General features: G+C 33.5%; 2 protein-coding genes across 5 annotated transcripts in view; one reads left to right on the forward strand and one right to left on the reverse strand.

Annotated features, from left to right (window-relative positions):
* Window positions 1–25,514: 25,514 nt before the first annotated feature.
* LOC107832698 (protein unc-13 homolog) lies at window positions 25,515–32,365 on the reverse strand. The gene is made up of 5 exons (XM_016660565.2): window positions 31,684–32,365; window positions 29,171–30,040; window positions 27,783–28,238; window positions 26,966–27,155; window positions 25,515–26,880 (listed from the first exon to the last, which is right to left on the reverse strand). Exons 1-5 carry the CDS (start codon window positions 32,224–32,226, stop codon window positions 25,958–25,960), a joined length of 2,982 nt encoding a protein of 993 aa, XP_016516051.2. The 5' UTR covers window positions 32,227–32,365; the 3' UTR covers window positions 25,515–25,957.
* A 36,419-nt stretch (window positions 32,366–68,784) lies between these two features.
* LOC107821948 (F-box/LRR-repeat protein 4-like) overlaps window positions 68,785–72,089 on the forward strand; it is a 3,840-nt gene continuing 535 nt past the window's right edge. Inside the window, exon 1 of one of the 4 annotated variants that reach the window (XM_075251117.1) lies at window positions 68,785–72,008. In XM_075251117.1, the coding sequence (XP_075107218.1) occupies window positions 69,122–70,219 (1,098 nt within the window). In that variant the 5' untranslated portion in view covers window positions 68,785–69,121 and the 3' untranslated portion in view covers window positions 70,220–72,008. The remainder of the gene's footprint in view (window positions 72,009–72,089) is intronic. The other 3 variants (XM_016648423.2, XM_016648426.2, XM_016648427.2) reach the window with 3 other exon arrangements.

The raw sequence follows: 72,089 nt of genomic DNA on the forward strand, positions 1-72,089 counted from the left end.
GAACATTGTTGATGCTTCAGTTGGTGGAGCATTTTTGAGCAAAACATGGAGAGAAGGCCAGAGTCTGCTTGACAAGATGGCACAAAATTCGGGATGGACAACCAGGAATGCACCTATCACTCCAGTGGTTCACTCAGTGCCCTTAGATCCATCCAACTCTATGGCTGAAAATATGGCCGCCTTATTGACACAGATGAGTATACTCACCAAAAATATGGAAGAGTCAGGGCAGAAGCAGCAGGTACACATCGTAGATACTACCAATGGGGGTTTATGCGCATCTTGCATTAGTCAGCCAATCGGTAACCAATGGAATGCAGAACATGATCATCACCACTACCCTGAAGACATGAATTATGTGTCTAATTATAGAGGCCAGAGACAGGGTGGTCAGAACTGGGGCCAGCAAAATCAGCAATACAGGCCAGTCCATCCACAGTTCAACTATGGAAACATGGGAGGTATGAGACCCCCTATGATAAAGTTTTGTCGTAAGTTAATCGACGTAAGTTCGGGAATGAGATTATTTTGAGATTATAAGCATTATGCTATTTCAAACAAGTGGTGAGTAAATTCATGAAGGTGAGAAGGGAAGCAAGTCAAAGAAAATGAATTTTCATTCAAGTTTAAAAAATTGAGATAAAATACGGCTCGAGCTAAAATACTAGGTATTTATGGACTAGTGTCATACAAGGTACTGCATGATCATGATAGTAAGGTGTATAAGGTATGTAAAAAGTAAGACGTATTTTAAGTAAGTGGAAATTATTCTTAATTATGTGGGTAATTGGTTAATTATTGGGTAATGAAATATTACCGATTTAATTAATAATTAGAGGTGGATTAATTAAAGTTTTTGGATAAAGACTAAAGCAAAAATGTGGCAGCAAGCCACTTCTTAAGCAAATGTCTCTTAGTCATTTCTTATTAGGTGGCAACCTAACATATTAATTACAAAACACCTCAATTTTAAGATTTTCAATACAAAACCATACCACAATTAGACGTGAGGTTTTGGAGATTAGTAAGGTAATTTGTTACAAATTGCTACAAATTCGTAGAAATTCCTACAAAACACTACAACGTGATTTCTTCAACGAACGAGATTTCTTATCACATTAACAACGTGAGATTTTGTGATTCTAAGGGAATACGGTGCAACATTTTCCAAGAATATCACATGAATTTTTCTCTACTCCAGGTATGTTAAGGTTATCCCTTCTTTCCTTTTGACATGATCCATACGATACAAACGAAACCAGCAAATGCACAACTTCCATAAATGACTCTATTCATAGAAGTATTAGAGATGTTTATGTTCTTGAATTCCCATATGTCTTATTATTTTATCGTCTGTTCATGTGTCTTAGAAAATACGTAAGTTGATAAAGGTTGTTTCATGATATTAATTAGAGGTATAATGGTCTTATGACGTTCCGAGAGATTTTATTGACGTACTTCTCATGCATCGCATTCATTTATACATGTACATTGACCCATGACCAGACGACGTTATATACGCGTATATATATACATATATATATATATATATATATATATATATATACATGTACATTGACCCATGACTCAGACGGCATTATATACGCGTATATATGTATATATATGTATATGGGATATGGGAAAAGGTTACGGCGTTATATACGCACCACCACCTGATCAGCTGGTATACGTTGATGATTTTGCCCATAGTGGCCGAGATGATATGATGGGATGCCCTCAGAGGCTTGATGATGTTATGAACACATGTACCTATCCATGACATTACATTCATACGCATATGCATGACACTATAAGTATTTCATGATTTACAGAGTTATCCAGACTTACAGGTTGAGTCATTTACTCTATATTTCTTCCATGTCTTTTATGTACTTATTTATGTGCCTTACATACTCGGTACATTTTTCGTACTGGCATCCCTTTTGCCTGGGGACGCTGCATTTTATGCCCGCAGGTCCCGATAGACAGGTGACAGGTCGAGAGTCTTCCAAGTAGGCTATCAGCTCTACGGAAGAAGTTGGTGCGCTCTATTTGCTCCGGAGTTGCTTGTTTGGTCAGTATGATTAAGACGCATATTGTTTGGTATGGCGGGGCCCTATCCTGACCTTTATGTTAAGTGTGTACTCATATTTTTTTATTTTTCTTCTATTTTTCTTTTTTGATACTATTCTTGCCGATGTCATTGGATCCTAAAAATAGTCAGGAAGCAAAATAATAACTCATATTTAAGGCGAAACAATCAAATGTTGATAGAATGAATGACTCTTTGGATAAGACTTAACTCTTTTATTACTACTTGAACTCATATTTGGTGTGTTGATATCTCTTAAAAATATTTCTTTCTTAAAATTTAAGTTTCTAAAACATTATTTTTCAATAATAATTATTTTTATAATAATGTAATTAAAAATATTATTCTTAATTCAAAACTCATTTTAGTTGGCTATCTAAAAATATAAAAAATTCTTTAGCTAGTGAATTGTTTTTACTCCATTTTAATATTTGACATTAACCATGTTAAATATCTGAGTTATTTGAATTATATGTAAATAACCTTAATATTTAAACCTTCTAAATAATTATAGATAATCGTGAGATATTAATTAAGAAATACTACATGAAAAAAGACTAATATTTTCTCACTCGTAGTGATAATTTTATTTTTACACTATTCAGTTGAAAAAATATATATTTGAAATCAATGAGATTAACTTTCAAATTTTTTATACTCAACAAAGATGAAACATAAGAAGAAATTTGTTGTCATCTTTTATTTCTGGTTTTAGATCTTTCGAACATTTTTTTCAATATTTATTTTCTTTTATCTTATTTTTTTATGTCATTATTTCTTTTGTTACAAAATATTAATTTATTTAACTATAAAAGGATGAGTTTTAATAAAAATTGTCTACATATGAACTTTAATTATATTTTTAGTCTTTGGTTGAAATTATTTCATATTTTTTCCTTTGGCTTTATCTAATCAGCCTAAATAGGTGCTTACCTGACCACTTAATTTAAAAAAATGAATGATGTCTAATTTATATATAATCCATATATAATATGTGTATAATCGTGTATTGTTGGTATATCATCTATTTATATTAGCTATAAAAAGTAAACAATAAATATGGCCGGATATTATGTAAATATTCCATAAGATTTCGATTTTTTGAGTTTATCCATGATATAACTTCTATTATAATAATTTTAAAACTCTCTACTAATGTTCAAAAATATCTTATCTTTTTATTATCTTTGAACTAAAAACAGTAAAGAGTTTTTTCGAAATACTTTTTTTACATTTAAAAATATATATTTCACGTCATACCAATTTTTTCTTTATATATACTCTTTGTTACACTTAAAAGTCGCTATAGAAACTATTAATTAGAAACCAATTTCTCTCTTGTTGAGTTTGAAAAATAACCTTTCACATAATCTAATGGTTCAAAACTAATATTCTTCAACGAAAAAAATATTATCCTTGCAATATTGGCTTGACTACAACTAAATGAAGCGGTTTCAGCTTATACCCTTTAATGTGCTAAATTAAAATTAATGATAGCAATTGTATAGCCAAAGTTTCGTTATTTGTTTGATGTCCATTTATGCAAATTGACTCTTCAAGCAAATATTTTTCAAGAAGAAAAAAGAAACAACTTTTTTTTAATATTAACTGATTTTGTGATGTTTCTTTCTCCAGCATGTATGTTTACTTTATTTTATATGTAAGTAAACTTTTATTTGGTTTTGTAAATTCTTTTTTGTTACTTATATAAATATAGACGTGTACCCTATATATTACATTTATTTTAAAAGAATTTTGTTTTATTCAAAATCTAGCTACAGTGTTTAAAGAACTATACATATAAGATTTTAAATGTGAAAGAGTTTTATAGTTACATGGAGTAGTTTGTTTTTTTCTAGAGGCAAAGTAGTATTTAAATAATTAGAAAAACTAACAAAAGTTTCTAATATGATTGCATATGATCATTAATCGAATTAAGTATGATAACATGATAAAAAAGATAAAATTTATTTTTAATTTAAATTTGAATTTTAGAACTTTATCTATAAATTCAAAATTATCTTTTAATTCAAATTCCGTATATATATATATATATATATATATATATAAATAGTCAAATATAGAATAAAGTTACCATATACTATTGACATTTATTAGCTTGCCACTTGGCTTAACCATAATGTTAATTATATATGGTAACTTTCTTGCTTTAATATAGATATAGATATAGTTTATAAAGGGGTAATAACACAGTTATCCACAAAAATAAAACTATTTACCCTTGTCTACCCATTTATTTTTCTACCCATAAACTAATTACATTTTCTAGGGGAATGAGATTCCTTGTTGATTGTTATCATTGTCTAACAAAGTCACCCTATTACAAACATTGACTTTTCTTTCAAAAATAGTTCCTGAGATGTCTGCCTACACTGCTCTATTAGCAAACACCGGAGGAACTGCCAAAAACTAGGTCTTGTCAAAAACTTCCTTCCTAGCTCCTTCCTTTGCGAGGAGGTCTACCACTTGGTTCTGCTCCCAGTAGCTATGTCCTATGACTGGGTTCCGCCATTGCGCCATCAGATACCTGCATTCAGAGATTATGGGGTAGTGAGTTAAGTTGCCATTCTTTAACATTTCCAACATCATTTCAAAGTCGGTGTCAATCATCAGAGGTGCCAAGCCTCGATCTAGGGCTATTTTTAGTCCTACCCATAGGGCTTGGAGCTGTGCCCTAATACTATCAATGTTTGGGAGCCCCCTCATAAAGCCTAAGATCCAGTCACCCATGTTGTCTCTAAATACCCCCTTTCCTTGTGTTAAGGCATGCAACCCCATTAGTGTTCAACTTGTAGTAGCCTATATATGGTGGACGCCACTTTAGGTATAAGGTGGTTGTTGCCGGTACAGTCATTAAAGTGACTACGACATGGTGGTATTCAACAGCCTTAGCTATTGTTTGGTGAACATTAATGTGGTTCTCCCACTTTTCAAAGACATTAAAGTTCCTGGTTAGCCAGATTGCCCAAAGACAGAAGGGCAATAGCTATTTCCATTTGATGCAAGCATTGTAGTCCACATTTTGGAGCCTATGCCATGTGTCTTCCCCGTTGTGCATACAAAATGGATTTACACCAAGGCTAGGCTGCTGAGTGCAGTTGTGCAGCAAATGCTGCCAGAATTGTTTGGCATTGGCACATTCAAAGAAAATGTGATTTATGTCTTCTATTGCATGATCACAGAAGTAGCAATTAGCGGTAATTCTCAGTCCAATGTGGTGTAAGTGATTCCCTGTAGGCAGCCTGTTTTGTTGCATGAGCCATATGAAGAACTTGATCTTATTAGGGATCTTTAGTTTCCAAATCCAGCTGAAGTGGTCTTCATTAAACTTGCCATTATGCATAATTGCATCAAGATAAAAGTAGACTAATTTGGTACTAAACGTGCCATTGGGGTTAAGGTTCCAGATTAGTTTGTCCTTAACGGAGCTGGAGGTGGGGATGGAGGTGTTTTATATTATCAAGGTGGTATCAAGTGGGATTGTGTAGGGAATATAGCTGAAATCTCAAACCCCATTGGAGAACACCTCATTAATGACATGCCCCAAACTTGAAGAGACGTAGCCGTCACCCGGTGCCGTACTCGGCCCGAGCGTACCACTCTGTAGCTGTGAACTCTGGATATATATATATATATATATATATATATATATATATATATATATATATATATATATATATATATATATATATATATATATATATATATATATATATATATATATATATATATATATATATATATATATATATATATATATATATATATATATATATATATATATATATATATATATATATATATATATATATATATATATATATATATATATATATATATATATATATCATAAACATCTACTGATATAAAAAAATGCAGGACTCGTCTACAAGCCTCTAGTGATTGCTGAACTATATCATGGTCGGGACAGGGCCTCAGCCTACCCATCAGACCTGTATGTATAAAATGGACTCCAAGGTCTAGACCTGGTAACTCCGAGGAAGTGGAGCTTACCAACCAAGCTAATGTTAGACTCTGTCTACTGGAGGGTCTATCCAACTGTCAATCAAAACCTGCATGTGTGAAATGCAGCGTCCCCGGCAAAAGGGACGTTAGTACGAAATACTGTACCGAGTATGTAAGGCGACAGAATAACTAAAAGCTGAAACTAAACTGTTAATATAATAACTGAAAGTAACTGGGAGTCAAAGATAATCTAAAGATATGCTTACCTGCTGATACTGACTGAACTCTCTCAATATAGTAAGTAAAATAGTTGTCCGGCCTTATAAGGCTCGGTATATTTAACAGCTCTGTCATAGTAGGCTCGCTCATAGGCGCTCAGCCATACTAGGATCTGTATCTCGACCATCTTGGGCTCACTCATAGGTGCTCGGCCATAGTAGGCTCGGTATATAACTAACCATCTGATCAGAGGTTGCCCAATAGAGGCCTGCCCATCGATTATAGTTCAATGGTGGTGAAAATACTGTAATACTGTATATATATATAGAGAGAGACTCTCTGCTCTCTTGGCTGATAAAAGACAAAACTAAACTGAATATGAAGTCCTAGTAAGGGAGAATATTGTAACTTATGAGACTAGGAAAATGTACATAAATTTAGGAATATGAACTTCTCTTTATGTCGCGTTATAAACACATGTAGTTACTGGATCATGCCAAAATGAAAGAAAGGTTTAGCCTTAACATTCCTTATCACAATATGTCCAATAACCACGTTAAACATGTCTTGTTGCACCTTAATCTACAACAATGATAACAATACTATCATCAAGTTATGGAAGGTACAACTATCACAAAACGAACAACAAGCTTATTTTGTAATAAAATGGACAACATCTCCCCTATAATCTTTACTTCCCCCTAATTCGACATAACACCAACAACGCAAGAACACAACAATAACAACATATATATATATATATATATATATATATATATATATATATATATATATATATATATATATATATATTTTCAAACCTTATATTCATCATAAAATACCACAAAATAACCCATATTACCCTTATCACTCCATACACAAAACGACAATCATAGTAGTGTCAAATAACCTAAAAATGTAACGACGGCGACAAGCCAACCACCCTGCCATTATGTGGTATTTTTCCACACCCTTTCTCCTCCAAGACTCCACAAAAACAGCAGCAAAAGAGACAACCCAACAACAACATGAAACAGTCCACTACAAGTTAAACAACTCGAACTCACGGCTTCCGATCACCATCCCGTGAGTTTTTACAATTATTGAATGAATTTCTCTACTTTAACAGCAGAAAAAATGGATGAAAAGGGGAAGTATACTTACCATATTTGGTGAATATCTCAGCTCCTAAATTGATTCTTCAATCCTTAGGTTCTTCTCAAACTAGAACTTGAAAAGAAGAGAAAATTATTTAGGGTTTTATATTGAATTTTTGGGAGGATTTTGTTGGGGTATACATCTTATTTTTTGATCTATTATGAGTGAAATATTTGAAGTAAATCTTCCCTTAAAAGGGCTCTTTGGCCGACCTTGGAGCTTTTAATTGAGGCCTCTCCTTTTGGTAATTAAGGCCTCTCCTTTTGGCAAGTAGGTGATGCACCTACTTGCCACCTACTAGTCTGCGCAATCTCGCAAAAACATGAATATATCTATATTCCAATATTTTATCAATGAATGGTTCACTCCGTTGGAAACTAAACTCAGAGATCTTCAACTTGGTAGGTAGATCATCCCGTAATTCCATGTACATTGGGAGAAATGCTCAGCTACATTTGACCTAATTTTCAGTATATTTATGAATGTAACTTGTGATGACCTTTGCCAACTTGTGTTCCACAACTCGCTTGAATTCAAAATGTAATACAAAACTATCACAACACTAAAATAACTCATAACATAACCTCCTTATCATGTTAAGAACCCTAACATCTCCCCAAAAGTATATGTCATAACATTCCCAACTTGTTGACATTCGACAAAATTTATTTTCTTCAATTTATTTAGCTTTTAAGCCTTTCAAACATCTTGGAGCTTGTTATCCATGATCTCATTTGTGAGCTTACATCAATTGACTTACGATGTACTCTCACGTAAGAAAACATGGGGTATAATAATTAATCCTAGTGTTCATGTCTCTATGGTTCCATGGACCATTAAGGATTGTATCCAACGGTTGCATTTTGGGCATCCATGAGTGAGTGAGAAATCTAACCCTATCCCCTTTGTGAACCACCCATCTAGTGCAATTAGTGCAAATCTTCCATGCCTCATGGATATTTTTCCAGGTTCTAGTTTTAGGCTTAACCCTACCCCCTCCTCCATTGCAGTGCTTGCCCATGAGCACTCTAGCCCAGATGGAGGTAGTGTTGTTGTAGAGTTTCCAAGCAAGACTGGTGTGGCATGTTTTGTTCTTTAGGTGGGACTGTTGTAGACCCAGCCCTCCCTTATTCTTTAGTTTGGTGACAGTGGCCCACTTGACCATGTGTAACTTTCTTTTCATAGGAGTTGTACCGCAAATGAAATCCTTTTGATTTTGTCAATTTGGTTGGTTATTTGGGAGGGTAGCTGGATGTATTGCATGACATGGTTTGGGAAGCTACTAAGGCATGACTTAGCCAGAGTGGTTCGACCAACCATGTTCAGGAACTTTGTTTTCCATCCTGTTATACTATTATTAAGGTTATCTATGATAAACTGGAAATCACTATTCTTAGGCCTTTTGGTGAAGATGGGAAACCCAAGGTATTTCCCAAAGTCCTTAGCACCTTTGATACCTAGAATGGCACTGCATGATGTGGCACACTCTGCTTAGCAATTAGAGGAAAAGACCACTTTGGATTTTTAGAGGTTGACTTTCTACCCAGATGCAGGATAAAGGTTGGGGCACCAAGCAAAATTTACAAATATATTTCTTACTCATATAGCTTGTCGATCTCATTAAAAATAAGCGAAATATCAGGCTTAGGCTTTTCCTCATGTCACGACCCAAACCGATGGGCCACGACGGGTACCCAGTACCTTACTTGACTGAGTACCAACGTAATGTACCTTTATTATTACATCATTATATACATGTGACATATGGGCCTAATAGGCTAACATAATCATTTATAAACTCAAACATAGGCCGACAGGGCCGTACAATCTTCCACGTACACGACATATGTCTACAAGCCTCTAAGAGTACATAAGTGTCACAAAGGTCGGAACAGAGTCCCATCATACCTAACAATAGACGTCTAAATCATACTAACCAAATACGCAGCTCTGAAGCAAATGGAGCGCACCAACAACTTACGCTGAGCTGATAGCCTACTTAGAAGGCTCTCGACCTGTCTATCAGGACCTGCGGGCATGAAACACAGTGTCCCCAGGCAAAAGGGACGTCAGTACAAATAATGTACCAAGTATGTAAGGCACATAAATAAATACATAGGAGACATGGAAGACATATGGAGTACATGACTCAACCCGTACGTCTGAATAACTTTGTAAATCATAAATTACTTTCAGCGTCATGCATATACATATGAATGTCATGTCGTGCATAGGTATATGTTTCATAACATCATCAGCCTCTGAGGGCATCCCATCATATCATATCGGCCACTGTGGGCAAAATCATCATCGTATACCAGCTGATCAGGTGGTGGTGCGTATATAACGCCATAACCTTTCCCATATCCCATATACATATATATACATACATATATACGCGTATATAACGCCGTTTGAATACATACATATATATGCGTATATAACGCCATTTGAATACATACCCATATATGCGTATATAACGCCGTTTGAATCGTATTTCAGCCACTGTGGGCAACAACATCATCATATACCAGCTGACCAGGTGGTGGTGCGTATATAACGCCATAACCTTTTCCCATATCCCATATACATATATTTACATATATACGCGTATATAACGTCATCTGGTCATGGGTCAGTGCACATGAATGCAGTGCATAAAAAGTACGTCAATAAAATTATTCGGAATGTCATAAGACCATTTTGCCTCTGAGTAATATCATAAAGTAAACTCTTTTCAACTTTCGTATTTTTCTAAGACCCAAATATTATGACACATGGGAATTAAAGAACATAGATATTTCTATTACTTCTATGAGTAGAGCCACTTATGGAATTTGTGTATTTACACGTTTCGTTCATATCGTATGGATCATGCCAAAAGAAAGAAGGGATAGCCTTAACATACTTGGACCCCTTACGCAGTTGAGACCTGAACCGCATGAACCAGTAAAATAGAAGGTGGTGTTGTCAACTAGGGAATTCTTAGAAGGTCAAGTTGATAATGTTCTATCTTAAAAAATAGCTTACTGCTCTACCTGATGCTATCTGTTGCTGCATACTAGATTTGGATGGAGAAAATTGCAGCCAATCCAAAGTTAACAGTAATAACTCCAGTTACGGAAGTCCTTGAATCTTGGGATGCACTTGTGTAAGCTGTACTCTCTTCTTTTTATCCTTCTAATAACACGCACATTTTTTCCAACCAAAAACTACATGAGCATTCCTTGCCCATATCTTCTTCAGACAAGCAAATTCCATCAAAGGGATTTTTTTTACACAAGTTGAAGCATGAATTACTACTATCTGACCATTTTGAAAGGCTAACCATATCATGGTTTTGCTATTCATGTAATTTACAACTTTTGACACATTTCAGCATATAAGCATCAAAAGAAACACCAAGTAGAAGCATGAATACGTGCTTGATATTATGAGGAAATATCTACTGGAAATGTTTTTTTTTTTTAGGAATATAGAAAATTGAATCAAATTAAAAAGCTAGTTTCAATTAAGCATCCATTTCCATGACACTCTCAATCAGACTTGAAGTGTGAAGTCTAAATCAAAGAGTCTTGTTCAATAATTCACATCCAAAATTTAACTGAATCTCTCTAACTTGAACACGTCCTACTTGAATGTATTATATAATCACACATTTGATGTGCTTAACAAAAAAAAATAGAAGATCATATTATATATCAAATGGCACTTAAGATGTATGCCACGTTTTTTATAAAAAAAGCAAGAGTCACTTAGTTTAAGTTATAAGGCTGCCACGTGAAAGATTGTTAATCTTATCCAATAATTAATTAAATAAATAATATCCCGTTATCCGATAATTAACTAATTACCCGTATAATTAAGAATTGTGTCAAATTACTTAAAATTCTATTTATTTTAGAATACTTCATATATACTTTATATATTACACTACCGTGGTCATATGGTACCTTGCATGGTACTAGTTTATAATTATCGGGTATTATCGCTCGAAATACCGCTGGACCCGTATTTTATCCCAAATGCCAAACTTGGACGAAAATTCGTTTCCTTTGAATTTCTTCCCCTCTCACCTTCACGAATTAACTTATTATTTGTTTGAAATAGCATAATCCTTATAATCTCCGAATAATCTTTTCCTTGGACTGATGTCAATTACCTTACGAGAAATTTCACGTACAATACTACAGGGTGCAATATCGTCGTAACTTCTTACTGCAGGACGTAACATCAATCGTAATACATTACTGCAGAGGGTAACACCATCGTAACATATTACTGCAGAGCATAACATCGTCATAATATAATACTATAGGACATAATATTGATGTAATATTGCGGGGCGTAACATCATTCCCCCCTTTGGAACATTCGTCCTCGAATGTTGACTGATGCTCTTATCATTTTCATAACTTATAGATCTTGTGAATACTTTAATACTCTTCTTGCCATTTAAGCAGTTGTTCTGTGAATAAATCCAAAGTATAGGGTATTCCCCCTTTAGTCTTGTTTCTCATATCATGACGTGTGATCAAAATCTTCCTAATCTTGCAACTTTTGTTACCTTTTGTCATGCAGCCTGCATGACCCTGGCTTAATAGGTGCACTTCTGCGATTCATCTTTCCTTTTTCCTTTTATCTTTTAGTCAATCTCGAGGCCTTACTTTGTATATACAAGGCTTAATAGGATACCTCTTTGGGCCTCTATAAGTATACTGAAGTCCTTTGCTCGATACTTTGTAGAACTTGCGAATATGGCCATATCTTATTTTATAGATCTGGTTACCCATTCACATGACTTTACTGCATTTACCTGGGTTATATTATACTATAATATTTGCTTCAATCTACCTTTATTGAGGTGTGCTTACCAAGTTCCCAGTTACTTTTGTTTCCTACCCTTTAGGTATAAATCTCAGTCCTTCAATGCCCCCTTCATTACCGTTCTTCTTAAGAATCATGTCCTAGGCTCATGTCATATTGTGTAACTTATGTCTGACCATTGTTGATTCGCCTCAATGTTGATCGATAATCCTTTACTTGAAGACTTGAAACTTTTTACGTAATACATTATCGCTAGGGCTTACGTTGTATTGAGGAATATTTGAAGTGATTTCCATAATCATATTTCATAGTGTCTCAATGTGATTCACCTTATGGGGGTATCTTGATTTGGTGCCACCAGTGAAATCTTTTTCTCCTTCTTTTCTTCTATTTTCTCTTCTTCTTCTTTTTCAAATCATTATTCAAACGAAGGCTCAAACGTCATCCTTTATCTGTCACAATTATCCCTTCATTTTATTACTAAGCCATCATTTCATTCTTTCTAAATGTTATTATTCTTAGATTCCTTTGAGTTTATTTAGGCTATACTGAACTTTCAATAACTTAGAGAAACCATTATCTCTCTTGTTTTCATGGACTTAATCCTGAGGACTTATCCATTCTCGTCACCTTTTCACTTGCCTTTCCTCATTCTTACTCACGTTTTCTTAAAACTTTGTCGCTCTATCATACTTTAGCTTGCGACCTATAACTGTCCATTTATAATACTCGCATTTTTCCTTCAACTTGCTTGCACCATAAATTTCCTTATGTTATTTTGGAATGTCAAGCGATACATCACATTGTCCCCAACTCTTCTCTATTCTCTTAACTAGATCTCTCAGTACTTAGAAACCATAGGTTGGAAAACATGTCGACGACGATGCCGCTATCATTCTCGGTTGTTGGACTCCCGTGCTTATAGCCTTCTATCCAAAATATGAACTATTCACAACTTCCTGCATTTGAGTTTCTTGTACGTTGTTCACCTTTACCTTTCTTACCTTATAATATCGCATTGTATTTTCTATCTCTTTTATGACCTCCCTTCCACATAGGTATAATTCATCTCCATAACTTGAAGCTCTATTATAATTCATACACCTCTGGTACATACATAATCTAGTGGGAGCTTCGTACTGACTTCTTATGAGGCTGGTACTCTTCAGTTGGCTTTCATTATAGAGCTATTATAAAATATGGCTACTGTACTATCTTTCTTATACCTCTGCTACTTAAGAGTGATCCTGAGGTCTATAATTCTCTTGGTCCTTCCTGTTTTGCTTAGTCGATGTAACCCTTTAGTCTCCTCTTCTTTTTGATCAGCCTCTATGTAGGCTTAAGATATCTCCCGATCTGTGGCTTGTGGTATCAGTTATTACCTTAGCCTTTCATGGGAGTTATGGAATATGCATGATACAATCCTTTAATAATTCAATCCTTTGTTTTTGTCCTGGGCTCAATTCTTTCTTTTAACTTATACCAGAGTCTTCTATAGCTGTATGATTGTCAACAAGTATAATGCTCCAAAATCTTGAGTGTATCCATAACGTATTAACTCTAGATCATTAATAGAATGATTCCTTTCGTTCCATCTCAGCTTTCTTTAAACGTATGCAATTAATTTTCTGGTCTTTCTGCCCCTTGTTGCGTGCATACTTAACTCATCCTAGTTCCCACACATGCCAGAATTTTTGTGCAACTCATATAGTCTAGAATATTACCTTTGATCTTTCTCCCCGTTCATTAGCCACGGTAGGTGCCACTTTCCTAGGGAATGCATACAAGGTTGTTTGGAGACTGTTGTCACACAACCATTTCCTCTTTAGGTCATTGTGCTTAGGTTGAAGCCTTCTTCCTTGTATCTTCAGCTAGTCCTTCATCGTAGTACTTAGAGAAGACTCTCTGACTCCTGTAAAATTGTGAGCCTATTATATTGTATACTTGACGGACCTTCTGATGTCCTTCCTTGCCTATATTTATCCGTAGTTACTTACTTCCACACCCTTGTGCTTGTAGGGTTGCTTTTGAAGTAATATTTTGATTGTCTTCCAGTGGCACTCTTATTTATTTCCGTAAAACTCATACGGTACCTTTAACTACCCTGACTTTTATTTGAATATATCTCCAGTATTATAATGACATTATTGCGAGGCTGAATTCTCCATGTTGGGGTGTACTACATTTATCTTGCACGATATGCTGATTTGTTTGTAGCTTCTTGACTAGCCATAACTAGGCTCTCCCTGAATCAACTACTAACTACTCGTTGGCCCATCCTCATGTCACTATTCTGCGAAATCTTTCTTGGGTTATTTCCTTGGTCTTAACTTACGTTTTGCACTGGCTCCTTAATTATCAATAACAGCTCGGGCAGGAACCTTTACTTCCTTTCCTTGATGTCGTACTTGCACAATATTCTTGAATCGTAGCGTATTTGTAAGATTTGGATAAGTTCCATCTCATTCCTCTTTCATTTATCGCATTATTCCTTTACCATTCTATAGTCACTAGAACCACTTAATTCTGACTTAATGCCACATCACTCCATATTCCCCCCTTTAGGAGTGTACTAAGAGTTGAAGCCACGAGGATCTACCTATAGATGTTTTACCTCTTCATATTTGTTGTCGTTTCTCAATATCAATGATCCTTACTCGCCTTACGGCAATTCTTCTATACCAAGGATGACAAATTCCCTTACTCGCAAGGGTGACACTTAGCGTAACTGGCACATACAGTCTCTTAAACTTAACTTTGCTTACATTGCTTGCTCTAGGGAAGCGTCTCCCTGAATGACTATTCTCTGAATTCATTGTGAATCTTCTTCTGTGGTCCCTTCTATATCGCCGGAACGAAATCTAAAATTCCCATGACGCTTAGTACTTTCCAATCATTCAGTCCCTAATTCATATTTAGTTTATCTTGTTTACCAGTCCATACTAATTTCTGTTACTCTGGAGATTAACTCTCCCCTCTGGTAGTCGTGTTGGAGTCTCGAACTTACTTCTTGATATGAGGATATAACCTTATGGCCTATACTCTTTCCTTGTCTTAAGGATCATCACCTTTCGTCTCTTTCTTCATTTGACTATAGGTTCTGTAACACTCTACCATTTGCATCCATGTATCACACCTTATTTATAATGCTTCCTTATCTCTCTTCTCATTATTCTGCTAATATTTCTGCATATCCCTTTTCTTGTGAAAACTTCAATACGACATTCACAAGTTATTTAACGTTCTCGCTTTACTAGGGACACGAGCTACACTAAGGTAATATTTATTCCATCAAGGCTTATAGTGCATGTTTTTGTATTACTCATATCTAGCTGCGCTATTTTGGAGTGGACCATCTATGTGTCTCATAAAGAGATCTATTAGCACATTTGCAATATTCTTCGGAAATGTCAACTGACACAATCAATTCATCCATCATATCTTCTTATACTACTTTTGTTAACCCCCATAGGGCATGACTGAGATAGGTGTGGCCAATTGTACGTACATCTGTTACTGTTGAAGGTAACTCAAAATGCTTATATCTTCCTTCCTGAATGATAGTCTTTATTAACTGGGTGTCTCGTACCCTTCTTCACCTTTCTTATTTTACTTGCTGAAACTTGTATTTAACTTCCGATTCCGTTATTCTTTTTTTACCGTAAGAGTAGATAAGTATTCTTGCCATAAAGCTCCTCATCAAGAACCTTATACGTCTTAGCATATACATGATCTACTAAAGATAGTACATTTACTTATCATATGCATCATGAAAAATCGACTTCCTTTTACTCAACTCTTCCACAACTATTTCTCTTCCTAACCTTCTTTCTGGATGTAGGTATCGTCTTATTACAAATAATAAATAAAAAATAATAATTTTGGAATTTGACTTCTTATAAGTGAGATCTACCACACGATCTAGAGTAAGAAGAAAGAGTGACAATCCTAAATGCCTTGTAGCTTCATACTTATAAGTGTGGTGCACGACACACCCCTAAACAAGACTCTACTAGACATGGCTTGTAGACATCCCTAAGACAGAACGGCTCTGATACCACTTTTGTCACGACCCAAACCGATGGGCCGCGACGGGCACCAAGTACCTTACTTGACTGAGTACCAACTTAATGTACCTTTATTATTACATCATTATATACATGTGACATATGGGCCTAATAGGCTAACATAATCATTTATAAACTCAAACATAGGCCGACAGGGCCGTACAATCTTCCACATATACGACATATGTCTACAAGCCTCTAAGAGTACATAAGTGTTACAAAGGTCAGAACAGAGTCCCGTCATACCTAACAATAGACGTCTAAATCATACTAACCAAATACGCAGCTCCGAAGCAAATGGAGCGCACCAACATCTTCCGCTGAGCTGATAGCCTACTTGGAAGGCTCTCGACCTGTCTATCAGGACCTGCGGGCATGAAACGCAGTGTCCCCAGGCAAAAGGGACGTTAGTACAAATAATGTACCGAGTATGTAAGGCACATAAATAAATACATAGGAGACATGGAAGACATATGGAGTACATGACTCAACCCGTACGTCTGAATAACTTTATAAATCATAAATTACTTTCAGCATCATGCATATGCGTATGAATGTCATGTCGTGCATAGGTATATGTTTCATAACATCATCAGCCTCTGAGGGCATCCCATCATATCATATCGTCCACTGTGGGCAAAATCATCATCGTATACCAGCTGATCAGGTGGTGGTGCGTATATAACGCCATAACCTTTCCCATATCCCATATACATATATATACCTGCATATATACGCGTATATAACGCCGTTTGAATACATACATATATATGCGTATATAACGCCATTTGAATACATACCCATATATGCGTATATAACGCCGTTTGAATCATATTTCAGCCACTGTGGGCAACAACATCATCATATACCAGCTGACCAGGTGGTGGTGCGTATATAACGCCATAACCTTTTCCCATATCCCATATACATATATTTACATATATACGCGTATATAACGCCATCTGGTCATGGGTCAGTGCACATGAATGCAGTGCATAAAAAGTACGTCAATAAAATTATTCGGAATGTCATAAGACCATTTTGCCTCTGAGTAATATCATAAAGTAAACTCTTTTCAACTTTCGTATTTTTCTAAGACCCAAATATTATGACACATGGGAATTAAAGAACATAGATATTTCTATTACTTCTATGAGTAGAGTCACTTATGGAATTTGTGCATTTGCACGTTTCGTTCATATCGTATGGATCATGCCAAAAGAAAGAAGGGATAGCCTTAACATACTTGGACCCTTTACACAGTTGAGACCTGAACCGCATGAACCAGTAAAATAGAAGGTGGTGTTGTCAACTAGGGAATTCTCAGAAGGTCAAGTTGATAATGTTCTATCTTAAAAAATAGCTTACTGCTCTACCTGATGCTATCTGTTGCTGCATACTAGATTTGGATGGAGAAAATTGCAGCCAATCCAAATTTAACAGTAATAACTCCAGTTACGGAAGTCCTTGAATCTTGGGATGCACTTGTGTAAGCTGTACTCTCTTCTTTTTATCCTTCTAATAACACGCACATTTTTTCCAACCAAAAACTACATGAGCATTCCTTGCCCATATCTTCTTCAGACAAGCAAATTCCATCAAAGGGATTTTTTTTACACAAGTTGAAGCATGAATTACTACTATCTGACCATTTTGAAAGGCTAACCATATCATGGTTTTGCTATTCATGTAATTTACAACTTTTGACACATTTCAGCACATAAGCATCAAAAGAAACACCAAGTAGAAGCATGAATACGTGTTTGATATTATGAGGAAATATCTACTGGAAATGTTTTTTATTTTTTGAGGAATATAGGAAATTGAATCAAATTAAAAAGCTAGTTTCAATTAAGCATCCATTTCCATGACACTCTCAATCAGACTTGAAGTGTGAAGTCTAAATCAAAGAGTCTTGTTCAATAATTCACATCCAAAATTTAACTGAATCTCTCTAACTTGAACACGTCCTACTTGAATGTATTATATAATCACACATTTGATGTGCTTAACAAAAAAAATAGAAGATCACATTATATATCAAATGGCACTTAAGATGTATGCCACGTTTTTATAAAAAAAACAAGAGTCACTTAGTTTAAGTTATAAGGCTGCCACGTGAAAGATTGTTAATCTTATCCAATAATTAATTAAATAAATAATATCCCGTTATCCGATAATTAACTAATTACCCGTATAATTAAGAATTGTGTCAAATTACTTAAAATTCTATTTATTTTAGAATACTTCATATATACTTTATATATTACACTATCGTGGTCATATGGTACCTTGCATGGTACTAGTTTATAATTATCGGGTATTATCGCTCGAAATACCGCTGGACCCGTATTTTATCCCAAATGCAAAACTTGGACGAAAATTCATTTCCTTTGAATTTCTTCCCCTCTAACCTTCACGAATTAACTTATTACTTGTTTGAAATAGCATAATCCTTATAATCTCCGAATAATCTTTTCCTTGGACTGATGTCAATTACCTTACGAGAAATTTCACGTACAATACTACAGGGTGCAATATCGTCGTAACTTCTTACTGCAGGACGTAATATCAATCGTAATACATTACTGCAGAGGGTAACACCATCGTAACATATTACCGCAGAGCATAACATCGTCGTAATATAATACTATAGAACGTAATATTGATGTAATATTGTGGGGCATAACAGATAGGAACCAATCCTTATCAGTTACAGCATTGTCAATATCTCTTGAAAGCCTTTCCATGCATATGATGAACATGTAGGGAGACATAGGATCCCCTTGCCTAATGCCTCTGCTGGGCTTGAAGTAATCAGTCTAGGTACCATTGACAAGGATGGAGATGGAGGTTGTATTGAGACAGGACATGATGAGGGTGGTAAGTTTAATGGGGAACTTGAAGAAGAGAAAGGATTCTCTGATGAAAGACCATTCTAACCTATCAAAAGCCTTCTCTAAGTTCACTTTCAGAATCATGCTGGCATTCTTACCGTTCATGTTTTGGAAGTGGGAAATGTACTCTTGGACCATAATGGCATTATCAGCGGCTCTTCTATTGGCTAGAAAGCTGGCTTGAGTAGGGCCAATGATGTTTTAGAGCAATGGTTTGATTCTATTGACAATGATCTTAGTGATCAACTTATACAGTGTGTTGCACAGACTAATTGGTCTAAAGTTTTTCAACATGGTGGCATTAGGGCATTTAGGGATGAGGCAGAGATTGGTTTGTTTTATTTCAAGAGGGACCAAACTTGTGAAAAAGACAATGTTGCAGAATTGGATTACACTGTTGGAGGCTATGTTCCAATACTTCTAATAGAAGAAGGGATGGAGGCTATTAGGCCCGGGTGCCTTCATGGCCTTGAAGGAGAACATGGCACACTTGATCTCAGAGAGTCTAATGGTGGAGTCAATGGTGTCTTGCTCCATGGTATTCATAACATTAGTACTATCAATGATATGGATCCTGTTCAACACTGAGCTATGATATTCAGTGGTATAGATCTTACTGAAGTAGTTAAGAATTGTGCCCTTAATGTCCTGGGGATTCTGAATGTTGTTCCCCACCTCATCCTTGAGGGACATGATCATGTTCCTCCTTTTTCTATTAAGAGTGGATATATGAAAGAATTTGGTGTTAGCATCACCCTCACTCAACCAACTAATTCTGGATTTAAGCTTCCAGAAGTCTTCTTCACTTTTTAGAATGGCAGAGAATCCATGTTGGAGCTTGGCTTCCAGCTCCTGAAGGAAGGTGCTACAGGGATAGGCATTGGACTTGTGGATATCAGAAAGTCTGGCAAGGATATGACTTTCCTATGGAAGATGTTGCCAAATACATGTTTATTCCAGTCAGTTACTCTATTGGTAAATATAGATGTAGCTTTTAGAATATCAGTCCTAGCATCAAAATTGTCCTCCACAAGAGGGAGGAAGTTAGGGTGACTGCACCATATAGATTCAAACTTAAAGGGTTTATTTGCCCTGTTGTGATTCTGCTGGGATAGGCTTAAAAAAGAAGACAGTGATCTGAGTGGGTCCGAGGAAGGTGTGTAATAGTCGATTCTGGGAATTTCTCAATCCAAACATCAATTTCAAAGCACCTATCAAATCTTTCTAGGATTATGTCTTGCTTATTGGAGTATCTCTTATTAGATCAAGTATATGTAGAGCCTTTAAACCCTAAGTCCACTAATTTGCAACTGCTTAAGCATTCCTAAAATCTATTACTTCGGTTAGTGTTCAAGCTATTCGCCCCAAACTTATCCCTGGCTTTTAGGAGTTCATTGAAATTTCCTCCAACAAGCCAACTACCCCATACACAGAAGCCATATCCTCTAATGTATTCCAAAGCTTATTTCTATTATTAACACAGTTACTAGCATATATTGGAGAAAAAAACCATTAGTAGAGGATGGGATTACCTTGGCCATGACATGCACTCCCTGTGGATTAGTAGCTACTTCCTCTAGCTTAATAAGACCATCCTTCCACATGAGAACAATCCCCCCCAGATTTCCCAATAGCAGGGGATTGGAATTGGGCATCAAACTTGAGCTCAGTAGTTAGATGTTTTTGGTCTGCCATTCTAGTCTCTAGTAAGACCAACATGGTAGGGTTATGGATCTTCACCATAGATGAGCAGTGTCTATGAAACTCCGCATTGTTGGCCCCCTAGCATTCCATGTTATGAAGTTCATTAAGAGGGGGTTTTTGGTTGGAGCTTTCCTTTTGATTCCCTTACCCTTGACCACTGGGGTTGGGTTCATAGTGCTCACCAGAGGGACCAGAGACATTGTTGAGTTTCTTGAGTTTGGAAATGAGAGTAACCGGAGATCGAGTTTGCAGCTTATGAGTTTTTTGGGGAACAGAGCAATAAGCATTTTTCCTGGCTGCTCTTTGAACTCTATCTCCAGAGGTTCCTACATGTTAAAGGCCTTTGTCTTTGGGATCCCTAATTTTTCTAGCATGTTCTCCAGGTCCACATGGGACTCTTGGAGATAGTCTAGTGCCATGGTGGTGCCCCTGCTCAGAAGATCGATGGGAGAGAGTGGTTGTGATAGTGGTGGCTGAAGGACTTGGAATATTGGTGGCCAGAGTTGGAATGATGGATATGGGAGTGGAGCCTCCAGATTCATAAGTGGGAAGAAGGGCATGGTCTTGCAAAGATAGCCCATGAGTGTGTTGAGTTCCTCCATGGAAAGGGGTTGTTGTTGCCTCATATACTGGGCTTGGAGTAGGGTGGACATCCATAACTGGTGTCCAAAGTTTGCCAGACCTTAGTGGAGAAGCTGTGTGTCTAGTCGAGCTAGGTACCAATGATTTTGGATGGTTATCTCCATTAGGAACAACCCAACCATCATTTGGAGGTTCTGGGTATGTCCTTGGAGCGCCATCCCCAACCATGACTCCATCATGAGCTCTGGAGGCATTGGAGTGGTAGAGATGGTTAACGGGGTTGTGGTCTGTGTTTGGGAAGGAGGGTTGTTGTTTTCCATGAGAGAGAATAGAGTGATCGGGGCTTGTGGTGTGACTAGGGGTGAATGAAAAAGTGGAGGAGGGAGACGCATTATAATTCATCTCCTCTCTGGGTTTCATGTGAGACGATTTGCCTTCTGCAAATAATTTTGAGGGATTGACGGGGGTGTAACCTCAAAGCTAGTATTGATTCTTGGGTTTGTAACAGGTAATTGATTACCTTCACTGGAAGAGGCAACGTAGGGGAGATAAGAGAGTGTGTAGTGCATTGTGCAAGTGCATGCGCATTAGAGTGGCCTTTTGTCAGTGAGTGGGCCAAATTAGGATGGGATTATGCTGATACGGGTTCCTTTTTCAAAGAAGATATACTCTTTAATTGTGTCAAAGTACCCGATTTGGGAGGGGTATTGTCATTTGGGTTCCCATATTCGTATACTGGATTTGGATTTTTAGGAATGGAGATATTCCCTAAAGTGGCATCTTTTGTGTTTGTGACTGGCTTATGCAGATGCCTTTTCAGCCCAATCCACTTTACATGTGGGGCTTCACTTGTTTTGATAAGGTCCCCTTGTGAAGATGGGCCTTTATCAGAGTTGGGACTTAAAGACATAAAGTCTTTTTGGATCTCCGTAGCCCAACCCATAAGGCCCATATGTTCCCCTAGATTCAGATATTCGTTAGTTTTTGGGGCTGCCGCCGCCACTAGCGGTGGCCTCAAGGTCAAGGAATGTACTTGTAGCTTCAATGTACTGCCTTACCTGGATCGTGGGATGCTCCGGTGATGCTTTGAATGGCCTAGGCAAGTGGTTTCCTCTGTGGGTTCCTTTTTTATTCTGCCTGAATGGAATCGTTTGCCACAAAGAGTCTTCGGCATGAGCTTTGCCTGTAGTTGTGGATGTAGGATTTGGATTAGTTGGGTTGTTGGCTTCATTGATTTTGGGCGTGAATGGACAGTGGCGAAGTGTGTGGCCAATTTTCCCACATCCTTTGCAGAGAATCCCTTCCCCCTCATATAGGATGGGTTGATTGTGGGTTCCGATGGTGACCGCGGTGGTGACTGGAATGTCTAATGGAACTTGAACACATATCCTAGCGTATCTCCCCCTAAGGGTGGAGGAGGTACATGTTTCTATCTTCAGCAGTTTGCCCACACTATTACCCCCTTGCTCGAGAATCACTTTGTCATAGAACTCTGTTGGGAGCTGTGGGAGTCTGATCCAAATTGCTTTAATAGCAAGTTTGGATTCAGCTGGGACAAAGTTTGGTTCCCATTTCTGTATAAAAAGAAAGTGGCACGTGACAAACCAGGGTCCCTCAGTCAGGACTTTGTTCATGCTAGCCTTTAAGTTGAATTTGACGATGAAGATATCATAACCCAGGTCGATTAGCGTTAAGGGTTCAATGGGCTTCCAAAGATGTGCGAGCTTTGCTCGCAGAAGCTGATGTAGAATTTTCTTCCAAATAGTTTTACTATTAGGGAGTATTTCCATAGTAGATATAGTTCTTATCTTCCTTTGACAAAGGGCTGGAGATATTCCCCGCATTTAGTTCGAACAGGGGAGGGGAGGGGAGTGGGTTAGACCATATGAAGTGGTGGACATCAATTTTTTTTCCAGTAGGATCGCTTTGAAAGAATTTTTTTTAAGGTGTCTTCCTCCATCTCAAATTGGGAGGCGCTTGTATGGAGATCTAGTGGTATTTTAGAGGATGGATCCTCCGCCAGGGGTGGGGATGTGGTCATGTCAGTGATATTTGGTTAGAGAGTGGAGAAAGAGTGGTTTTCTCTCTCGAAAAATCCAAATTTATGACTGGTTGATTGTCCACCCAAATCGTTTCACCTCTGCATTTTCCGACGATTCATTTAATTGCAACTGTCATTATTTACAAATTTCATGAACCCATATTAATCTTTTAGCTTCTAACTCGATGATTAGTATAAAGTGAACTACTACTACATGTAAATTATATGACTAATTTTTTGGAAAACCTTATAATTTATTTTTAAAAAATTTCCATCAAGTCTTTTGTAAACCACAAGTGGTGTAAATATTTTTCAAGTAGAAAAAAGGAAATTTTATTCTATTTAATCATATTTAGTTTATAATTAACATGCTTGTTGATAAAAATAAAAATAAAAACACTACAATTTTGTTACTTCTAATATTATCATATCATTATGCAATATTAAACTGCCTCTTTTTGATTAAATATAATGTTGTACAATTGCTTAGATTCAATAAAGACATAATAAAATTTATTAACTTAAAAATACTTGAAAATATAATTAACTACTAATTATTTTTTCAGATAAGTTCAACACTGAACTATAATGTAGAAAACTGTCTTACACTCTGTCCAATACATGTAAAATGAGTCTAAGAAATTGACATGGATCAGCTGATTAATTTATTAATTTCAAATATTTGATTATCAAATTTATTTTAAGATCATTTTTTGACTAATTTCTAAAGTACACAGAAAATCAATATGATTTTTCAATTAATTTTTTATAAATTTCATTAAACAAAACAACATACAAAACTTAATACTTTAGAAGCAACAAAACATATCTATTCGAAAGCCAGATTTTATTTACTTAGCAATTGGTTAATAAAAATAAAATGAATAGGTATACGATAGTAATATGAAAAACTGAAGTGATATGTAGCGTTTTAATATTTTAAGATAAGTATTACAAAGCTATTTGATTAGTGGAGCAGATTAATGTAATATTATTACTGATTTAATTTTTCTAATAATATAAAAGAGGAGAGACAATTACAAAAAAAATTAAAAAAATAGACATTTAAATTATGAAATAAGGTGGAAAAGAAAAACTCAGGGAAATGTAGGAAGAAATTAAGAGAAAAAGGAGAATTAAGATTGGACACAAAAATTCCTAATGCAGCTATAAAAAAGAATTAAAACCTCTAACTTTGACAAAGAATGAATATAAATTTAGACACAAGAGACTTTACACAAATATTGAGGACCAATAGTAAGAAGACAAATGTATAGAGACCAATAGCAAGAAGACGAATGCGTACCTGAAATGGAATTGAGAATTTAGGAGCAAGAAAGAACGTTTCCAAAGTTAAATTTGAGAAGAAAAAGAGTTTTTATTTATTTATTAATATACTTTAGAAAAAAATAAGAATTCAAAATGTCATCATGTAATTACCATTATTTTAATAACACTTAATTCATCTTGACTAAGCAATTGTATATGAAGATAAATATACCAAACTTAATTGTAATAAAATTTTCAACACACACACTAAAAGTACGTATTTGAGTTCAATTTGTTGGGCCCATGGTACGCCTATCTAGAATATATATATATATAGACAGACCTCTCTATAATAACACCCCTATATAATAATATTTTACTATCAAAGCCAAGTTTTTCCGGAACCAATTTTCATGTTATGTTATAATATAACATCATTTCGGTATAACATCCAAAAATATTCGAAACAAACGATACTTTATATAAAAGTTTGACTGTATCTCTTTAAGCCGGTCTAAAGCAAACACATGAACAACTATTACAATCAATTCATAACCATATAACTACACTCCTAGGTTATACTGAACCAAACAACCAACTCATGGTCAATCCTGGTGGCTCGACTTTGGACTTCATCAGAAATAAACTAGGGGAACATAATACTCCGTACATCAATAAATACCAGTATATAAATACTATTAACAAAAGCCATCCAAATTTCTGTGACTACATAGGGAAATCAGAAGGAATAAACGAATATATATGTAGAAGACAATGAATCTTAAATCAATTACCCTGTTGTTGGGACCTGAAAATCTATAAACAAGCAAAATAATTGGAACATATCTCCACAAACTGTTCCCTCGAATAAATGCTTACCGCCGCCTCAGATTCCTACCCTTCTGAAAGCAACATGCTGAAATGAAGTAACCAAAGATCCAAACTTTTTACTATACAAGAAAATTGCCAGTCCTTAAATATTCCAAGATATCTATAACCCTTGGCTTGAGGATCTTCTAGGTCAATCTGATTCATATCAGGGAACATCCAAAACATCGGCCAAGATCGATCTCCAATCAAGAAGCTACTTTCCTTGATCACAACTTCCAATCAATCACAGTTTCTTAGGCAAGTTGTAAGTCTTTTTAAGGAACTTGGAAGCAGCTTCATCATTTCGGTAGCACAAGACACGTAAAAGGGTGTTTGGTTCAGTTGGGTTCCATTGCCCTGATGTAGGGGGCAAGGGAAGCCTCGATTTTGCGGATGAACCATAAGTTTCCAAAGTTGATCGCCTGAAGCGCTCGATGAGGCTCTCTGCATCAGCCCGGAAAAGAGGAAGTACATCCCTTACTGTTGTTGAGTATTTGTTTATCACATCCACGGGCAATCCGTCCCCATTTGCCCAGAATACATCTTTGAGGGACTTGAAATCGTCCTCTATAATTTGTGAATCCTGCTGAGTGAAAGCCCTAGAAGGTCCTCCAGCAAGCAAAACCAAAAGGAAACCATCAAAGGATGCTCTCATTATGTCCGCAACCATCCGAGTCCGGACTCTTTCATTAACAGTGTTTGATATGATTGTCAGATTCTTTTCGAGTTCTTGAAGGAAAGGCTCAATGCGCGAAGAAGCTGGCTCCCCAATATACAGTCCATCCCATAAAACAGGACTTAGATCATGAAAGATAATCCTATAGGCGACTGCCTCAGAGAGTTGTTGGATCCCCTCGATACAAGCAGCAGGGGAGATTTCAAACTTCTTACCTAACCCATTTGAAAAGTCTTCTACATGAGCAGATTCAGAATTCCTCAAAAGAGTAATAATTCTCTTCTCGAGAACTTCTACCTCAGTCCGAATTCTATGGAAAGTATTTATACGTACACACAACTGCAGTACCCCAGATGAGTTATCACCATTCATTGTAGCAACCTGTGAGTTCCTCTTCGTATTAAGCATCTTATCCTTCTTCTTCCACAACTTTGTAGCAGTCGTACACCTGGTTAGTGCAGGCATGGTTGGAACATATGTGTTCCTTGATCCTACAAATGGGACTACTCATTAATGGACATGTTACACTATAAAAACTGTGGTCTTTCTATTCATAATAAGATCTAGAAAAATTACCACATCCAGATTTTGCCTTTGATACGTAATACTGAAGATATCTATCGAGGCCACTCATCAAGTCTGGGAGCAATGCTGGATGCATGGGTATCGGTAGCTGGAAGAATGCGTCTAAAGTTTCATCAATAATCCTCAGGACTTCAACAGCAGAGGGGGCAAATCCTCCTTCATTAGCTTGAGGATTCCAGACCTTTTTATCACAGAAAACAAGATAAGAACGCAAACCAAAGATATAAGATAAGCATAGTTAAAAACAAAATTTAATCAGCAATTTCTACAATCTAAAGGCAGGATTGTAGGGTCATCCAAAAAATAAATGATCCTCTCTGTATCAGGAGCAGATGTTATATGCGTGCGGAGTTCAGAAAAATAAGTTCATATAGGGCCTATGAGATGAAAACCTCAGTTTCCTACAGGCCTGCGGCTATCTTTAATCTAAGGTGTTCAAGTCTAAAAAGTCTCTTGACGTTTGTATGGGGCTACTTAACCTGCTCAAGAAAGGAAAAGTTTGCTCAGAATAATTATCTCATTTTTAAAACCCAAAATCATGTAATAGGGAGGGTTCTGGAAGTGACTTTTTCTTGTCTTTTTCTAGGTATATGATGTCACTCCATGCGTTCAACTTGTATATACTCTTGGTTCTTACCACAAAACATCAAATTCGGCTGCTGAGGGGTTTGATCAAGGGAAATGCGCTATGGGCCTATGATAGAGACAAAAGTTGCCTTCTAATCACAGCAGATAAACAGATATAAAATAGTTGTTTCCGCCTTGTGTATGGGAAGTTGAAAGCAAATATCAACTGACGAGTCCATACCTCTTGTTGGAGATTTCTGTCAACCCATTCCTTGAGTCTGTCTATTCTTGTCTTAATCCAATCTTTCACCATGTTGCCTATTGCACCTTCAGCTTCAAATGGTGGCATCTCACGGATAATGGCCTTCCCACCATCATCACTGTCCACTGAATCTTCAACAGCAATCTGCACAAGATCTTTCTCCAGTTTATCTGCTGCTCTCAGTACTTGTACAGCATCTGGTGTCAATTCCGTTATACCCGAAACAAATTGTTTCAGCTCATTCCCGTAGCAAACGTGTAGGGTGGCAACAGCCACACCTGCAGCAAAAGGATGCCATCTCTTCAAGATGGGACTAAAAATCTCGTTCTCTTTAGAAGCCAGCTCACCGACATCCTTTGCGAGGATGGCAAGGACAGGAAGAGGATTTGGTTGATGTCTTGATGCTCTCCTGCTTGAATCCGCCTTCTCCATTAACTGCATCCAAGAAACCAAATTCCAGTTTTAAATTGCACTCTATTCAGATGGTTCATTCCATTAACATGTTAAGCTGACTTTTTAAGCTAAGCAATAAGCAACAGCACCAAGCACAATCACTGCCCTTTCTACAAACATCTGCTGACAGAAGAAAATCATTACAAATATACCCCAAATATGAGAATCGTGGCAAAACTTAGAGGGAACTAAGACTTCGTACAAGTTTGAGATGGGCTGGTGAAAATTGAAGGAGGAGCCTATGCCCCCAAATATGAGAATTCTGGAAAAACTTACAGGAAAGGAAAATTTCATACAGGTTTGAGACATGTTGGCAGGGTTTAGCCACTGAAGTATAGGTTTCATGAAGGTGAGACATGGGAAAGCTGGAAATATAACTTTACATATCACAAATATGTAAAGAGAGAAGACAAGGAAAAATAAGTGTCCAAACTGACAAAGCTACAGTAAGTGTTTACTAAGGCACTAGGACTGATATGACCAAGATAGAAAGTATATAACATAAATTGGAGCTGAAAGTAGAATCAGATTGGAAACGACCCAAACAAAAGGTGGAGCAATTTGAGATAGATGCAGTATTTTTTGATAAAGGAGATAGATGCAGTATTTTACCCACATTCACATTAATAGACATGCTTTGAGGCATGCAACACTTATACTTCTGTTTGAAAAATGCTTTCCCATAATTTTAAATGTTAAAAGTATGCCAGACAACAAAAGTTAGAAAATTCACGAATTCACACCTTATAATCCTAATTTGTCAATTTAACAAACACTAATAACATAACTTTGTGAAAGCAGCTAGTCAAAAGGTGGTGCTTGCTAAAAAAGTCTACAACAATAACTTCGTCTAAAAGAAATCAAGCCTAATAACTGTTATGCTCCCATTAAAAGTTAGAAAAGATGGAACTTGCCTGAGCAAATGCAGTGCGAAGTGATGACCTGATGTAAGTGTCAATTCTACTCCGAGCCACATCAACTTCGCTCTTACGCCGCCGACGATACTCATTAGAAATATCTTCAACAAGAATTTTTGCTGCAGATACCCCTATAGATACAATGGTTGGCATTGATTCAATATTCCCGGCATCGAAAGTGTCATGGTATGCAAGGAGCCTTTTCTCAGCCCAGCCCAACATTGCTGTTAATGTAGAATTCAGAATCTTAGCATATGCAGAATCTTTTGTTGTCTTTGCATCTTTTGCGACTTCAGCTAGCTGACTATCAGCAGCATCTAACAGATCATTCTCAACTTGTCCAGTTGCAACATAACGGTTAAATAAAACCCACGAAAAGCAAATATTGTGAAGCATTTGATTAAGTCCGAGAATTCCCCAAGTTTTCTTTATGAGATCCATAAGTTCATCAACTTCCTCTATGATGGACGCTTCATCATTTACATCAAAGCATGCCTCCAGAAGTATCTCATAGAGTCTGAGGTTCAAAGGGAAACCGTCAGCCCAGTGGCATGACTCAAATAGAGATCCATCTGATGATCTATTAGCAAGAGTCATTACAGCTGTTCGGAGAACTTGCATTGACTCATTGTTTCTCCCTGTTTCTATTGGACGGTCTAAGGCAGCTTGAATAATTTGCCGCAGCCTCTGCGCAGCAGTATTCGACTTATCCAGTGGCATGTGTGGATGTAAAAGAAGTCCAGCCTCGAGCATTTTTAGATTTCTTTTCTGCCACGCATCGTACTCTCTCTGATCAGTAAAATCTGCAGCTTTGAACTGCTGTAAGAGCTCCAGTGGGAGAACTGTTGACTCAATTCTTCTTCCAACCTGTATCACGCACATTGAAGCATGACTTATTATAGTGAATTGCACCAATTAACCATTCACTAAGCAGTAATAAATCTTCAACGCTCATGAGGAAGTGCGGAAAATTTTACGCTGAAACCTTTTTGTTGGAAAGAACAGAGTAGAAAGAAAGTCAATAACTTTAAGCCTGACTAATTGCAACAGCAACTAAAAGACAGATTTCCGTTTCACTCCTGAAAAAAATTGACCAAGAATGCAAAATTCTAAGAGCAAACAAGACAAAGAGGTAAAACAATAATTCTACAGCAAAAGACAAAAACATGATGGGTAGTCAACGAAATTACATAAAAAGAGCAGAATAAAGTCCCTTAAGGAATAATGCTCAAGGTTAGCCACTACATCTAACTAGCCTTAGCTGCATTAAGCAGGTCCATCATCAGAAACGGAAGTTAACTGAAACTCTATACATCCTGCAAAATTCTATCACTGATGATGATGATGATGATGATGATGATGATGATGATGATGATGATGATGATGATGATAATAATAATAATAATAATAATAATAATAATAATAATAATAATAATAATAATAATAATAATAATAATAATAATAATAATAATGTTAACGAGGACACCACTAACATAATAAATGGTCAAGATCTGGCTCAAAACCAAAAAAAAAAAAAAAAGCCACTCACACAACTAGTCAACCTTTAAGGAAGGATAATTAAGGACTATGTTCAATATACACTTCATTCAAATAATTTCAAGAAAACACTAGTCAACCATAGTACTCATACACAAGGAAAGAAGGCCCCGAAGTTGTATATAGAAGGAAATTTTGAAACTCAGAAAGAACTACATGGATTCATTTTAATCCAATCCTCCAGAAACGGAAAGGAAAAATTATCCCCAAAAAGTTCCTAAGTTCAAATTGAACATGGCATTATCCAGTTTAAAGCTCTAACCCCAGCAAATTAGTACCACAATTACCGATATGACACTTGGAATTCGCCTTGCCAGAATAAAATTGCTTTCTTAAAGGCAGCAATAAAGTAGCAGTTAATAACATAAATTGAGCAATTTTCCTAAAAGATCCAACTTGTAAATCGCAACCCACCAAAAAATACAAATTTTATCAAGAATTAACATTAATATACCCAAAAATGTATTTTAAAAAATGCAAAAACTGGGGCTTATTCCCTAACAGATCAAACTTGTAAAATCCAACCCACCTAAAAATGCAAACTTTACCAAGAATTACCATTTATACACCGTAAAAAACAGACAAGACTGCACAAACTAGTGATAATTCCCTCAGATATCAAACTTGTAAAATGCAACACCACCAAAAGATGAAGACTTTATCAAGAATTAACACTAATCTACCCAAAAAATTTCATAAAAGTGCAAAAACTAGTGCAAAACTGCTAATCCCTATAGATCAAACTTTCAAAATCAAACCCACCTAACAAAAATGCAAACTTTAGAGGAAATTACCATTTATATACCCCCAAAAACACAAAATAGTGATAATTCACTCAGATATCATACTTGTAAAATGCAGCCCACCAAAAAAAAATATTTTTCAAGAATTTACATTATTATGCATAAATAGAGCATATGATTACACACACACACTATTGCTAAGTGAGGTACCTGGCCAGCAGCAATTCTCAAAAGGGCTCTACGAATTCTGGAATCAACACTCTCAGAGACCTTCATTTGAACCCTCATAAGCTCCCCTACAGTTACGGGCTTCTTGGGCTTTCCACCGGAGCCCGGACTCCCCTCCGCCCGCTTAATGCCCGAGCTAGAGCTAGATCGAAGGCCCAGAGCTTTCTTCATCTTAGAAGCAGCAGTAGAAGTAAGAGATCTCTGCATAGAAGGTGAAGATGAAGACGAATTGGAATTCGACGGCGACGGTGACGGAGATCGGTCGGCGGGAATGTAGGTTAAGGCTTTTCCGGTGGAAGTACGGCAAGAAGCTACGAAGATCTCGTAGGCTGTTTCACAGAGGTCGGAGGCGGAGAGTGACGGAGTTAGGTCGGAGAATGGTGATGGGAGTGGAGATAAGGCGGCAGAGCTGCTGGAAGTTGAGTACCGGCAGCTGCTGGTGGTGGATACGGCAGCGGTAGCGGCGGCGCCGGTGGATTCCCTACGGGAATAGCCTAAAGTACGGTCTCTGAAGAGAGACGCCATTGTCTTGTAGAGAGAGAAAGTAGGGAGGAGGGGGGGGTTCTGTAGTTTCAGTACTACTAAGATTTTGGAAAGACGAGTAAAGAGAGAAGAGAATATAGGAGTAGTCCTCTTTACCTTTTTTCTTTCTTTTTCCTTTTCAAATTCTGACTTTTTCTTTAGGAAATTAATGACAATCCATATTATATTAAAAGAAAAGTGGTATGCATTGTGGTTAAGCCAAGTGACAAGCTAAAATGAAACCACTTGACAATTTTAGGATAACATTAATAAAAAATTATATATAGAAACATAATTAATGGAAGTAGTTTAATAAATCTTATACTAATCTAAATAGATCTTAGACAAATCTAATCTATATATCTTTAATTAAATTTATATGTATATTTGTATCTATATCTATATCTATAATTATATATTTATATTTATATATTGATCTACTCAAAGATTTTTTTCTATATTAACTAGAAATATGGAGGTAAACAATTAATTAAATCTATAATAGAAAAAAATAAAAATATATAAAGACGTAAATTGAGATAACCTATAACTATTTATACTTTGGAGTAAGTTAAAATATAAAATAAAACTAAAATTTACTTAAGATATTAAGGATTTATTGAGTTTAAAAATTAAATAATTTCAAGCAGCAAAATAAGATATTACATAAAGTATACAAATTATTTATAAGGTAAGAGAAAAATTAAATAATTAACAAAAGATATTTTAATAACAAGAATAATAAATTCATATTAATACTGATACATCGTGCAAACGAATATTTTATACGTAAATATTACTAAAACATTTAGATATAATGTGTTTGAACAATTAAGAAAATATTTTTCTATGATTATATTTGAATTAAGTTCAGTTAGTTTATATTTGAAAGCATAACATAATTTTTTGAAAATATAGTCCAATTAAGAAAATAGGGATGAAATAAATTATGGTAGGGACGAATTTTAATTAATTGATCAATCTTTGTAACTGACCTTATTTTGGTACAATATACATTACTGTATGTATCTTTAATTAAAATTTTATGCATAATTTAGTTATGGTAGGTATCCTTTTTTGAAAAAGAATCAATTAAATTTTCGTTTTGTATCTTACACATTAATTTTAAGTTGAAATAGTAATTCTTTATTTAGTACAAACTTTGTATCTAACCTTATTTGGGTGCAATATAAATTACTGTATGTATTTTTAATTAAAATTTTGTGTATAATTCAGTTATGGTAGGTATCTTTTTTTGAAAAAGAATTAATTAAATTTTTATTTTGTATCTTACACATTAATTTTAAGTTGAAATAATAATTTTTTATTTAGTATAAGCTTTGTATCTGACCTTATTTGTGAACGATATACATTATTATAGGTACCTTTAATTAAATTTTGTGCATTATTGAAAGATTTAAATGAAAATAGAGTTCCAAGTAAGAGGATAAAAGTACAAAAATAAATTAAATTTTAGGAATAAAAAAATTTATATATATATATAATGAAGTTATATTAATGTTGACAATTCGGACAATAAATATTTTATACATAAATAAATATTTCTTAAAATAATAGTGAAAATATTGTTGCAATAATTAGAGTTTTTACGATTAATATTTGAATTGAGTATTGCTAGGTTAAGTTTGAAAGTATAAGATGATTTTTGAAAATGTGGTCCAATGGAGAAAATAGAAGAATAAGATATATTTGAATTTGAGATGGGACTTTTTTTTTAATATGATAAGAAAATTCATATTTAAGAATATGAACAATAGAGTCAAAGTTACTATTGAAATAATTTTTATTTATTATTTGTATTATATTAAAATGAATGTGATAAAAGTAGATATTAAACTCAAGTAAACTAATAAAAAGCATATGACAACGTTAATAATATTGAGTATTGAATATACAATAGCAAAATGAGAAACAAACAGAGAAAAAATCAAAATTTCTATCATAAAGAACAAAAAAGGATAAAACTTATTTAAATTTGATATAAAAAAGTTTTTTTTAAGTATGATAAAAAATGGTCATGATGTGGATAAGGCCACATAACTGAAGTTTAATAGATTAAAAAAAATTAAAAAATCAAAATACTAATACTAAGAAATAGAAGGGAAATAAAATAGTTTAAAAAAAGTAATAAAGTAAATATATAATGCTTAAAAATATTATTAATAAATTTAAACTATTTGATAATTTTGGGTATTAATTTTAAATAAAATAAATAATTATTTCAAGATTAAAAAATCATACATCGATTTATATAATAATATTAAAGGATATAAACAGATTATGATATTAAATAAAGAGGCATGTTAATGAAAGCCACATAAGAAAATAAAATACTATATACTAGGTAACTTAATAGCAACAATAAAAAATTTAAAAATATTTAATATTAGAAATAGAAGGGAAAGACGATTGAACTTGAGATTTAGATTAAAATTATGATGAAACGCTCAAACTATGGATAAGACTACAAAATTAAAGTTTTACTAGATTAAAAACTAAAAATTGGATAACAAATTAAAACTAAGGAAATACAAAATAAATATCTCGTGTGGGTAATTTTATGAATGAAAATTAAAGTCTATTTGTACCCTAACGTTAAAAGAGAAAGAAAATTTAATTACACGTGATGCAAAAAACAATTATAAGAAAATTCAATAGATTTAAAATATAATAATAAAAAATTATCTATTAATATTTTTAACTAGTTCAAAGTTATAACTTAAAATAAAATGTGATATTATATATTTTGTTTATTGGTAAAATATTAATGTAAAAAACTAATTAAAATTCATAGTAGGGAAGAGGATGTATAAAGAGGAAAATAGAGATAGTGTGAGAATATTTATACTTTGAATTAATTAAGTATAAGTATATTAAATAATTAAATAATACTCAAAAATATTATTGAAAGATTTAAATGAAAATAGAGTTCCAAGTAAGAGGATAAAAGTACAAAAATAAATTAAATTTTAGGAATAAAAAAATTTATATATATATATAATGAAGTTATATTAATGTTGACAATTCGGACAATAAATATTTTATACATAAATAAATATTTCTTAAAATAATAGTGAAAATATTGTTGCAATAATTAGAGTTTTTACGATTAATATTTGAATTGAGTATTGCTAGGTTAAGTTTGAAAGTATAAGATGATTTTTGAAAATGTGGTCCAATGGAGAAAATAGAAGAATAAGATATATTTGAATTTGAGATGGGACTTTTTTTTTAATATGATAAGAAAATTCATATTTAAGAATATGAACAATAGAGTCAAAGTTACTATTGAAATAATTTTTATTTATTATTTGTATTATATTAAAATGAATGTGATAAAAGTAGATATTAAACTCAAGTAAACTAATAAAAAGCATATGACAACGTTAATAATATTGAGTATTGAATATACAATAGCAAAATGAGAAACAAACAGAGAAAAAATCAAAATTTCTATCATAAAGAACAAAAAAGGATAAAACTTATTTAAATTTGATATAAAAAAGTTTTTTTTAAGTATGATAAAAAATGGTCATGATGTGGATAAGGCCACATAACTGAAGTTTAATAGATTAAAAAAAATTAAAAAATCAAAATACTAATACTAAGAAATAGAAGGGAAATAAAATAGTTTAAAAAAAAGTAATAAAGTAAATATATAATGCTTAAAAATATTATTAATAAATTTAAACTATTTGATAATTTTGGGTATTAATTTTAAATAAAATAAATAATTATTTCAAGATTAAAAAATCATACATCGATTTATATAATAATATTAAAGGATATAAACAGATTATGATATTAAATAAAGAGGCATGTTAATGAAAGCCACATAAGAAAATAAAATACTATATACTAGGTAACTTAATAGCAACAATAAAAAATTTAAAAATATTTAATATTAGAAATAGAAGGGAAAGACGATTGAACTTGAGATTTAGATTAAAATTATGATGAAACGCTCAAACTATGGATAAGACTACAAAATTAAAGTTTTACTAGATTAAAAACTAAAAATTGGATAACAAATTAAAACTAAGGAAATACAAAATAAATATCTCGTGTGGGTAATTTTATGAATGAAAATTAAAGTCTATTTGTACCCTAACGTTAAAAGAGAAAGAAAATTTAATTACACGTGATGCAAAAAACAATTATAAGAAAATTCAATAGATTTAAAATATAATAATAAAAAATTATCTATTAATATTTTTAACTAGTTCAAAGTTATAACTTAAAATAAAATGTGATATTATATATTTTGTTTATTGGTAAAATATTAATGTAAAAAACTAATTAAAATTCATAGTAGGGAAGAGGATGTATAAAGAGGAAAATAGAGATAGTGTGAGAATATTTATACTTTGAATTAATTAAGTATAAGTATATTAAATAATTAAATAATACTCAAAAATATTATTGAAAGATTTAAATGAAAATAGAGTTCCAAGTAAGAGGATAAAAGTACAAAAATAAATTAAATTTTAGGAATAAAAAAATTTATATATATATATAATGAAGTTATATTAATGTTGACAATTCGGACAATAAATATTTTATACATAAATAAATATTTCTTAAAATAATAGTGAAAATATTGTTGCAATAATTAGAGTTTTTACGATTAATATTTGAATTGAGTATTGCTAGGTTAAGTTTGAAAGTATAAGATGATTTTTGAAAATGTGGTCCAATGGAGAAAATAGAAGAATAAGATATATTTGAATTTGAGATGGGACTTTTTTTTTAATATGATAAGAAAATTCATATTTAAGAATATGAACAATAGAGTCAAAGTTACTATTGAAATAATTTTTATTTATTATTTGTATTATATTAAAATGAATGTGATAAAAGTAGATATTAAACTCAAGTAAACTAATAAAAAGCATATGACAACGTTAATAATATTGAGTATTGAATATACAATAGCAAAATGAGAAACAAACAGAGAAAAAATCAAAATTTCTATCATAAAGAACAAAAAAGGATAAAACTTATTTAAATTTGATATAAAAAAGTTTTTTTTAAGTATGATAAAAAATGGTCATGATGTGGATAAGGCCACATAACTGAAGTTTAATAGATTAAAAAAAATTAAAAAATCAAAATACTAATACTAAGAAATAGAAGGGAAATAAAATAGTTTAAAAAAAGTAATAAAGTAAATATATAATGCTTAAAAATATTATTAATAAATTTAAACTATTTGATAATTTTGGGTATTAATTTTAAATAAAATAAATAATTATTTCAAGATTAAAAAATCATACATCGATTTATATAATAATATTAAAGGATATAAACAGATTATGATATTAAATAAAGAGGCATGTTAATGAAAGCCACATAAGAAAATAAAATACTATATACTAGGTAACTTAATAGCAACAATAAAAAATTTAAAAATATTTAATATTAGAAATAGAAGGGAAAGACGATTGAACTTGAGATTTAGATTAAAATTATGATGAAACGCTCAAACTATGGATAAGACTACAAAATTAAAGTTTTACTAGATTAAAAACTAAAAATTGGATAACAAATTAAAACTAAGGAAATACAAAATAAATATCTCGTGTGGGTAATTTTATGAATGAAAATTAAAGTCTATTTGTACCCTAACGTTAAAAGAGAAAGAAAATTTAATTACATGTGATGCAAAAAACAATTATAAGAAAATTCAATAGATTTAAAATATAATAATAAAAAATTATCTATTAATATTTTTAACTAGTTCAAAGTTATAACTTAAAATAAAATGTGATATTATATATTTTGTTTATTGGTAAAATATTAATGTAAAAAACTAATTAAAATTCATAGTAGGGAAGAGGATGTATAAAGAGGAAAATAGAGATAGTGTGAGAATATTTATACTTTGAATTAATTAAGTATAAGTATATTAAATAATTAAATAATACTCAAAAATATTATTGAAAGATTTAAATGAAAATAGAGTTCCAAGTAAGAGGATAAAAGTACAAAAATAAATTAAATTTTAGGAATAAAAAAATTTATATATATATATAATGAAGTTATATTAATGTTGACAATTCGGACAATAAATATTTTATACATAAATAAATATTTCTTAAAATAATAGTGAAAATATTGTTGCAATAATTAGAGTTTTTACGATTAATATTTGAATTGAGTATTGCTAGGTTAAGTTTGAAAGTATAAGATGATTTTTGAAAATGTGGTCCAATGGAGAAAATAGAAGAATAAGATATATTTGAATTTGAGATGGGACTTTTTTTTTAATATGATAAGAAAATTCATATTTAAGAATATGAACAATAGAGTCAAAGTTACTATTGAAATAATTTTTATTTATTATTTGTATTATATTAAAATGAATGTGATAAAAGTAGATATTAAACTCAAGTAAACTAATAAAAAGCATATGACAACGTTAATAATATTGAGTATTGAATATACAATAGCAAAATGAGAAACAAACAGAGAAAAAATCAAAATTTCTATCATAAAGAACAAAAAAGGATAAAACTTATTTAAATTTGATATAAAAAAGTTTTTTTTAAGTATGATAAAAAATGGTCATGATGTGGATAAGGCCACATAACTGAAGTTTAATAGATTAAAAAAAATTAAAAAATCAAAATACTAATACTAAGAAATAGAAGGGAAATAAAATAGTTTAAAAAAAGTAATAAAGTAAATATATAATGCTTAAAAATATTATTAATAAATTTAAACTATTTGATAATTTTGGGTATTAATTTTAAATAAAATAAATAATTATTTCAAGATTAAAAAATCATACATCGATTTATATAATAATATTAAAGGATATAAACAGATTATGATATTAAATAAAGAGGCATGTTAATGAAAGCCACATAAGAAAATAAAATACTATATACTAGGTAACTTAATAGCAACAATAAAAAATTTAAAAATATTTAATATTAGAAATAGAAGGGAAAGACGATTGAACTTGAGATTTAGATTAAAATTATGATGAAACGCTCAAACTATGGATAAGACTACAAAATTAAAGTTTTACTAGATTAAAAACTAAAAATTGGATAACAAATTAAAACTAAGGAAATACAAAATAAATATCTCGTGTGGGTAATTTTATGAATGAAAATTAAAGTCTATTTGTACCCTAACGTTAAAAGAGAAAGAAAATTTAATTACACGTGATGCAAAAAACAATTATAAGAAAATTCAATAGATTTAAAATATAATAATAAAAAATTATCTATTAATATTTTTAACTAGTTCAAAGTTATAACTTAAAATAAAATGTGATATTATATATTTTGTTTATTGGTAAAATATTAATGTAAAAAACTAATTAAAATTCATAGTAGGGAAGAGGATGTATAAAGAGGAAAATAGAGATAGTGTGAGAATATTTATACTTTGAATTAATTAAGTATAAGTATATTAAATAATTAAATAATACTCAAAAATATTATTGAAAGATTTAAATGAAAATAGAGTTCCAAGTAAGAGGATAAAAGTACAAAAATAAATTAAATTTTAGGAATAAAAAAATTTATATATATATATAATGAAGTTATATTAATGTTGACAATTCGGACAATAAATATTTTATACATAAATAAATATTTCTTAAAATAATAGTGAAAATATTGTTGCAATAATTAGAGTTTTTACGATTAATATTTGAATTGAGTATTGCTAGGTTAAGTTTGAAAGTATAAGATGATTTTTGAAAATGTGGTCCAATGGAGAAAATAGAAGAATAAGATATATTTGAATTTGAGATGGGACTTTTTTTTTAATATGATAAGAAAATTCATATTTAAGAATATGAACAATAGAGTCAAAGTTACTATTGAAATAATTTTTATTTATTATTTGTATTATATTAAAATGAATGTGATAAAAGTAGATATTAAACTCAAGTAAACTAATAAAAAGCATATGACAACGTTAATAATATTGAGTATTGAATATACAATAGCAAAATGAGAAACAAACAGAGAAAAAATCAAAATTTCTATCATAAAGAACAAAAAAGGATAAAACTTATTTAAATTTGATATAAAAAAGTTTTTTTTAAGTATGATAAAAAATGGTCATGATGTGGATAAGGCCACATAACTGAAGTTTAATAGATTAAAAAAAATTAAAAAATCAAAATACTAATACTAAGAAATAGAAGGGAAATAAAATAGTTTAAAAAAAGTAATAAAGTAAATATATAATGCTTAAAAATATTATTAATAAATTTAAACTATTTGATAATTTTGGGTATTAATTTTAAATAAAATAAATAATTATTTCAAGATTAAAAAATCATACATCGATTTATATAATAATATTAAAGGATATAAACAGATTATGATATTAAATAAAGAGGCATGTTAATGAAAGCCACATAAGAAAATAAAATACTATATACTAGGTAACTTAATAGCAACAATAAAAAATTTAAAAATATTTAATATTAGAAATAGAAGGGAAAGACGATTGAACTTGAGATTTAGATTAAAATTATGATGAAACGCTCAAACTATGGATAAGACTACAAAATTAAAGTTTTACTAGATTAAAAACTAAAAATTGGATAACAAATTAAAACTAAGGAAATACAAAATAAATATCTCGTGTGGGTAATTTTATGAATGAAAATTAAAGTCTATTTGTACCCTAACGTTAAAAGAGAAAGAAAATTTAATTACACGTGATGCAAAAAACAATTATAAGAAAATTCAATAGATTTAAAATATAATAATAAAAAATTATCTATTAATATTTTTAACTAGTTCAAAGTTATAACTTAAAATAAAATGTGATATTATATATTTTGTTTATTGGTAAAATATTAATGTAAAAAACTAATTAAAATTCATAGTAGGGAAGAGGATGTATAAAGAGGAAAATAGAGATAGTGTGAGAATATTTATACTTTGAATTAATTAAGTATAAGTATATTAAATAATTAAATAATACTCAAAAATATTATTGAAAGATTTAAATGAAAATAGAGTTCCAAGTAAGAGGATAAAAGTACAAAAATAAATTAAATTTTAGGAATAAAAAAATTTATATATATATATGTTTATCAAATGGGTAATAAGTAAGATATCAAGTCAATTGGTAAGCTAATAAAAGATCATGTGAATATAACATTATTAAGTAATAGATAATGCAGTAACTATAAGCAAAGATTAAAGAGAGAGTTGTTTTGGTGAAAATGTAGAAGGATAAGACTTATTCGAATTTGCGATGAAACATCAAGTGGTAATAAGAATTTTATTAAATAATATGCTTAAACAAGACATATCACAAACGTGATATGTTTAGTATTATTTAATATTGACCACAAAATAAAATACAAGCACTAAATCAAGGAGTTAGATTGTTACAAATATAAATATAATATTGGAATCTAGTGATAGAGTATGCCGAGACTAACATTAACTACTACTGCAAATAATATTATAAATGTTTGTAAAAATATTTATGGTTCAATACTGTTGATTTATTTACATTGAAGATTAAACAGTCAATAAATGAATGTAGGAAAACAAATCTAAGAAAATTTTATTAGATAGATATTGTCTTAATTGCCAAATTACGTAAATTTCTATTTACATTTAAATGACTTTAATTGTTATTTCAAGAACTAGTATACAATTCAAGTACTTGAATATTAATTACTAAATTTTCTTTTTTATTATAATTGTACAAATAACACTAACAGTTTAAAAGCTGCATCACTCTATACAAAATTAGTAATAAATTAAAAAATTGAGTGAAATTATTTTTAACTAAATAAATTTGGAGTTTAAACTTGGTATCTTTGAAATGTTTCTCAAAATATAACAAAATTGATATTTAAAAAAAAAAATAAAAAATTTGGGTGAAGTGAAGAACCTCAACTAATTGTATGACTAAACTTGTCTGTCCAATTTACACAGAGAAAATGAAAGAGTCTAGATTGTTGATATACAATTCACCTATCATATTCATAAGAATCATACTATTTGGTGTATGTTGGGAAGAAAAGGATAGGGAAATTGGCTGGAATGTGAAAGATATTAGTTGGAATTTGATGCTAGTCTTCTTGATATTTGGGGATACTATTACTAGCCACTAGCCCACACACATACATATTTTACAAGAATGTGTGTACTTCCACTTTTTTCTTTTCCCAATTTTGTTTCGTTTAAAAAAGAATAATTAAAGAGTGTGAAATGACATATAGTAGATAATTAAATAGAGTGAAGGCGGTGGCAGAAAATCTGGGCATGTTCTCATTGTGTTATCGGTCCCATATTTTATTGTTTAGAAGTATAGATGCACATGACACTATATAATATGGTTAGTTAGTTAAATGATAAATTCTTAGGGCTCATTTCATACGAGAGATAAAGAGATAATTAATTTTGAGAATAAATTTGAGATAAGTTTATCTCATATTTGGTTGAGATAAAATTACAGTATAACTAATCACGGGATTAGTTATCCCGAGATTATAATATTTTTTAATCCCTATAGAATGGTAAAATAACTAATCCCGAGATAATTAACCCTGAAATAACTTATTTCCCGCCAAACGATCCCACAATGGTATAGCAGAGAGTTTTCACACATGCTTAGTACTAAATCTCAATATTGGAAATTTAAAAATAAAAATAAAAAAAAATTGGAATTGACTTTATGAGAATGTAGCAAATTTGACAAAATCTTAAATTTTAAGGATGCGTTTGTTATGTTTTAATCTAAACGTTCACACTAGCAATTGAAAAGAGGTTCACCGAGGCTAATCTTCAAAGCAGCTTTTTTAGTCAAATTACTATTTTTAGTTAATTTTTTCTTAAGATGTATGTAAAAGGTAAAAATGACAAGAAAAAAAACGGAGGAAGAGAAAATATAAATTTAAATTTTGTTGACTTTATAGTCGCTGCTATCTGATTGATTTTTCACTACTCCTATAAAATATATTCATAGACTAAAAGATATCACTATGAGAATATTCAAAGAGAGACAAAATCTAAAGCGCATCAATTTATGACATAGAATTATTTGTGTTATTCCTTAATTTTGATTTCTTTTTGTCATGTATCGTTCCGATAAGCATTCTAAATAAGAGAGCTCGGATCGAATCGGTAATCTAGCATGCTGGTTGGATTTACCGTTGAGAAAATTCCAAACGATTAGAATTACTAGTTTCACATTATTTAACTTTTGAAATATGTACTATTATCAAGAAGTGAATAATTTGGCAACTTTTGTGTAGTTCCCCTTTAAACTTTACGTGATCTTTAGTACACATGAATTTGAAAATTTGATAGTCTTGATCCCTGGACGCTAACAATCCAAGGGAGCTGACACCGAACTATTCTGCCTTTATAATTTGATTAAGACGCGACTAATTTTTATTCTTGGGAGGAGGTAATTGAAGATTGGCAGGTATAGTCGTATTAGGGATATCTTAAGTCAAATTTAGAAATTTGTTTAAATAGATAAAGGTCAGTACCATATACATCAAGATTGAAAGTGACTTGTATAATTTTCTAGTCATAAATATATTATTGGCACTTGGTCCAGCTGTTTCGGTTTAGTATGTAAAAGAAAGCATTTTTTTTTTTACAATCCGCTAGGCAAGCGTTTAAGGCTAAGTTTTTTATTAATAAAAGAACAGAAAAATATAACAAATAGGAAAAGTACAAATAAGGAAAAGAAAGCATTCCATATGGTCTACAATCAATTTGTTTCGACTAAAATTTTCACAACCCAAAGAAAAATAGAAAAGGAGAAAAAGTATTTTGGATGGCCCATCATCTCATCATTAACAATTTATTTATTTTATAATAATAAATACTTAGCATGATAATTACTAAGTTGAAAGTGACAGTTGGTTCAATGATTAGGACAGCTGCCCTGCCTAGGTGATAGAGAAACCCCAACAAGACAATATACACATACATGCTTACAGCTAGGGTGTCAACGGTTCGGTTCGGTTCGGCCAGTTATTTTATAAAATTTGTATCATACTAATTTTTCGGTTATTCTATTATACATAATCAAAATTAGATTTTTCGAAATCGTCCTAATCATGTCGATTTCACTTCGATATCGATATCGTTCGATTAATTTTTGGTATTTTTTTAAATGTCATGTAAAATTTACCAGTAAAAATAGAATGCAATAACATGCATTCTTTTATAGAACTTAGCAAAAATCTCTAGACATTTTTACTATTTAAATGGTGATGAATCAAAAAACATGAAAGATGGCTAGAGTATAGATACATTAACTATTCGACAACAACGTAAAAGAAACCAAGTAAAAGCAAAGAAAATATAAATTACACAAGTGGAAAGATATTAACCAAGTTGGGACTCAAGAATAAAGTCTATATTAAATATTAAAAAAGATAAATCTAAATTATATGAAGGGAAACATATTCAATACATTATAGTTTGCTGCTAATAATCGCTGGAATACTTTGTGTCTTGCTAATAAAGATACTTGAAATAACTTAGTTTAAGTATAAGCAGGATAATATGTTTTAGGAACTAGTATTTTGAATTTAATTACTTGTTGGCTTGTAACAGTTTTTATAATTCCAAGGCCCAATGAAAAATTTAATGCTTTATTAATTTTAAGCTTACTATGTAAATATATTTTTCATATATAAAATTTATTCGGTACGGTTCGGTATTTTTTCGGTTTATTTTTATAAAATAAAAAACATATCCTAATTATCAGTACGGTTATAAATTAATATAAAAACCTACGGTTTCTTTAAAAGAAACCTAAAAATCGATTCGGTGCGGTACGATTCGATCGGTTTAGTCGGTTTTCAAATATCCATTGACACTCCCACTTACAGCAACTACTAGTAGAATAGAGTACGCGGAATTAATTAACTAGAATATTGGTTTTTAACATTTTCTAAAATATAAGTTACATAAATAAATACTAGATAAAAAGTACTTTTATAGTACAATGTATTCAAATATACAAAGTTGTTTTAAAAAAGAGAGATATTTGATTCTCTAAATAGTACTTGGTTACTAATAATGCCATATAAAATAAAAAATTAAGTAATATTTAATCCCTTCATACACTAGTAATGATATAGATACTCACATCTAATTTCTACTACTCCCTTCTTAAATCATAATTCTACTAAAGGTAAAAGTTAATTGATTATTTCTGGTGCTAAAGATTGTAGGAAGTTTGTTCTATATGAAACTTAATATTACACTAATCAAAGTAGCTCAAAATTTTATTTTATTTTATTTTTTCATTTTTAAGGAATCGACATTAGACGCCAAAAAGCGAGAGAGAAAAAAAAAGAAAAAAAGAATATAAATCTAGTGAAAATTAGCATATATTGAAATAATTTCCGAATCATTGCATTGATGATGATATTTTGTACCTTAGTAACGCGAATTTTCAATTTAGATGAATGGAGAGTATAAATATCATTATAAAGTTCCCCTTCTTTTTTTTCCGTCCTAACAAATATTGGTTTAAAGTAAAATAAAACATACTAACATGACTAAATTTTTATTAATCCAAAATTATTGATATCATTTATATAATAAACATTTTTCTTTTTGTGTCATACTTTTCGCTACACCTATATGAATTTCATATGATTATACATTTATTAAGACAACTTCTTTCTATGTTAATTTTATGCCTATCTAGTCCCATAGTAAGACCTTAACTTGCTATGGTTAGACACATTTACATATATAGAGGTCGACATAACACATGAATAAATCATCCAAAATACTCATTTTTGGCTCTAGCCATGCGTGTTATTTATATCTTATGCCAACTGTGATCATTTTTATTCTTCTCATAAACGAGTAGTAATTGTGAAGAAAAAATCCACATCTTCTCCAGAGGGATTATCATGTTAATGAAGTTGAACTTGAACATTGAATTGTGTTTTTGTCCTTTTCATTTGACAATCAACCATATTCTGATTAAAATCTAGTCTCATAAAACCTATGCACTTGACCACCTCAATGTACATGTGAATATCATTCTATAGAGTTTCTTTTTATTTAATGAGAATAGGATTTTAATTATGATGTATCAGATTTAAAGTAATTCATATATAAGGAAGATTCGGAATTCTACAAAAATGAAAAACAAGGCGAGGGGACATGAAGAACAATGTTAAACACTCTAGGATATCAGTGTCAACTACATAAATTTTTTTCTAACTCTAGCTTAATGCTTGATTCAAGGAAGAAAAGAGAGTGAACAGGAAAATAATGAAAACTTCACTTACCATCCTCTTGAATATTTATGCTGATTTGAGTGGACTAGCTCATATATGTCCCTCAAAATTAACGGACTTCAAATGTTTTATTTTTTCCCATTTAAAATTTATTTTATAATTAAGACAGAGTGTTACCTTGCAGGACAAGAATCTTAACCCCAAAAATTAATTGTAAAAAAATTACACATACCCAAGATGGTTAAAATAACTGAAAATATCTAACTACTCATTATATTCTTGTCTTTTTCCTGTTTAAACTGTTTTTACTCTCCTAAAATTTAACAACAATTAAGTAAAACACCAATTTTAGAAAACTAATTATTTTTTCATAGGAAAATAAATAATCTTCAAAATCCACATCTAATTGCAATTGCATAGACAAAAGAGTATTGATTTTTACAAAGACTAGAAGAGAGAAGACTTATTAGTTATTTTTTGAGCAAAATAAAATATTTTTATGAATCGCAGTTTTTTATATTTATTTGTGAAAAAAAATTCTGCATGTTTTCTTCCTTCCCTTTATTTTTTATCTTGTTGTTTCAGAAATAGAAGTTAAGTAAAAAAATTGACTTTAAAATAAAAAGGCTGATCCAAAAAATGAATTCGTTTAGTTTTGAGGGACAAATATGAGCTAGTCCGCTCTTGATAAAGGCATATTCGGGTCCAAGTTCAAATAGAAGGCAAATTTGTTCTATTTCCTATCATTAAGGGAAAAATTTGAACTAAACCGCTAAAGTAAAAGTATACCTGCGACCAAATCTATATTATATTAAAAAGAGAGTAGTGAAGCATGTGATTAAGCCAAGTGGCAAGCTAAAATGAAGTCACTTGGCAATTTTAAGACAACATTAATTATTAAAAATTATAAATAAAAATATAATTAATGGAAGTAGTTTAATGAATCTTATACATAATCTAAATAGATCTTAGACAAATCTAATCTATACATGTATATTTGTATCTATATGTATATCTATATTTATATCTATATATTGATCCACTCATAGCTTTTTTTCTATATTAGCTAGAAATATGGAAGTGAAAAATTAATTAAACATTAAAAAACTATAATAGAAAAAAATAAAAAATACAGAAATACGTAAATTGAGATAATCTATGACTATTTATATTTTGGAGTATGTTAAAATATAAAATAAAATTAAAATTTATTTATGATATTAAAAATTTATTGAGTATAAAAATTAAATAAAGTCAAGCAGCAAAATAAGATCTTACTCAATCTATCTATATTATATTAAAAGGAGAGTAATGAAGCATGAAGTTAAGCCAAGTGGCGTATTGAGAAAAAGTCACTTGGCACTTTTATGAAATCTATTTGTTGGATTCTATTTGTATAACATTGAAAAAAATATTATTCGATATTCTTTTGTATCTAATTATTAATTGGATAAAAAATCTGTTGGGAAAGAAAGATGAAATCGAGCTATCCGTGAACATATATTACCATATCTAGATTATATTATATATAAGTTCATGGTTTCCGTCAAAAAATTATTATTTGATGTTCTTTTGTATCTAGTTAATAATTAATTTTTTTTGGTGGGAATGAAATATGAAATAGAGTTGTCCGTAAATATATATAACCATATTTGAAGTAATAATACATATGATAAAAATTCTATTGAAATATGAAATTAATACTTTGAGTTAATATGGGTAAGAGAAAAAGGTATGAAATATTCTGCTGACATAAAAATGGAAAGAAAAAATTCTTTCCAAAAACGTGTTATGGACCAAAGTCCAAAAATAAGTAAAAGAAAAAGATCATTGTGACATGACAATATATGATTACTCACACTTGCCATACAAAATTACAGGATCATCGATTTCTAATACTATTAAGGATTTCTTTTATGGTAGGCATCATTTTTCGAGAAAGAATCAATTATAATTTTATTTTGGATCTTACACATTAATTTTAAGTTGAAATAATAAATCTATATTTAGTACAAGCTTTGTATCTGACCTTATTTGCGAACAATATATATTAATATAGGTATCATATACATTACTATAAGTATCTTTAATTAAATTTTGTGTATAATTCAAATATGGTACGTATTCTTTTTCAAGAAAGAATTAATTAAATAAATATTTTGTCTTACGTCTATATTATGCTAAAAATAGACTGAAAAATTTAAGAAAGAATTAATTAAACTAAAATGTTCTTTTTTTAATGACCAAAGTAGAATCTTTTGGTCGTACACAAAAAAAAAGACACAATTTTCATTAAGCAGACCAATATACTATGATTATAGGTATCTTTAATTAAATTTTGTGTATAATTCAGTTATGGTAGGTATCCTTTTTTTAGAAAGAATCAATTAAAATTTCGTTTTGTATCTTACACATTAATTTTAAGTTGAAATAATAATTCTATATTTAGTACAAGCTTTGTATCTGACCTTATTTACGAACAATATACATTATTATAGATATTTTTAATTAAATTTTGTGTATAATTCAGTTATTGTAGGTATTCTTTTTTAAGAGAGAAATAATTAAATAAACATGTTATATCTTACATCTATATTATATTAAAGGAAATAATATTGAAAAATGAACAAGAGGACAAAGGAAAAAGACAAGAAAAATTAAGGCTTGGTGGTTAACAAATTTTAATTAACCACAAAAAAAATGTTGAAAATTAAAATAAGCCAAAAGCTAAAAAATGAAGATCCATATCATTTTTTGCGCACTCACTCATACAAATTGATTTACACATACCTTTTTAAAAATTAGGATTTCATATACTTAAAAATTGATTTACTAGGTTGTCTTTCCTTAGGAATCTTTATTTAAACAACTTTTGCTTATGTTTGGCTTCTCTACATTACTTAGGGTTTAGCTTCCACACAAACTTCTGCAAAGTATAGCTCCAAACTATAACTATATCAGCGAAATATTAATGTCCAAAATTAGTTGGAATTTAAAGGGTCGTGTTGTTAGATTATGACACATTCCAGATCGCGAGAAACTAGAAAATTTTAATTTAATTGAATTAATTATTCAAGATGAAAAGGTACATACTCTTTTACATGTTATTTTTTTCGAGTTGTGATGTATTTTCTTCAACTTATGCGCCTTACTAACTTAAATTTCTTTTCAAATTTTTTATTTTAGGGAGATCGAATTCATGCAACTATTGAGATTTTCGTACTTTCAATACAAGCATTAGGAAATGTAAGGTATCTTACGCATAATTAGATTTTCAATTTTCCAAAAAGTTAGTGACAGGGGTTTACCGGAAATTCTTGAGTTTTTACTCATATTTTTTTGTAGTGATAAACCTCAATACTGAGGACAACTTCTGAAAAATGCACTGCAATATGTAATGAGCATTTGCTACAAAAATGTTCCCTTAGGCACGTGCTACATATCAAGCAAATTGTATAGCATCATTATTTTTTGTGGAACATTCATATCAAACAAATTGTATAGTATCATTATTTTTTATGGAACATTTATTAGGAGATGGAATGAAAGTTTTACTGGAGTCTTAAAATGTTTTTAATGTTTGGTTGTAAAGATGGTATTCACACTAACATATTAAACTTTATGGTGTAGATCGTTCTTTTTAATTATCCGCGCATCGCGCGAGTACTAATACTAGTTCAAAATAAGGATAAATGACTCTATTTCCCATAGTTGAAAGACATTTTGGCCCTCTTCAGTTGGGCTATTCAAGATCGAACCATAGCCGATAATCGAACCATAAAATTGGCTTATTGGTATTGGGTTATCGGATTAATGGTTGGTGAACGGATTGAAATTTTATAATTAATGATTTATCAGTTTGAGAGCGGATTACTCAATTTTCTTATCGGATAAACCGTTAGCCTGAATTATTATATTAACATTTTTACCCTTATGTATATAACCTTTCTCTTCTTATTTTGATAAACCGTAAGTGGCAATACTATAACCTTTCCCTTTTTATTTTGATACAATTGTTTATGCTCAGTACTTTAGAGTCTTACAATTGTTCAAACAATTGTTTATGTTCACTGTTCAACCTTTTTCTTTCCTGAATTTGGAATATGTATTAAGTTTTCCCTTTCTCTCTATTGAGTTATAATCCATGTACTTTATTTTTATTGTTTATTTGATTTAATCAATAAATCATCCAATAACAGCCCGATAACCTCTAATCTAATATTAACCTGGCCGATATTTTATTGGTTGGCTAGCGAATTACTATATTTATTGGTTGATAAGAGATAAGCCGAATCATTAAGCGTAAATATCTGCCCAATTCGCCCGACAAGCAGTGGAGGAGCCACATGCACCAAAGGGGCTTCGCCGGAAAATTATACTGTATAGTTCGGTAATTTTTTGTTAAAATATATGTATATATACTATATAATGACACCTCTTGACTTCTTGGTGAGTTTATTTCTTTATATTTTGACCCTCCTTAATGAAAATCCTAGCTCCCCCATGTTGATACTCAATTTTTTTCTATATATTTTTAATACATAAATATACTTTTAAAATAACATATATGTATATATAAGCATGCATAAGCATTTTTATAATTTTTCTATAATTTTAAAAGACTTCAAATTGATTTATTTCCTCTCTTTTACTCATAAAATCTTCAATAATTATCCTCCAAATTATTTTTGTGGTGATTTAGCCATCTAAATTCTTTATTTGTGCCAGATTATTACTTAAATATTTTTAGTATATTTTTATAATTATATTTACATTTTTAAAAGCCAATTTGCATATAATTGCAATATTAACCCTATTAATGTACAATTACGTCATTAATGCATAAAAGGTTTTTTTTTATATTTTTAAAATATTAAACAATTATTTTAAATCATTTTAGTATACGAAATTATTGTTTTTAGAAATTATTTATTATTTATTATAAATTATATAGGGTTGAATTGGCTATTTAAAACTTAGCCAAATTCCATTTCAATTTCAGCCTCAATTCAACCCAATACCCCAGCCAATTTCTGATCAAATTACCCGACCCAGGCCCTAAATACACCTACCTGACCCAAGACCCCATCAGATCATGGTCGTTAATCTAAAAGATCAACGACCCTAGTTAAAACTTACCTTTTTAAATTCCAAACGACCCCCAACCCTAATCATTTTTATGCACCCGCCGCCCTAAAATCCTCTCTGCTCTTAAAACACTATCAACCTAACCCTAATCTTCAAATGCCGACCTCCCATCTACGGTCATCTCTGGTGACCTCTCATCGTTTTTTAAACCTCTCATGGCTTCTCTCATGCTATTCTTGCCTTCTCTAAGGTCCCCAAGGGCCTAGGGCCATGCCGACTTGCATCTAGGGTTCATCTGATGCTTGTTCCTGGCTATTCCAGTGTGATTCCAAGCGAAATCATTCTATATTTGCTACGATCCTTGAGTTTCCAAACATGTTTCTTCATCTCTATATGAGTTTCTTTCGAAAGCCTAATTTTACACCATCCTTGAGGTTCTTTAGAAGAATCATGTGATTTCAAGTATTTTTCGCCTTCTTCTAAAATCAGGATTTTCGGAACTTCTTTTTAAAACCTTGTCTAATTGATTCTGTGTGTTTAAACTTCTATTTCTTACATATTTTAACTGATTCTATGAGTTTACTACATCTTAACTCATCTATGCTGAAAGCCCTAAAATTTTTTAGGGTTCTTCGTTTAGTTCTGTGTATTAGTATGACTGACCGGTTCTCGTTTTAAGTTTCTGTGATTTCTCGTGACTATCTTGCCTTGATATGTTTCTATTGAGTTTCTTAGCCTAAACTTACACTGATTCTATGTGCTTGTGTTCATCTTGATTGTTGAAGACTTGCCTCTTTCTCATTAAATCAGTATTGTTTAACTTTCATGTTTGCTAGAGTTGTATGTCGACTCTTGACTATCCATGTCTTACTTTATTTATATGCTAAACGTTAACTCTTTTCATGACTTTCTCTTTGATTGATTCTGAATTCCCTGTTTCTTGGTTTGATTTGAAAACTTTCCTTTAAACCTTTGATTCTTACCCTCCTACTCAATATGATTGATTTGCTTGCCTAAACTAACTTTCCATTACCTTGTCTGCATTGTTACTTGATTCTTATCGACTATCTCCTTAATTAGAATTTTCTGAACCTAGCCCTAATTTTTTAATCTGTGCATACTATGTTTGAATTATTTCTTTATCTGTTATGCTCCAGTTACACATTGATTTCTTTCCTTATTTGCCACATGTTCTTATCGTTTGAACTGATTCCCTTAATTAAGAGAGTACTTGTACTGATTTTGTTCTAATTGGTTCGGAGTTCCATAATTATTATACAATTGTGATTCTTACCTTATTTTACCTAGTTTCGAACTACTATATATATGCTCTCTCATTAATAGTCAACACACACGAACACATTAGTTCAAACTCTCTCACACTCAAAACTTTTATGCTCTCTCTCTTTGGTTACTTGCTATTATTCTGAGTTAGCCGGCTGCAAGCCAAGGCTAATTATTGTGCTCTCCTATTCTTCACTTTGTGTTTTCTTCATTGGTATATTCTGATTTCAGTTAAAGTCTCAAAATCAATATGTTTCTTCTACTACTTCAGTTTATCATGTTTCTAATTTGTTTCCATCTATGGTTCTGTTGTTCAACATGTAATTGACATATTTACATTACTGTTTCATTTAGCATGTTAGTCTAACCCTCTTAGGGCATTTCAGATCATGTTCTACTCCCCTAGTAGTCTGTCTCAACCCTATTTTGAATGCCTGTCTACTTGTTATTTAGTTTTGATATGTGTTTACTTTGCAAACTGATATGTTACTTTAAATGTTTGATTCTATGATTGGTTCTGAAATTCATATTGTGTTGGTACCACTAGCTATCCCTTAATCCCATAAAACCCCACAAGAATTGCTATGCTCTTATATACTATGTGCTATATGTGTCCCCAATTCCCATCACCCATGTGAAAGACTATTGTTTGAGTGTTGCTAAATCTGTCTTGACTATATGTTTGATCTGCTGTTTGTTTGATTACACAACTCTTGTTAAAACTGTTTTACTGAACAACTCTCCTATTTATAAAACTAATGAGTCTTTTCAAATACTGCTTTCCTATTAAAATATTTTTAAAATCATGTCAAGCACTCTCACTCCACTCTTAGGTCCTTAAGTTATTCCCCTTTAGTGTGTGACTACCTTGGGATCCCTATGAGATCTCTCTAAACTCTGATGCACTGGAGCTGGCTCTTCCACACTGCACTTACTCAGTTCTGGTTATAAAGTCTAGGTGTGAGCACTGCCCGGGATCCTTGAGATCCTTAGGGAACTCTAACGCACCTAGACAATGATATTGTCTATGAAATTTGGCATTTGAGGCTATTAGAAGCTTGGGAAAATCATTTGGGCCTGCTTCAGGCTCCCTATAGTGTAACTTATTCTTTTATTTTTTATCTATTTATGTAATTTATTCAGCTGGTATGTAATAACTATTTGTAAACGAATATTGGGGTGGTTAGTGAAAAGGGATGAGTAGTTATACACCTATGGGGTAATACGGGTAGAAACCATGCCTATAGGATTTTGTTAATATACTTGCTATGTCTGCTTTACCATACTAGAAACCATGCCTATAGGATTTTGTTAATATACTTCCTATGTTTGATTTACCATACTAATGACCATGTCTATAGGGTTTAAATGGTTTCAATAATAGAAATCATGCTTATAGGACCTAAATGGCGTTATAATTAGATATCATGCCTTAGAATGTGATCAAGTTCAATTTCTGTTACAACGGGCATTTACATTTGTTTCCACTAGAAATCATGCCTATAAGTTTCTAACATCAGCTCTTAACAACTAGATATCATACTTATAGGGAATAAAATCAGGAATTCTACCTATATAATTAAAATCAATTTAGTTACACAAGTCAGTCTAGTTCGTGTTATTTCATTTGAAATTAGCTTAATCAATTGTCTGCTTCTTTAATCGATCTTTTAAACATGGCCTTCATTCACTACTGTTAGATAGCATGCCTATAGGACCTCAAGAGCCTGTTTTGAAAATTGCTCACTGTTTTACTATATCAACGTAGTTATCATGTTTTTAGGACATCACTGTTCTACGTTTAGGCAAACCTATAGGGCGATTTTAAATTCTGCAACTCTGAAACTGTATTTTTGCTACTTAAAGCTGTTCAGATTTAACGAGTTTAAAATCAGTAGGTGTCACACCTCCTTTTTCCATACCCGAAAGGGTACAAGGGAGTTTTTTCCAATTAAAGGAAAATCGAAACGGGATTTATTTATTTATTTCAGAGTCGTCACTTGGGAGATTTAGGGTGTCCCAAGTCACCAATTTTTATCCCGAATAGAGGAAAAGAATGACTCCATATTACAGTCTGCGTACCAGAAATTCGGATAAGGAATTCTGTTAACCCGGGAGAAGGTGTTAAGCATTCCCGAGTTCCGTGGTTTTAGCACGGTCGCTCAACTGTCATATTCGGCTTGATTATCTGATTTTATACAAGTATGAACTTATGTGCAAAATTTAACTTTTAACCGCTTTTATTATTTACTGTTATTTTTATCAAGAATTGCAACGTTGTGAAAATGTATCTCGAACCGCGTTACAATCAATGTACACGTGGTCGTCGACACACTTTGACTCCGTTGAGATTTGGATTTGGGTCACATCAATGTGCACCCGAGTTTAAGGAAATTAAATTATTAAAGGCGCGCCTAAAGCGACTAACGTATCATTTACTTTGGGTAGGGCCGTGGAGTTTTGCTAAACGGTCCATCCCGAAGTCTAAGCAATTTTAAAGCAAATATTTACTGAGGGCCCCGTAATTTTGCATTTTTATTCGGCGAGGCTCATCTCATTCTTATTTTTAGAAGGAATTTGCAACGTTATGGACAAACATCTCGAACCACGTCACAATCAATGTACCCATGATTAGAGACACATTTCGACTCCATTGAGATTTGGATTTGGGACACATAAATGTGCACCCGAGTTAAGGAGAATAAATTATTAAAGGCGCGCCTAAAGCAACTAGCGCATTATTATTTTGGGGAAGGCCGTAAAATTCGCTAAAATGGCCTGTCCCGAATTCTAAGTATTTTAATAAAGCTCCTATTAGTCCCAACTTCGCTAGCGTATTGTTATCGTTATTAAACCCAACTTCCATTACTAAAAAAAATGAAAAATAAGGCTTTAACGCTAGTAGTCCTGATTTTTCCTTCAGACGTTCACATACTTATTACAATGAGAGTACATAATATACGGGAGTACATACGTTCGCAATAATTCACTGGATGTCAAATTGTTCCGTTAATAAACGCAAATATATGCATAGAAGTAAACATTCTCGTAAAAAAACTTAAGCTCAAGATATGTTCTCATATTTACTTTAAGCATGCAGTAACTAACCATAAAATAAACATTTTTAACAAAACAACAAAAAATTGCATTGTTGACATTCATCAATATCAAATACTCTCATTCTCCTTGAACCATAATATGCGAAACGAACGAAATGAAACAAAGGATGAAGAACAATAACCTTTGAACCTCGACAACCTCAGATCGACAAACACGACCCCGACGGAACTCAAGACGGACCTCGACGAACAACGACGACCTCGATGGAAGCAAAGAGCTCGGACCAAGCCCGTCAACGACCTGAGATTGTTGGTTGCTGCTGTATTTTTTCCGACACAGCAATTGGTACGTGAATATGAAGCAAAATGGGTCGTTTGGATGTGGGGAAGGAGCAGCTATGGAGGGAGCTGGTAGCGGGCAGCAATGGTGGAGTTCAGTGGTGGTGTTCGCTGGTTGTTTGGTTGTCGACTGGAAAGCGACGACGAGGGGGGGCTGCTGACGGGCCTGTTTGGTTGTGGCATTTGGACGTGAGGGAGTGGGGTTGAGGGACAGTGACGACGCAGCAGCAACAGCTGCTGCTCGACGGGGCTCCGGTGGTCGTTTGGCTTGAGGAAGTTGGGGCTGGTGGCAGTGACGACGCGAGGGAGTGGGGGCTGGTGGTTTTGGCGACGCGAGGGAGTGGGGGCTGGTGGTTTTTGCTAGGGTTTTTATGGTTTTTCAAAAGGAGGAGGAAGATGAACAGTGCTCCTTCTCCAAAATTTTCCAAGTCCCTTTCCCTTGCCTTGCCCGTGCATTTGTAGCCCTTTTGCCAATAAAAATGGACCCCACGTGTGTAGGGGTCCAAGGTTTGTGTCCCCCATGCGCGGTGGGGTTCCCCGTGTACGATGTTCCATCCGTGTTCCCCACGCTTGTCCTCCTTGTGTGGTGGACTCGGATTATTATGGGCTAGGTCCGAAAATTAGGCCTAAAAATGGGTAGTTTGAACCCGAATATTATTCTTTTGCCCGGACCCGAGAATAAGAACACGACGTTGCTCAACTAATCCTATGTAAGTAAAATAACTACCAAAAATAAGACTAATATTTAAAACAAAACTATATCTTTTTTAATATTTTCCAAGATTAAAATAGCTACAAAATATTAATAAAACTATTTTTGTAATTTTCGTTTTTATATAAAGATACAATATAAAGTAATATTTTGTATTTTTTCAAAATTAAAATGACTATAAAACATTAATAGAACTATATATATTTTTTGGTAATTTTCGAAATTATATAAAGTACAAAAATAAAGTACATTTTTTGTATTTTTTCAAGTTTATGAAAAATACATAAACTAAAATTTATATATATATTTTTGTAATTTTTCCTTTTGCGACGAAATAAAGTAAAATAGTCAAAATAACTATATTAGACCTAAATTACATATTTATGCTAAAAATGTGAAAATTCTCGGGGAGGGTCAAAAATCACGCGTCTACAGCTGCCCCTCTTTGACTGGAAACACGAAGAGTTTTCCGACAAAGAACGACTAGACATGTTTTTGACCCGACCATTATTTGGAGGGACTATACTAAGGAAAGGAAGGGGATGTGACCGAGCCCTGGTATCTGAGCTGCCTACATATCCTTGGTTATACAGGAATCAGACCACGTGTAGTTCGGAAATGAGAGAGATGGTAGAGTGTACCGAGGTGAAGAGTCGATCGAGGTGCCGTTCCATTGAGGTTCCGGTCCGCGGTCCTGTCCATTACATCAAAAATGAAAACTGAAAAAGACTAACTAAGCCTATCAACTACTAGTTACAAAGATTCTTATCTTTAAGTCTTCTGAAACTTGGTCTTGAGTCTTGAATGGTGCTTCATACAGACTTTGGATTTGAACCTTGATACTTGCTAGTTGTAGGCTCTAGTTCTTGAGCAGACCACATATGTTCTCCCCTTCTGTACTTTGGATTCTTTTTTCTTTTTCTTTTTCTTCTTTTCGATTTTTTTTTGTTTTTGTTTTTTGTGACTAGCTTTTATTGACTATCTCAGCCTGTTGACTCGCATTCTTGAGGCGAGCTTCTTGTTGTTTCTAACTTGGATTGAATGCTGGGGATTTTTGTTGTAGCCTTCTGCCTTCCAATGGGTTACGGCTTGACCTTGAACGATGTTCCTCTGTTCTACAGGCGGACCCTTAACTTCTTCAATCTTTGACATATAACAACATCCGCTCTACAGGCAGGGTCCTGACAACCAAAACAAACAACACAAATGAAATTTCCTAACCCAGTTTGCACTGGGAAGGTTTGTGAGTCGTTAGCAAAATCGTAACCCACCAACACTACTGATGCAATGCTGAGAGTGAACTAAAGACTAGACTAGGATGTGCATCTCCTACGAGTAAAATCTCAATTTAGGAAGTGAGTCTCCTAAAATAAAATATAACCTGAAAAAAGCCAAGCTAGGAAGCGCGCCTCCTATTGGTAAGACATGGAACGTATTCCCTTGTTATACAGGTGGGCGCCTGGCTTCAACACTTGAAATGAAAAAACTGAAATGTATGCCTCTGTTCTATGGGCGGGCTCCCAACTTCAACACTTGTAATGAAAAAGACTGAAATGTATTCCTCTCGTTATACAGGTGGGCGCCTGGCTTCAACACTAGAAATCTAAAGACTGAATGTATGCCTCTGTTATATGGGCGGGCTCCCAACTTCAACACTTGAAAGTAAAGACTGAATGTATTCCTCTGTTATTATGGGCGGGCTCCCAACTTCAACACTTGAAAAGTAAAGACTGGAATGTATTCCTCTCGTTATACAGGTGGGCGCCTGGCTTTAGGAAAACTAAACATTGATAATCTTAAGAAAACTAAAAATGACTCTTTGTTTTTTATTATTATTATTTCAAATTCAAACGTTTTTTTTCTTTATTATCTTAGGAGAAATATTCATCAGACTAAGATTTTGATCCCAGGAGAAGGTTCGTCAGACTAGGTCTCTATCTTAGTAGAAAAATTCATCGAACTAAGATTTTGATCCTAGGAGAAAGTTCATCAGACTAGGTCTTGTTTTTTTGGTATCTTAGGAGAAAGATTCATCAGACTAAGATTTTGATCCTAGGAGAATGTTCGTCAGACTAGGTCTCTATCTTAGGAGAAAAATTCATCGGACTAAGATTTTGATCCTAGGAGAAAGTTCATCGGACTAGGTCTTGTTTTTTTTGGTATCTTAGGAGAAAGATTCATCAGACTAAGATTTTGATCCTAGGAGAAGGTTCGTCAGACTAGGTCTCTATCTTAGGAGAAAAATTCATCGGACTAAGATTTTGATCCTAGGAGAAAGTTCATCAGACTAGGTCTTGTTTTTTTGGTATCTTAGGAGAAAGATTCATCAGACTAAGATTTTGATCCTAGGATAAGGTTCGTCAGACTAGGTCTCTATCTTAGGAGAAAAATTCATCGGACTAAGATTTTGATCCTAGGAGAAAGTTCATCAGACTAGGTCTTGTTTTTTTTGGTATCTTAGGAGAAAGATTCATCAGACTAAGATTTTGATCCTAGGAGAAGGTTCGTCAGACTAGGTCTCTATCTTAGGAGAAAAATTCATCGGACTAAGATTTTGATCCTAGGAGAAGGTTCGTCAGACTAGGTCTCTATCTTAGGAGAAAAATTCATCAGACTAAGATTTTGATCCTAGGAGAAGGTTCATCAGACTAGGTCTTTTTTTTGGTATCTTAGGAGAAAGATTCATCAGACTAAGATTTTGATAACAACTTAGGAGGAAATGCATCTCCTATGGGTGAAACTAAAACAAACTTAGGAGGAAATGCGTCTCCTATGGGTAAAACTTAAACCTAGGAGGAAATGCGTCTCCTACGGGTAAAGGTAAACTTAGGAGGAAATGCATCTCCTATGGGTGAATCTAAAACAAACTTAGGAGGAAATGCGTCTCCTATGGGTAAAACTTAGGAGGAAATGCATCTCCTATGGGGAAAACTAGACTTAGGAGGAAATGCATCTCCTATGGGCAAAACAAACTTAGGAGGAAATGCATCTCCTATGGGCAAAACAAACTTAGGAGGAAATGTCTCTCCTATGGGTAAAACTTTAATGATTTCAAATTAGGAAGTGCGTCTCCTATTAATGAAAAATTCACTTAGGAAGTGCGTCTCCTATGCGTGAACCATTTCCTTCTTTCTGATGGGGATGACTTTCCCCCTTTTTTTATATATATATATACTTTTTATTCTTTTTGTTTTCTTCTTTTTTTGCATAGCTTCTTTCTTCGAAGATTGCCTCCCTTGAGATTCGTTTTGCATAGCTTCTTCCTTCGAAGATTACTTCCCTTGAGATTCGTTTTGCCTTTCCCCGAAAGGAACCGCTGAGGATACCGACTTTCCAACCTTGTGTTGGACTCCTCGAAACTGCTAGGGATAACACTGTTGGGGAATTATTTACTTACCTGTTGGGGGTAAAATGTTATCAGCTGGGGATAACGTTGTTGAGGATAACACTGCCGGGGGATTTTGATTACTTCAGAACTAGTGCTTCACTCTTCGGAAGGCTGTTGGGAATGATGTTGGCCTCTTGCTTTTTATGAGCTCAAGTTTCATCCCTTTGTTGGGGAACAACTTCCTCCATTGAAACTTATTATGTTGGGGGGCAACACTGGTTCTAAGACCACTTCCCTCGAGACTGGCGTTATCTTTTATTCTTCCCCGAATGGGTACTTGACTTCCAGAAAATTTTCTAAATGGAAGGAAAATTTTCTGCCCCAGTTTGATAATATCCCTGTGCATGCATTTCTGGCATCAATGCCGTTTCCTTTACCTGTTTCAAATCAAACAAAATTTGTTAGTTTAAAACGCGGTGGTTGGTTGTGATACTCCTACTGGGATGACTTTTCCCTTTCTCCTTCCTTGCTCTGCGTTCCACAGCTTGTTGGGGATGATATTATGTGCTGGAGATAATCCCTTCCTGCTAGGGATATCCCTCTTCTTTTGTGGCATAGCTCGGAAACTGGCATTTCCCCGACCTTTTAGTCTAGTATGAATTTCCCAAATCCTGCTCACTGCTTTCCTTGCTTTGTTCACGGGCCTTTTGCTGGGGATATATATTTTTGACACTGGCCTCGCGCTTGTTCCTTGCTGACTATACCACTTGGATGTACTAGTCAGATCTCATCTTGCATGATTGGAAAGTTGATGGCCTATTTTGAAGTCATTTCTCACTTGTTCTGACCCAACAGACTCTACTGGGGAATTTTCTATGCAATGAGAAAGATAAAAAGGAACAGAATAAAAGACAAAGGAAAAAGATGACTCTTTTTTTAAAAAAAAAACTATAAATAAAAACCTATCAAACACAGATACCGACTCTAATGGTCATGACATGCACATGTGGTCTATCCTCTACCGTCAATCATCTTTCAAGATCTTCAATTGGCGATTCCCCATCTGATTCTCAATCTTATTCGACCTGTAGTGCCCGAAGGGTTTTCACTATCAAGCCTCTCTCATTTTCGTTTTTCTCTCAGCTTTCATTGTCTTACGGTGTCCGTAAAGATTTTCACTGATAAGACTCTCTCATTTGTATCACTTTCCAGCTGAAGATTTGGAGTGTCGCCGGTATGACTCTTTCTGCTGGAGATTAGAGTCCTTTATGCTGTGGAACAGAATGTTATGTTCGCCGGTAAGACTCTCATTTGTCTGACTTGGCATCTTTTGAAGACTGATCAGAAGGTCTTTCTTTGGACCGTAATGTGGGTTTTTGGATAGGGCTAGAAAGAAAGGGTATTAAAGGCTCAAAAAATGAATCGATTTTGGGTTATTAATTACAACCTTCGGAACTAGATTTATTTACAACAAACGCAACCTTTGCCCCAGTTTCTTGCTTGGGGATATTTTAATTGTTTTTTTTTCATTTTTCAAAACTATGACCGAGCCGTGAAGTGCCTACGTATCCTTCTTGAGGAATAAGGTCAAACGTAGTTCCCAATTCCTTTATTTTCTTCTGGCTTTTTTTTTTGTTATCATTTTTCTTTTTCTCTTTTTTTTTTCTCTCTTTTTTTTTTCGTTTTGTTATTCTCTTTTTTATTTATCTTTCATGTTCGTATCTTCCATTCGTTGCTACTGATTCCGAACGAGGGGTATGAAAGAAAAGTAAACAAGGCTCAACAGGAGTAACGAAGGATAAAGTGTTTAGGTAGCAGAACAAAATGCCTTCGTCGTTCCAGTCTTCAAACATGCCAAGTGCAAACAACACAATTTAAATTTGTAGCCTCTTCTGATGGTGCCGGACCTGACAATTATATTCAACTATTCAACGTCTGTTTGTTCATTTGTCACTTCTAAAGCACCGTTGGGCGACACTCTCATTCTCATTATTATGAACGACTCTCATGCCAATTCGGCGAATCTTTCTTTTAACGGTTTTCTTTGTGCTTTACTTGCCCTAGTTCCATATGACTCGAGCTCTGAATAATCTCAACCGTCCTTATTTCGGGGTTTTATGATTAACTTTTAAGATTAGGCCCAAAGTGTGTGCGCATGCCATGTCACTAGAATCGGCGCTGAACAAAATGATAAAAAGATGAATGGAAACAATAAAAGACAGGATTTTGTATTAGACTACCGGTGGAATGGTTTGAATAACAAAACAAAACAAACCAGAACAAAACCTAAAAAACAAACTGGACAAAACTTAAACAAACCGCTATGACAAAATGGAAAGATAAGAAAGTTTGACACAAGACAGTATCCGAATTACAACCCTAATAATTCGAACAACAGAAATGACAACAAAATAAGCCACCAAAAGCTTCTTTCTTGCTAACCAAGGAACGGAGCGTCCTCCCACTTTATCAAAACTGACATCTTAGCTACTGAGCCTCGCATCAGCATTGCCTAGACCATTACCAACTTCAATATCATCAACCTTAGTCAACAAGTCCCCAATAAGATTTGAGTGCTTCTGATCTCAGGCCTGATCCCCGTAAAGTGTGCATCATGATGTGCGGGTAAAGGATTCTGCGCGATGTTCTGGGTGTCATTGTCTTGGATTACCACAAACCAACCACCTTAACTTTCCTTGTGATTCAAAACGAAACAGGTTAAAATGGACTCAGTCGGTCCCCATTATTAACAACATCTCTTTTCCTTTCTTTTTTTTTTTTCATTTTTCTTTTCTTTCGATTTTTTTTTCATTCATTTTTTCGATTTTTTTTCATTTTCTTCTCTCTTTTTTTTCCATTTTTATTTTCTTTTTCCATTTTTTTTCGTGGTCGAATCTTATGGAGATTGCCTACGTATCATGACCCCGCATGAATCAGACCTTGCGTAGTTCGGACCACTAAAAGATAAACAATACTAAACATTTTTTTTCTCAGTTTTCATATTATAACAAACTGGTTTCCAAAGGTTTGAAGATGACCTACAAACTCGAAAATCAAACAACCCACGTATTCTAATTAAAAGATTTACAAACTCCAAAAACAAATGGTCAGCTTCCTCTCTCCGTTTGACAAATGCAACCGAACAGTTATTTTTGCAAACGTGGCCCCTTCCAAATTTCACATGAATTTTGAGGTCGGGAGGCTTATTTTATGACACTTTACAAACTTGTCCATTCTCTTACAAAAATAACCTTTCGACAACTGAAAGATACTCTAAGACTATTTTGGCAAGAACGGTTTAAGACACTGCCGAAGCTGGCTCGGCTTATTTTTGACTAAAAATTCAAACGGTATTCACCTGACCGCTGACTTTTTTTTTTCAAATTACAATGAAAACGCGGTGTTGCAAACACGGCCCTTCAGCGCCTCGGGGACGAAGATTTTTAGGGCTGTGTGGGTCAACTTGACCAAATTTCTAAACATGACCCAAAAGTGGCTGTTTATGCAAAGTCAGCCTTCCGGCGTTCCTTTCGGGAACATTCGGCTATTTATGACAAAACAGCCTCACCCGACTTATTTATGACAGAATTTTAAAATTTTGACATGTTTTTTTTTATTATTATTTATTTGTTTTTGGCTATTTTAGCAAAAAGGTGGGGTTGTACCCGATGAGGGTTGCCTACGTATCTCACATCCGGTGAGAATCAAACCCGCGTAGTTCGGGAAAATTAACCGAACTATTTTAAAACATGACTCTTTTCCATTTTTATTTTTTCCTGGCAAGACAATCTATTTTCCTTTTCTATTTTTGAAAAAGACAAAATAACGATTTTTTTTCCATTTTCAACAAACAATAAAACAATCTATTTTTCCAAAAAATAAAAGACTCTTTTTTTTCTATATTTTTTAGTAAAACAAAATAAAATATTTTCCTTTTTTTTCAAAATTTCGACAGAGTTTCGCCAGTAATTGGTCATTGATTTTTTCTAAAATAATCAATTATCTCCCTAACTGATATATTCTTGTTCCCTTTTTTTCCTTCAATTTTCCAACATTCCCGAGATTCAGAAACCGGTCAACATATAAGTTCGAAACAAATATATGTACAGAGCAAGTAGGATGCATCAGAATGGTCTTTTCATTTCAGGTTGCTAGTCCTAGACGGACCTAACCCCTGTGTTGAGTCCCCTAGGTCAAATGCAACGTGATGCAAATAAGCGTTCCTACTAGGGATCCAGCATGAGGTTTCGTTATACTAGGTTTATAACCTGGGTATATGTTCTAGACTGTGTACCCGAGCGGACAACTCGAGTCGAGGAGGGGCAACTTACCGGGAACCAAAAGGCCATCCGGCTTCGTAACTTATCCGTCCTCTTTCTTATTTCAGGTATTGACACTAACAGAATAGGGAGCCTCGACCAGCGAGCTTCTCCCCGGAGGTAAGAAGAGAAGGGTTTCGGCACAATTTATATACAGTTCAGATAATATCAAAGCAGTAAAAGACAACATTTAGTATGTTATGTCAGAACATGCAATATATATCAGATAATAAAGCCAAATATAACAATTATTCTAAGCTCGAATTCTTGAACCCTGAACCAGTGGTTCTGGGTTTAATTTCCCAGCAGAGGTTTTATTATACTAGGTTTATAACCTGGGTATACGTTCTAGACTGTGTACCCGAGCGGATAACTCGAGCCGAGGAGGGGTCTACGTACCGGGGACCCGCAAGATCGTCCGACTTTGTAACTTGTCCGACCTCTTTCTTATTTCAGGCATTGACACTAACAGAATAGGGAGTCTCGTCCAGCGAGCTTCTCCCCGGAGGTAAGAAGAGAAAGGTTTCGGCACAGTTTATATGTACAGTTCAAATAATATTAAAGCGGTAAAAGCAACATTTAGCACATTAGGCTCAAATATGTAAAAATCAGATAAAACCAAATATAACAATTTATCTAAGCTCGAATTCTAACCCTGCGAAACCAGAGATTCTGGGTCCAGTCCCCAGCAGAGTCGCCAGAGCTTTCACACCTCCTTTTTCTATACCCGAGAGGGTACAATGGAGTTTTTTCCAATTAAAGGACAATCGAAATGGGATTTATTTATTTATTTCAGAGTCGCCACTTGGGAGATTTAGGGTGTCCCAAGTCACCAATTTTTATCCCGAATCGAGGAAAAGAATGACTCCATATTACAGTCTGCGTACCAGAAATCCGGATAAGGAATTCTGTTAACCTGGGAGAAGGTGTTAGGCATTCCCGAGTTCCGTGGTTTTAGCACGGTCGCTCAACTGTCATATTCGGCTTGATTATCTGATTTTATACAAGTATGAACTTATGTGCAAAATTTAACTTTTAACCGCTTTTATCATTTATTGTTATTTTTATCAAGAATTGCAACGTTGTGAAAATGTATCTCGAACCGCGTTACAATCAATGTACACGTGGTCGTCGACACACTTTGACTCCGTTGAGATTTGGATTTGGGTCACATCAATGTGCACCCGAGTTTAAGGAAATTAAATTATTAAAGGCGCGCCTAAAGCGACTAACGTATCATTTACTTTGGGTAGGGCCGTGGAGTTTTGCTAAACGGTCCATCCCAAAGTCTAAGCAATTTTAAAGCAAATATTTACTGAGGGCCCCGCAATTTTGCATTTTTATTCGGCGAGGCTCATCTCATTCTTATTTTTAGAAGGAATTTGCAACGTCATGGACAAACATCTCGAACCACGTCACAATCAATGTACCCGTGATTAGAGACACATTTCGACTCCATTGAGATTTGGATTTGGGGCACATAAATGTGCACCCGAGTTAAGGAGAATAAATTATTAAAGGCGCGCCTAAAGCAACTAGCGCATTATTATTTTGGGGAAGGCCGTAAAATTCGCTAAAACGGCCTGTCCCAAATTCTAAGTATTTTAATAAAGCTCCTATTAGTCCCAACTTCGCTAGCGTATTGTTATCGTTATTAAACCCAACTTCCATTACTAAAAAAAATGAGAAATAAGGCTTTAACGCTAGTAGTCATAATTTTTCCTTCAGACGTTCACATACTTATTACAATGAGAGTACATAATATACGGGAGTACATACGTTCGCAATAATTCACTGGATGTCAAATTGTTCCCTTAATAAACACAAATATATGCATAGAAGTAAACATTCTCGTAAAAAAACTTAAGCTCAAGATATGTTCTCACATTTACTTTAAGCATGCAGTAACTAACCATAAAATAAACATTTTTAACAAAACAACAAAAAATTGCATTGTTGACATTCATCAATATCAAATACTCTCATTCGCCTTGAACCATAATATGCGAAACGAACGAAATGAAACAAAGGATGAAGAACAATAACCTTTGAACCTCGACAACCTCAGATCGACAAACACGACCCCGACGGAACTCAAGACGGACCTCGACGAACAACGACGACCTCGATGGAAGCAGAGAGCTCGGACCAAGCCCGTCAACGACCTGAGATTGTTGGTTGCTGCTGTATTTTTTCCGACACAGCAATTGGTACGTGAATATGAAGCAAAAGGGGTCGTTTGGATGTGGGGAAGGAGCAACTATGGAGGGAGCTGGTAGCGAGCAGCAATGGTGGAGTTCAGTGGTGGTGTTCGCTGGTTGTTTGGTTGTCGACTGGAAAGCGATGACGAGGGGGGGAGGGGCTGCTGACGGGCCTGTTTGGTTGTGGCATTTGGACGTGAGGGAGTGGGGTTGAGGGACAATGACGACGCAGCAGCAACAGCTGCTACTCGATGGGGCTCCGGTGGTCGTTTGGCTTGAGGAAGTTGGGGCTGGTGGCAGTGACGACGCGAGGGAGTGGGGGCTGGTGGTTTTGGCGACGCGAGGGAGTGGGGTCTGGTGGTTTTTGCTAGGGTTTTTATGGTTTTTCAAAAGGAGGAGGAAGATGAACAGTGCTCCTCCTCCAAAATTTTCCAAGTCCCTTTCCCTTGCCTTGCCCGTGCATTTGTAGCCCTTTTGCCAATAAAAATGGACCCCACGTGTGTAGGGGTCCAAGGTTTGTGTCCCCCATGCGCGGTGGGGTTCCCCGTGTACGGTGTTCCGTCCGTGTTTCCCGTGTACGGTGTTCCGTCCGTGTTCCCCACGCTTGTCCTCCTTGTGTGGTGGACTCGGATTATTATGGGCTAGGTCCGAAAATTAGGCCTAAAAACGGGTAGTTTGAACCCGAATATTATTCTTTTGCCCGGACCCGAGAATAAGAACACGACGTTGCTCAACTAATCCTATGTAAGTAAAATAACTACCAAAAATAAGACTAATATTTAAAACAAAACTATATCTTTTTTAATATTTTCCAAGATTAAAATAGCTACAAAATATTAATAAAACTATTTTTGTAATTTTCGTTTTTATATAAAGATACAATATAAAGTAATATTTTGTATTTTTTCAAAATTAAAATGACTACAAAACATTAATAGAACTATATATATTTTTTGGTAATTTTCGAAATTATATAAAGTACAAAAATAAAGTACATTTTTTGTATTTTTTCAAGTTTATGAAAAATACATAAACTAAAATTTATATATATATTTTTGTAATTTTTCCTTTTGCGACGAAATAAAGTAAAATAGTCAAAATAACTATATTAGACCTAAATTACATATTTATGCTAAAAATGTGAAAATTCTCGGGGAGGGTCAAAAATCACGTATCTACAGTAAGTAGACTGATTAGGACCTTACTGTCAAGTTTATAAAAAACAAAGTTGCATAATTCTGTGCATTGACATCCACTTAGATATCTTGTTTAAGTCCTTTCTCTAATAAAACTAATCTTGTTCGTGTTTGAGACGTGCTGCTTATGTGCATTACTTGTGGAGGTAAACCTGGGCCTCTTAAGTACTTCTTTCTACATTTATCTGTTAAGTCCTATGTGTTCTTGCCTTTCGCCTAGAATTTTCTCCTTTTAAAAAACCTTAGGGGTCGTCTAGAACTATCCAGATTTAGAGGTCCTAAAATACCTATAGGGCCACAGGGAAAGGGATGGGTAATGCACGCATAGGACATTGTCAAGGTTACTAGAACGCTTTAGGCTATGACCAGGGGGAGAGGCTTGGGCAGAACGGGATATGATGACTACGCGCTAACGTTACGTGTAGCCCCTCATTGAGGAGTATTTACCGGGCATTACGTAGGGTGATCTTGTAGGCTAAACAACCAAGGAACCTTCCTTTCCCAAACTCCTTTTACTTAAAACTTTCTTTTTATGTATACAATTTGTTCAAATCTCTTGTCTTATTATTTGAGTCATACAATGTCCAACATGATTTATTTGCAATTATTTGTTTCAACTACTTATTTGTTAAAGGACTAATTCATAAGTATAAGTTCGGTCGGGACCCACCGTTGTGGATCGAGAAGGGTGCCTAATGCCTTTCCCTCAAGATTATTTCGAGCTCTTACCCTAAATCTATGTTAATGCAGTCGCCATAATCCGTTAGGTTTCAAATACCCAATTTCCCAAAAAAAAAAAAAATGAGTTATCACCCCTCTGTAATGTGGAAAGCCGAACCTTCTCTCTCCCGCGTAGGGAAAAAAAGGCGGCGCGACACGCCACTGCCCACAAGCAGCCCTACTCTTCCGAATTAGATAACTAGATTTCATGTTCTTTTGGTGGCAAGTTGCACGAAGTTGACGATGGAGGTAAATGCAACTTAAAAAATTATGAACAATCTGATCTAATTAAAAGGGGAAAATGATATTCGTCCAAAAGAGCAGGTACAAATATCGAAAAGGAGCCAAGCGAACAATGAAGATACAAGTACAAACATAGCCCCACAATTACTGGGTTGCAATTGACAATGGAAAAACTGGGCGATGATTTATTAGTTCTAATAATCAATAGGATTCATGATCCTGCCTATAGAAAATCCCTTTCTCAAGTTTGTAAGCAATGGTTCAGAGTTGAAGGCTTAACTCGATCATCCGTACGTATTTTTGAACCCAATCTTCTCCTTAATTTCCTTCCAAGATTCTCTAATTTGCGCAAATTTGAATCATCTGAACATATCACAAATACCCATCTTGAAATCTTGGCTGAAAATTGCCCAAGAATCCAAGTTCTTAACCTTAGTTTCAAGAAAAAGAGCAGGTTTTGTGATGAAATGGATGAAAATTTAATCTTGGATGATTTTAATGAGAATGGTTTGTGTTTTATTGCAAAAGGTTGTTCTTGTATTAATACAGTAAATTTGAGGAAGAGAAGTGGAGTTGGGGATGCTGGGGTTGTTTCTCTTGTTAGCTTTTTGCCAAAGTTGATAGCTTTAGACTTAGGTTTTTGTGATAAGGTTAGTGATGAGTCGCTTAGAGTTATTGGAAGTGGTTGCTGCTCTTTGAAGAGCTTGAATTTACAGGGTTGTTGGTTGGTATCAGATGAGGGTTTGAAATCATTGGCAGAAGGGCCTCTTAGGATTAGTTTGAAGAAACTAATTCTTGCTGAATGTGATAGGATTTCAGATACTGGGGTATTGAGTTTGATGCAAATGTGTTGCTTAGAGGAATTTGATTTGGCAGAATGTGGACCGAATGTGACTGATATTGCTGGTGAGGCAATTGCTTCGAGTGAGAGTCTTAAGAGGTTGAACTTGTCGTGGCTTGTTAATGTATCTGATGCTACTGTTGTTGCTCTAGCTGAAGGTTGCAAGAATCTTGATGCTCTTAATTTTACTGGCTGTGAATTTGTCACTGGTGAAGGTGTTCGTGCTTTGACAAAGCATAGGTCATTGAAAGAGCTCGTTTTGACTAGTTGCGAGAAGCTTAGTGGATATGATCTGGAAGAGTTGGTGCTAGGATGCCAAACATTAGAATACATTGTGGTTGATAGAAGATTAAGGATGTGGGTTCCTATGGAAGTGCAGGATAATATAATGAGAGAAAACTGTTGGATAGATTGGATATAACAGATGAAAGGGGAGTTAAATATCTCGTTTGATATGCATTGATCTGTTTTCAGGGTCCCCTCATTTCGTGATACCTCTCAGCAGTTATTACTTCAGGTGCAATTTCTGCCCAATTCCCATTATTTATTGCTGAAATGTTCCTTGTAGCCAAACAAATGTGCAAGGTACTTTTTAATGAATTTGGATACCGTGCTATTGGCATGTGCTGCTTAATATATATTATGCATAGACATTTCAATTTGGAGAACGCATATAGCAGATTTTGGAGATATGGTAATTCAAGAATCTCTTCCTTAAGAGGAAGTAAGCAAACAAGGAAGGCCTTTGTTGAAAGTAAGACCACTTCCGAATCTTTGTGGCTTGCTATATTTTCTCTTAGCTAACCTATTGTGCACACCAGTTGAAATTCTTTCGTAGAAAAAGGAAACAAAAATCACCGCTCTGCAGCATCATGAACCATGCTTCAGTATAGGTTTCTTGTTAATCACAGGTTATGCATGACGATGTCAGAATGCACAATTTCATCCTCCATATTCTGTAATGGTTGGAAAGCTGGTGAAGCTCATCTTGTGAAACATCAAGGGGGAATGACATCATGTACACCTTTGGAAAATTTCCCATTTTACTGAACTATTTAGGGCTGTAAATCATCTGACTTTCCAAACGCCACAACAAAAGTATATCTTGAAACCTCTTTCCTGAAAAGATTGTACTTGCAACAATGCTGCTCTTCTGGCAATTTTTCCATGTTTCATAAGCTTCTTTGTGGTCTGGGTAACTGTTCATGAGTTCTCCTTTTTCTTTTTCTCTTATCCTTGTTAGTCAGCTCTCGGATATTGTGGTCGCTGGGTTCATTTTAGACCTAACTGTCCTCTCGTATTTAAGAGAACAACTCCAAAGAGGTTTGGTTGAGCGTCAGTCTTTTAAGTAAGGAGTTTATCAAACAACCTGCGACAAGCTATTTCTCCATTTACTGCATAGCGTCTCTTCACCACTTTGGAGGGATGTATTAGGGCATACTGGCCAGGCAACTTTGTATGAATTAGTTGGCCTCTTGAGAAGTTGACTCCAAAATGAGCCTGCAGTTGGTCCAGTCTGAAAAGAGAAGCAGTTTACTTTGCCCTTAACCTTTCAAGTTTAAAATAAGGAAGCATGTGCTGTGTGCCTCTTATGGGAATGATGACATGCAAAGTTTCTTTTAGGTGTAACAGGTCAAAGAAATTATGGGAAATTGATATGCACCGGAAACGAAACACATTAAAAGTATCTTCTGGTGGTAAGAATTGGGAACTGTATGGTTATACAAAGACAGGGTCCAATAGAGGAGGCGGCCATACTGAAACAATGTGAGCAAAGCCCAATCAATAAGTAAGTGCAAACCTTGGAGACTAGGGTTCAAACAACAAAGACAAAAACCAGTCGGTGATTTCTTTCCATCTGCCTAAACTGTGGTTGGCAGTTACTTGTTACCTGTGCTGGTGGGATGTAGCAGGTATCCATGGATCGTCGAGGCCCGCGCAAGTTGGCTACCATCATTACATAAAAGAAGGATCACTCTGAGAAGACATTTACTTCTGTTCACGTGCTCATATCGGATAGGCCATTTCAAAATAAGATGAGACATTGATGTTTCTAAAGACATGAAATATCGTTATGTTATGTGTAACTTGTACAGAATGTATTTGCCATTGTTTCTCGATTTTTCCTGATATTTGTTGCCTACTGATTCAAGTAAGATATACCATTAATATTTTGGTATCTTTTGCCAAGCTTTGCAACTTTTATATTTGTGAGTCTCATAGTTCCATTTCGTTTTTTGCAGAGGAATAGGTCGATTTCATTCTTCTGTTTCTAGAATTAAATGCAGTAG

Source organism: Nicotiana tabacum, chromosome 1, assembly GCF_000715075.1.
Source record: "Nicotiana tabacum cultivar K326 chromosome 1, ASM71507v2, whole genome shotgun sequence".
Lineage (NCBI taxonomy): Eukaryota > Viridiplantae > Streptophyta > Magnoliopsida > Solanales > Solanaceae > Nicotiana > Nicotiana tabacum.

Coding starts and splice junctions, on each gene's coding strand:
- LOC107832698 (XM_016660565.2), bottom strand. CDS start 32,226: ATGGCGTCTCTCTTCAGAGACCGTACTTTAGGCTATTCCCGTAGGGAA. Junction 28,239..29,170: donor TTCGCACTGCATTTGCTCAG/GCAAGTTCCATC, acceptor TCTTGGATGCAG/TTAATGGAGAAGGCGGATTC. Junction 27,156..27,782: donor ACAGAAATCTCCAACAAGAG/GTATGGACTCGT, acceptor TGTGATAAAAAG/GTCTGGAATCCTCAAGCTAA.